The 54,694-nt window shown below is 39.4% G+C and overlaps 1 protein-coding gene across 1 annotated transcript; it reads right to left on the bottom strand.

Moving 5' to 3' along the window:
* Window positions 1-6,950: 6,950 nt before the first annotated feature.
* LOC116311818 (voltage-dependent calcium channel gamma-7 subunit-like) lies at window positions 6,951-50,103 on the bottom strand. The gene is made up of 6 exons (XM_031729031.2): window positions 50,033-50,103; window positions 31,297-31,492; window positions 28,975-29,061; window positions 25,229-25,369; window positions 15,695-15,840; window positions 6,951-11,701 (listed from the first exon to the last, which is right to left on the bottom strand). Exons 2-6 carry the CDS (start codon window positions 31,490-31,492, stop codon window positions 11,180-11,182), a joined length of 1,092 nt encoding a protein of 363 aa, XP_031584891.1. The 5' UTR covers window positions 50,033-50,103; the 3' UTR covers window positions 6,951-11,179.
* Window positions 50,104-54,694: the final 4,591 nt, after the last annotated feature.

Here is a 54,694-nt window from a genome sequence, read left to right as displayed (position 1 = left end):
CACAGAGGGAGCTAAACTAAGATGGATAGTCAATATGGATCAGAAGATCGCTGGGGGGGAGAGGATAGTTGAGTGTGTGTGTGTGTGTGTGTGTGTGTGTGTGTGTGTGTGTGTGTGTGTGTGTGTGTGTGTGTGGAAGTATTCACAGGAGGGGATCCAAAGTAATAAAGACAGACAGAGAGGAAATCAATGTTCAGGCCAGAGAGACAAACATTTAGAAATGAACTGCAGTCCCCCTCTGTAGTGACAGTAAAAGCCAGTCAGCCCAAACTTCCACTAGCATTCACAGTTCAGTCACACAGCGGGCAGCAGGAGATTACACAAAAAAGAAGAGACTCATAACATTGTCAAGATCTGTGAAAAAGCCCTGACTCAGGTACGTGAGTTTTTGCAGTAAAGTGATGTTTTGTTTTAGTTATTTGTATTTCAGGTATTGTTAGATTACTGTTTGTTTACAAACTATGAATGCTGTTGCAGTGTGTTGGTCAGTCAGTGCACCAGTTTAGGACAGTCTGAGCTATATTCCAACTATTGGATACTTTTCCATGACATTTAGTTATGACATTCATGTTTCCCAGAGGCTCAAGCCAGCATTAGTCAGACACTTTGAGTGAAGACTCTCGTCAACTATTGGATGTGTTCCCATATTTCATAGCTCAGCATCTAGGCCACAACAAATTCAGTGAAGGAAACAGCATGTAACAGTGAACCACAATACTGGAATTTGGGAAAATAAGTAAAAATATCTTGTGCATTAAAAAAGAGAGCATTAAAGAGCGGCAACAGCCAAGCTTGTGGTCACTTTGATCTTCTTTGATCAAATCAACCTGATGGCTACAGCCATGGTCTGAGTCCCTTAAAGGACATGTAGAAAAACACAGTAACTACTCCACACATCACCAGTAAGGTACTGTAGGTGATGTTAAACATGACAACTTCCTACATACATTCATGTTCCATAATGTATTCCATTTAATGTAGTTTCTTAAACATACATCTAGTGCTATTATCAGATCAAAAAATGTTTTGTTTCATTTCAGTAAAGAAGCATTATGCGCTGAATCAAAACACTTGAAGGTCACTGTTTAGATCAGGGATGCCAACATAAGGCCCAGGGACCAGAATCGGCACAACAAAACCTCCAGCCCAGCCCACTGGACCATACTGGCTTTGGAAAACATATTTGAGGAACTAAATTTTGGACATCTAACTATCATAAGTTTCACAGCTTTTTTGACTGTTCAAGACCTCCAGTGGGGCATTCATACCACTCCACAGTAATTAAGTAAGAGATAAACAAATGATGGAAATGTTTCTGTCTTTCACCAGCTTCTATAGAAAAAGTAGATGGGGCACAAATGAATAAATAATGCATTTCTTCACAGAGGATCCAAAGTTACAAAAATAGCACATTTTCTGCACATTTTCATATATTAAGATATCTGAGGGATTAATTGTGTAGTTAAACTTTACACCCATAGGAAACGGAGTATCACAGGCCCAGCCCACTTAATATCAAAGTGGGCTGTCTCTGGCTCATTATGTAAAATGAGTTTGACATCCCTGGTTTAGAGCATTTTCCTTGTTCTAATATAAACTGCTGAGGCAGACAGGATCATTAACATTGTTTAAGGCATGCAAAAACATAGTACTAAAGATGATGCTTATAAATGTGACCATTTTAGTCAGTTAGTCCTCTTTTTCTCTGCAGAAAACAGTTTGGAAAATATTTATTTAGTGAATTCAACAATAGATTTTGATAGATGTCACCCAGTTATTTTTTTTTCAAGTTGAAATGTTCCTGAGACAAAGGTAATTAGCCTCAAGAACAAAGGAGGTCTATGTGAGAGCCCCATGGATATTTAAAAGGCATAAAAGTATAAAAATACATTGCTGAAATTCCAGCCCAATTATGGCTCAATTTGACTTTGGACAACGTTCTTGTGCCTTTGGGATTTCTGATAACTGGGCAGACACTAATTAGAAAGTTTGCAAGTTCCTTTCAAACTTGTCGTTGCTTGGAAGTGAGAATGATGTAATGGTGTCTGCATCACTGAGCTCACAGCTGCACTTTTCATTAGAGCAGCAGGAACACACTCTTCTGATCAGAGGGAGGAAGTTTCAGGCATTTTATGGGCAGCTGGTCTGACACAATTCAGACAAGTCATTTAATATAGCTTGATTAATGTGTTTAATAACATGTTGTTAACAAGGGGGCTCGTTTGACCACAGTGAGAAAGATGATGAGGTTTAGAAGATTGAGGTATGTTGCAATAGGAAGACAACTGCAGCACCTTTTTGTATAGTACCCAAAAGAATGGACCAAATGAACACAATTCACATTATATGCTAGGTTAGCATGTTAGGTAGCGATTCATACTGTGGGTGTGAATGTGAAAATCAGTGGCTGTTTGTCTGTGTATCTCTGTGTTAGCCTCATGATGTGCTGGAAACCTGTCCACAGCGTACCTTATCTCTTGTCTCATGACAGCAGAAACAGGATCCTGCCTTCCCGCGACCCTGAATTGGATAAGCGGTTTAAGGAAATTGATGGATGTGTCAGGAATGACTGTGGAGGTGTTCAGGAGGACCCACAATAAATAACACAAGGTAGATGAAATAAACTCTAACCCAACTGTCAGAAATTGAAATGAAAACAAAGCAAAGTGGGCTCTGAAGTAAAACTCAAAACAGACAAATTCGTAGTTTATATGATTTATTGGAATACAGTGAGCATGCACAGGTGGAGATGCCAGCGAGGAAGACTTTCAGGAGACTGAACAGGTAACTGGGAGATGCTGAGGTTGGTAATCCCAGCTGAGTCCACAAATAGGGGTTCCACAGAAACATCCCAAAGAATAATTTGTGAGGTGAGGAAATTGGCTTTCTTGGTTAATCTAGGGAGGTACTAAAAGGAGTTGTAGAAGTGTGGCAAGTGTGTTGATACAGAGAGGTTTCACTGAAAAGCGAGCTGTTCTTCAGCCACACGGGGAGCACTGGGAAGTAGTTACGCAAAGACATTAGACTTAAGAGTTTGCAAGAATGCAGGACAGACATGAAGAAGCCTGATTACCACTCTAAAGAGGCAGTAATGGCTATAGGTGGCTGTTGTACAGCCAGTGAACAGTTCAAAGAGTGGGAAACAAATGGACCTTCACCTGGCCAACCCAAGCTAGGGCATTTTCACACCTATTGTTTGTGTACTCTAGTCCAAATCAATTGATGAGTTTGTAAACCTGTAGTATTTTCCCGTGGTTTAAGTTCTTTCCAAACAGAAAAGCATCCAAGTGAACTCCAAGCATCCCAAAGTGCATCATTACAAACTACGTGAGAATGTTTAGTCCGCTTACTGCCCAGTTGTGTCGGAGACAGGAGCAACAAAGGTAAATACAGGAAGGTACTGTGTTCTTGACTACTGAGAACGTAGAGAACTTACATTTACTTAGATTTGTTTTATTGCTAGTTTATAGTCTGTAGTGTCTATGGCACCCTGCCCCATGCCAGAATGCAAAGCACACATGGCTACAGGAAGGTGTTTGGCTCAAATTTGGAACAAACACTTGGTGCATGTGTCGGCTCAAAGTCGGATCACCTTCATACCAAACTGTATTTTTGTTTGGAGAGCACTTCCTCCAAAGGGTCTTGGTGTTGTTGCTTTGGTCTACACCAAGTGTGTTTACTGTCTTCACATTTGCACAAACAAAGTTCACCAAAGGGGAAAACAAATCAATGTTCAATTTAAAGAGAATAAAACTGTAGGTGTAAGAACACCCTTGACTTGGGGGAGTTAGAAGACCAAATCAAATAACAGACCAATGTATGACTACTGTGAAAATCTTTATTAAGCTAATAAATGAGTCCAAAAACGAAATCAAAAAGAAAGCACACAGAAATGCAAAAATGAGAATGAGAAGCCAGGCAAGGCAAGAGGTCAAAGAGAGCAAAAATAGGCCACTATAAAAGGGGAGCGACAACAGATGGTTCGACAAAGGGAAGGCAGGAATATAAAAATACACTGAGGAATAATTGGCGAATAACAAAAAGGAGAGAAATATAACACAGGTCAAAATAACTGTAGGCGAAGACAATCAGGGCAGGGGCAAGCAATCACAAAGGAGGAATTGAGGTTAAACCAAGGGATGAAAGGAAAAAGGAAAACATGAAATAAGAAAAGAAAACTAAGACTAGAGACAGAAATCAGAGTAAATATGAAAACAGAGAAGTTACATCACCACAGACGGAGAAACACTAAGTGAACCAAAAATACAAGGAGAAAAAATAGAAAATGATAATAAAAACCAAGATTTCAATACTGAAACACTAGAATAATAAATGCACCAAAACACCAGAAAAACTAAACAGAACATGAGCTCAAATATCCCTACAAAAGTTCAATATTATTAGACTGTTAAAAGGATCCAAGCAGCAATGCAACTCAAACACAGTGAGCAACTCCCCAGTATCAAGACTGGATGATACTCCACTGCATTAACTTAAAAATTATTTTTCACAATATTAGTGAGCTTCTGTTTAAATATTTTTGTTAGTACACATTAGTAATGGGAAATGATAAGAATTTAGTGATTCCAGTTATCATATCTCTTATAACTCAATTCCTTATCAGTTCTCTTATCCATTCTCATTGGGTTCTAACTGGGTCCACTTTGAGAGTCACCACCATTTCTAAGCTGCATATCAGAAACATTACATTCATTCAAAGCATTCAACAGTAATGTAGTACATTTCTTAATTACTCCTAAGATAAAGTAATTTGTTACACTACTTGTTACATTACTTCCATCTTCCTCCCTAAAGTGGCTTGAAACACATTGTCTTATATTTACTATTTGACAGTAAAAACCCATATAGGGTGCTGTTCATCACACCAGTTGAAGTTCAGGGTCTGGCTGCTGGGTTGGGGTTTAAAAACACTCAGCTCTATCATCACTCTCGGTTCTTTGCTAGTTTAGCATTAGCATGCTGCCTGTGCAGATGTTAGCAAAGAGCCTAAGTTGTGTTAGCAGCATAATGCAGCTGCTTCTGTCCTGGATGCAGTTTGCACTTTCCTTTCACACTCTCATCCTTTTGTGCAATAATAATCAAAGTAATCTCCATATCCAGGCTGTAGACTAATTTTCCCCTCCAGCACACTGACTGACATCAGCAAGTACACGTAGAACCAAAGGGAGGCAGACTAGCAATTCCAAGGAATTGAACTGGCAACTGGGAATGAGTTTCTCAATTCCCATTCCTAGTACACATGTAATACACTACATACTTACTTGTATATCATGTGAATCATGGTATACTTGGAAATAAAATTTTAAATGTTTTACTGTGATTGTGATGCTACTGCATTTTGTGAACATTTGCAACTTGCCATGCCACACATGATGCTAAATGCTTCTGGAGCAAAGATGACAGTTAAGTTCTAAAACACAACACTAAACAACAGGAATAGTTTTACCTGCAACGCCCCCAAAAAGTTAACTAGGTAGCGCTGAAGCCTTCTGGTTCCAAACTGTTTGCGCTGATGTTTCTGCAGTCAGTAAGTAAGGAACACCAAAGTTATGTAATTTATCTATGGTCTGCTCTTATGCAGAAATGATACTGTTACGGTGTATTCTGGAATAAATATAAAATAATCATTTAATATAATTTAATATTCCACAAAACTATAACATCAAAATGATTTAGTAAGCAAATGTGTTATGCAAGAGGTGAGTCATACTTTAATAAGGGGCCATAATGCATTTCATTTTCAGGCTTGCCATTATTACATAAGTGCTGATATCAAGACATGCAAATATGTTTCTGAACTAATCAATTTATGACTCACTGTGCAACCTGATCTGGATTTTTTCTCCTGTGACATTTGAAGCTGATCCTTTGCCCTCAGTAGCCCAGGATGTGTGGTGAAAGGTGAAAAAATGGTGAAAATTTTAAAAATAATCCCAATTGGATTGCTAAGGAGGAGATCAGTTATTACTGAGACAACTGACTATTTCAGCAGTGATATCCATCATGACGCATGATGTTAAAACCATCGTATTTTGTCCTTTTAAACATGGACCTTTTGTACTTCTGTATTTTCATTCATTGACTCCAGACCACTTTGGTATGATTCATAGTTCACAATAATCTGTATTTGTCTTATTCTGGACTGTGGTTCAGTCCCTCTGTCTAAAAGAAACTCTTTCAGCTCCTCATTTAAGCCAGTTTTTATGATTGGCTGCGCCTGTTGCTCGAAAAAAGAAAACGTAGGCAGGAGGTGGGTGCAGGTGGAGCTTCTGGTCTCATACACAGAGCCGTGTGCTTGAGATAACCATATTGTAGATATCCTCTCTCCTATGACATCAGACAGAGCCAGAAATATATGAAATGCCCGCCCCGATTTACACTATAAGCAGTATAAAAGATGCCAATGCAGAAGTGCCTTGAACCTGTTTTATTTTTTTTTTAAATGGCCACTGTGAGGCGATACCTGTGATTGCAAAAATACCTCAGAGAAAATGGCCATTTGCCCTTTGTGACCACTTTGCTGTTGGAATTATGGGCTCAGTGTTTCACTCAGTATGATGTGAAACGAGTGACTAAGTCTGTTTTTGAAACTTTGGTCATTCTAGGTTTCAGAAAAGAGGATCCATCATAAAAAAGTAAAATCATAATTCGTCCCCTTTAATAAATTTTGTCTTTATATAAAATATCAACTGACAAAACTATAACAGTTTTAAACACAAGTGACACATAAGATTTTATTTACCCATTTTTTCCATTTATTTAACGATCTTTCGATCAATTTTAATTAACAAACAAACTGTCTCCAAACTACTGTTCAAATTCCCACAAGAGTTTTTAAATGAGTGCATATTATGAACAAGTAAACACAAAGGAGGCTGGAACCAGGCAAGCTTTATTGGTTTTAAACTTTTAAACAAAACACTGCTGGCAGATTAAAATCCTGCAAATAGTACATTTTCAGGAATATTGAAAACAAAAGTCTATTGGAACCAACATGTTTTAGTAATAACATGGCCAATTTTTGTCTGATCATGAATCATTAATGTAAACTTTTCCCCTATCATTGATAATGTAAACATATCCAGGGTAACTGGCATAAAGAATATACAGTGAGAAGATATATACACCCAAATCACAGTCTGAGGAAACGTCTGCGCTGAATAAAGGAAGTAAACTTTTCAAAAGTGGTTCACGGAATCAGAGCTCTACATCTCTAATGTGATGTCCTCAAAAACACTGTTCTGATTTATTTGTATCAAGAAAAAAACCCTCAGAGGTCAGCTACATAAATATATCTCTGTGTGTGTCTGTTTGTGTTACTGTGTGTGTGTGTGTGTGCTCGCTACACAGCAAGGATGCTCAGCTTTGGCATTTAAAATAAATATCTCAAAACATAAAGCAGAAGCTCTCATAATCAGCTGCTAAAGAATTTTCTATTTCATTTTCACATAGCAAATATTCATAAAATATGCTATTAACACTGCAATTAATTTGCTACAATGTTTTTTGTTAACAGTATCACAGGCTGTAAGCGTAACATTTCTCCCCAGTAGGTCTAAAAATGGCTACAAACAATGCCCTATGCTAGGCATGATTGTTATTATGCTACAAAAACAAGCAATCTTTCTGGTCACTGTGCAACAGCAGAACCTGGATAGGAGGCAAACTGGAAAATGTGTTTCATAGTAACATATTTATAGGTACTCACTTTATTCAGTTAGTTTTTTTCAGTATACCTCGAAATAACCCCAAACAATCCCAAATAATTCCAAATAATCCCAAACCTGCTCTCTGTAATATTGGAAGGACTAACATTTTCCTGCTATGCAACAAACTGTAAACATAGGTGACCTTAAATTTTCTATCTTGCTGTTTAAAAAAGATTCATATTATGAGGATTTAAAATGTGCAGATTAAAAGTTTTTTTAAACTTTAAAGTGCTAAGCTAAATACATATTAAAGCATGAAAACCTGGAATGATACCCATTTTTAGTTTGCTCTCCATCCAAGTTTATGTTCATCAAAGCCTCGACCTCCATCTGTTCTTTATATAAACACACAACTTCATTATAAAAACCAGGAAGATTGAGATTCCATTATAAACCTGTCAGTTCAGGTAAGAACACCATCACCAGAGTGCACCAAAGTTAAACACTGTTAGATCATTTCATTGTCAAATCTCACATAGGTCACACAATTTAAGCTATCAGGATTCAAAACGTTTTCGCAGTCCACCTAAACCCAGCCTCCTCCTTTTCATGCAGTATCTGACTAAAGCCCCAATCACACAGGCCTAAAGACTGACCATCTAGTAACCACTGCTTACAAGGGAAATATGTGCATTCTCTTACCAGAAAAATTTATATTCTGCAATCAGTTATGAGTGGTTGCTGGAGATTAAGCAAATATGTCACACAGTGTTACAGTGTTGCATTGAAAACCTCCTTGTGGTTGCTAGCAGGAAGCTGCAGTCATCTGTAGTTTGCATGAAATATGTGCCAACTACATGGTGGTGGTACTACTAAGTGGTAGTAAAACTGTGAAGAGTGCAACATAAACCAGAAACAAGAGACCAACGGCCTTCAAAATCAAAGTGTTAGTTGCAGCGGTAAGGTACAACTTTTACCTGAAGGCAGACATGTTCCATTTCTGGTTTGTATTGCCTTTCAAATTCCATGTATTCCACTACAGCTCAGAGAGCAGTTGGCAAGTGTTTGCAGACAAGTTAGTATCTGCCATGCAAACTACAGGCAACTGTGGCAATCTGCAAGCGACCAAAGCAATCACAACGAGGTTGTTGGTGGAGCACCTCCTTTGCAATCAATTTCACCTAGTGACAACCAGATACATTCAGCACTTACCAACTTTTTTAGGGAATTTAAATATTTTCCGTAGTAACCAGAGGTTGCCAGGGCGTCACTGGCCTGTGTGACTGAGGCCTTAATGACACATCTGTTGTCACTGATGGAAGCTCTGAGAGTTTGCTGCTGCTGTTGCTACGTCAGGCAGAGCAGAAACAAAGCGCCAAATATAAATCACTACAAATGGAAAGAGACATCTTCCTTGGACATTTACTTTAGAAAACTGGTAGATAATCACTTATTAATAACTCCATATAAACCAACCAAGTAAAAAAGGCAAGGTAAGTTCAGTCCTATTGGAGTTCTTTTTGTGAATTGAATAGATTCAAATGAAGTTCAATCTCCACCTGGTTTTACATTTTCTCATATCTGCATGTAGTATTAAGTATACATCTAAGACATTAAATTCTAAGTTCATGGCGTCAACGTTAAAACTCCAAGGCATCCAGTTTGATTGTACCATGGGTGATCACCGCTGAAAGAGACAGTCCCCATTCGCTCAGGTCATGGAAACCTTCAACCTGTGAAGCTCCCGCAGACGCTCTTTGACTGTGCTCAGTTAAAAAGTCTCAGTTACATCTTCAGCTTCATTCCTCAAAATGTTAAACATTCATTCTCAAAGCTTCCAACTTCTAATACAAACAACTTAGAAAATTTGATAGCTAAAACATCTTAAACGTTATAGGAGAACATTTATTTCAGCAAGATCGCAGAAGAGGGAGAAGAAGATCTGTACATTAGAAGTATAAATCTCTATTAATACACAGTTTACCTCTGGTTGTATCTGTAGGTCATGGTACAAGGGCAAAAGTGATAAGTGATACTGATTATTAATACACTGGGCACTCTGTATCATAAAGATGGAGTTTCATGAACAGGGTTGGGAAGAACTGAAGGATGTGGTGGTGTTAAATTTAAATACACCTGGATGCTCCATGTGAAAACAGACGAAACATTAAATAATGTTTTTTTCAATAAACACTAATAAATTTTTTTTTAATATGTGAAAGTAGCTAGGCCTTATTACAGCTTGTCTGCTGGCCTTTTTACAGCACACTTCTGTCAAACATTTTATTTATTTCTTTACATCTGCACTGTAAAATGATGGTAATGCAGGGATGTCTTTTCGTTTTGTTTTATAGCGCAAACTGGAGGTTAGAAATTTCACCAGGGACTTTTCCACTGGCCTTTTGGATTAATATGGGAATCTGTGGGAAATGAAAGTACTTTTATTTACTTTCTTTTTGTCTAAACTTTTCTTCCATCAAGATAAATGTTTTCTGAAATTTAATTAAAACTCATTTAGGCTTTTTTGTTGTAAAATGAAATAAATTACTAAATAAAATCAAGATAATTTTGTTTTAAGTCAGATTAAATAGCCTTAAAAATGGTTCATCCTAGTCGTGAACCAGATTTTAAAGATACAAAATAAACATAGTTTACACAATGTGAAAATGTGCAAACAAACATTCAATGGTCAAAGTCCCCCTTTAACTGAGATGACCGGAGTCAAATTTAGATTTATTCTCTGAAAACTGTGAGCTGTGTTAGATGTAACACCCTCAAATGACTACTGCACGTAGCTTCCCTTATGGACAAATACCAAAATGTAAAAAATAATTATAATAATATACAGATTTTTTAATAATCATTACTAAGGGGTTACTTCCATAAAACCAAGATTTATTTCTAAAGTAATCGAGATACTGCATCGACCTTCCCAACCACATTCACAAAAATATGAAAACATTCATTACAAGAAACTTAGGCAATGTTTTCATATGATTCATAATTCAACATTTATGTTGTTTTTGTGAATGGACAGCATTTTGGAAATGATTCAGCTTCCTGTTTCCTGTGCTGTTTGACACTGTTGCCTGTGTATCATGGCCGTGATGATGAAAGTACCCGTCAGAAACCCCACAAACGTCTTGTTGCTACTAATCATCGTATCTCTCACTCCCTCCCTCCCATGTTCCCTCCCAGCGTGTTAAAAGTTTTGTTGAGTGTCTGTCTTCATCTCGGGCTCAGCATCAGCAGTGAGTCATCCCTCCGCCCACCTGCTTCTCTTCCCCTCCTCCCCTCTTTTCTCTCCTCTTTCTTGATCTCCTTAAACCTCCCTTCTTCTACTTCTTTGCTACAACTCTTCCTCCCACACACTTGGCGGGTATGGGATCTGTGTTCATGTGTGTTTTTGTCGTGTGGTGTATAAGCGCTGTAACAGAACTAATCTAACCCCCCACCCTCGTCCCCAATCCCAGATGTGTTTTTCCCTCCTGCACCCTCCATATGTAAGCCTAGCATGGCGAGGCGCTCATTCGCATGTGTGCGTGGTACCGTGGAGGAGGCACGGCAGAGGGTGGCGCCGCCATAGGCAGGGACTGGGGTGCAGGCCCACTCGGATGAGGGTGTGGCTGAGGGTGGGAGTGGATATGTGAACCCCTGGAAAGGGTGGAGGTGGCACCTGGGTGAAGAGGATGTGGATATGAGGAGGAGGTGGAGGAGGAAGAAGCTGGTTGGAGCTGGTAGCTGGCAGCTGATGACGGTCCAGAGGAAGAGGGTGTTGCCTGGGAGCTGCTGCCCCCCTTGGGAAGTGGCTGCTGGGGTGGAGTTTGGTTGAGCTGGATGGAGATGTCAGAGGAGACATCGGAGGCACTGCGGCCCCGCTGTGGTGGAGCCCAGGAGTCCGGGTGGAGGTACTGGCCGCTGTAGTCGCTGCAGTCGGACATGCGGGGGCGGTACAGTGCAGGGTGGGGCCGGTAAAGCTCCTCCTCAGCGTAACGCTTCATGAAGAGGTAGACAGACATCACTCCTGCACCCTGGAGACACAAACAAAATACTGCAACATTACAGGATGTCCTGTTTGTCTTTTTGTAGATTCAACCAGTGAAAATATTATTTGGTCTGATTAGTTTTTCTTTCTTTTTTTTAGGTTTGTTGTTAAGCATGATGTATCTCACTCTATTAATCTGGCTTTTTAAACACAGTCCTCTGCAGTGATACAGCATGTCTGTCATGCTTTTCCAAACAAAAGCAATGTAATTCTCTCCACAGTCCATCATTGTGGCAATACACTATACATTTTGACCACTTGCATTTGTGCATCTTTGAGTGTGATCCTGGGTGAATCAGGGGGACAACGTCAACTCCATGAATGTCGAGAAAAGCAACACCATTGTGCTGGTCACAGTGCTGACCTGATGTTTCTTTTTGGAGATAAAGTATCTGAATTTCAGGAGCCGAACCATGCTTCCAAACACGCTCCTTCCCGTTCTCATCTATATATGTTCCCCCTCTTCGTTCTCGTTTACGTGCCCCACCCTCCGTCCCGTTTTCAATTCTTTAACTTCTTCGCTTCTCATCAGTACATGGGGATCTGCCAGGCCCAGGAGCCGCCGCCAGTCCCCTTCGAGGCCTTCCCCGAACTGCAGCTCAATTCATGTCCAAGCCATTTACCTTTATCTACTAAAACGCTGTCAAACCTCAAATGAGGACGTGAACCCAGCGAGTGAATTGTGGCTTAGACACAATGGACTCTTGCACTGAAAACTGCTATTTGACCTCTTGGTTGAGTCCCATCTCTCCACCAGCGATGAAAGAATTTGATATTTGTTTGTGAAACAAGTTGAAGTCCATGGGAACAACGACCTTAAAGGAGAAGACCAATTTAGTAGCTTTTGCTTATGGCTAATATTTGTAATCACAGCTCAGGTTTAGTTGCAGGTAGACTGCTTCCCTATCATCGATAGTAAGATATAGAAGCTATGCTTTGGGACTATAAACCTTCATTCAAAAGGAGGAAACTGTAATCATTATGCAGAGGGTGTGAACTGTCAACTAATAAAATAACCATGTAGGCACCCACCTCCATTGTGATGTCGGGTATGAGCATGTTAACGTACATACTGACGTACAACATGTAAGTGTAGCAATATGACATTACTGAGTAGCATGGGCTTCTTCATAGAATCACCAGCAGTGAAAGCGGTTGGGAACAACAGCAACTTAAACATGAAGTGGTTCCCAACTTTGTGGGAACAGTATGGGGATGACTCCTTCCAGTCACGACATGCATCAGTGCTGCCACTGTGCACCAGTGCACAGAGGAAGGACCTTACAGACATGGATGATTGAGTTTGGTGTGGAAGAACTTGATTGGCTTACACGGTCTATCTGATATCATTGTGTTGATGTTTTTCTAGGATCAACATTGCATCTGACAAATCACACAATTATGATGTCATAGCTTTGCAGCTTAGACAATAACTTGCCGATGTCCTTTCAGAAAAACCTTTAAAAAACAGAGCGATCAACGTTTTGTAGATCCAGGAACAACACCAACATGATGAGTATCTCACACTGAGGGGCTTGCACAGAGTCCTGACCTCAACCCAACAGAACACCTTTGGGATGAATTAGAGCAGAGACCAAGCCAGACCTTTATCTCCAACATCAGTGTCTGAGCTCACAAAGGCACTTCTGAAAGAACTGTCTAAAATCCCCAAAGGATTTGAAGGTGTTATAGCTGCAAAGGGTGTGTCGACATCACACCCTTTGCAGCTATAGAATCTATAGATTAAGAATGGGATGTCACTCAAGTTCACATGCAGGTGAAGGCAGACGAGCAAATACTTTTGGAAATATTGCATATATATTATTGCTATCTTTCTTATAGTGGAAGTAGTTTTCCTCTAAAAATATGTAAAATGATTGAAATCACACGTATAATCCAGAACATACCTACTGGCTATAGAATTTCAGATCTAACTGGCCATATTCAAAACAGCTCTAGCAATATAGTTTAGGATAGACAGCAATGCAAGTGACACTGATGCATTGACAATGTCTGCCAAAAAAACCCAAATTAGATGAAGCAGGAACCCCTCTCTCTCGCCATCCATGACACGACAACATCTGCATTGCCTAAGGGAGCCAAAGTGAACAATGCAGAGTTCCCAGAAAATTCCCACACGCATAAAGATTAACTAAACACAAGAATCAGCATCATCCTCCCTAAAGTGCAACACACCATAAGGAGGAGGGTGGGGGGATGAAATAAATCCGTACTAATTTTGCAGAGAGTTGACAAAAAGGCTCGGTGCTCCTCAGCGGAATGAGCCATTATCAAAAATGTATTCATGTTTTCACCCGGGCATCCGCTGAGCATTCACAGCTCATTCACTATTCATCCACAACATCATCGCTACAACAACCCTGAAACCTGAATGCTGATGAACGTGTGTGTGTGTGTGTGTGTGTGTGTGTGTGTGTGTGTGTGTGTGTGTGTGTGTGTGTGTGTGTGTGTGTGTGTGTGTGTCAGAAAAACTGTGTACTTAAATGTTCTTTGCTATTCCAGCGCAGATTAGAAGAAGAGTGGGGAAGAAAAAAGAAGATAAGGTATGGAAAGAGGGCAGAGTTGAAGAAAATAAATAAAAGGAGAGGAAGTAAGATGAAGGAATGAAGTGATAAAACATGTAAAAAAAAAGGGCAAGCGAGTGAACGGATGATTAGAAAAGCAAAAAAAAAAAGCAAAAAAAAAAGAAGAGGATGCCTGAGTGACGCATGCATGAATAAAGATGCTAAGACGGATAAACCCATGTCAAAGGAATGGAAAGACGACAGGTAAATGAGCGAAAAGAGGTTTAAATAGGAAAAGAGGGGCAAGACTAATAGAAGATTAGGAGGAGCATGTGATTACGGCAGGTGAAGACGCGATAAAGACAGATGACAGCCACTTTATGGGCACGAAAGATGGGAAACAAGATGGGAGGATAGAAGAAAGGATAAAAATTGGAATAAATAAGAAAAAATTTAGAGGAAATTGAGGACAAAAATAAAGATGGGATGTGAATTAAAAAAATTAACAGGAGAATCAAAGCAAAAGCTAAGCGAGAAAACACGAGACAAAGATTTAAGCGAGGACTGGAGGAGGAGATTGGAAGAAGAAAACAGGATTATAGACTGAAAGATAACTGAAGAGGGAGGACTAAGATCAAAGAAACGATGGTGAAAAGAAGAAGTGGGAAGGGCAGAAATGGTACAATATGAAGTAAGAGAGAAGAGAGCAGAAGATGAAGTTAAGGCACACCATGCAAGAGGACAGCAGAGGAGATAAGAAGAAGAAGGAGGAGGGGACAACAGAGGATTAAAGAACTGAAGATAAAAGGAGAGAGAAAGAGACAAGATAAAAGTAGAGGACATATAGAGAGAAAAGACTTGAGTGAAGCAGAGAAGAAGAGGCAGCAGGAAAAGGGAAAGGAGAAAGACAAAAGGGACAGAGATGAAATGGAAGGAATGAAGGATGAAGGATGAAGGAGGAGTGGAGCACCCTCTTTCTCCCAGTGAGGAATATTTGGATGCATATGAAGCTGTGCTGCGACAGAGCTGCTGCCCTCAAGTATTCAAGCTATTAACATTTATGAATATTGATGCGGGCAGGATGACGGGCTCCTACGCAGGCACTTTTTAAATGTGTGTGTGTTTAGCTGAATAATTCTGCATTTTCAGCAAGCGTGCATGCGTGTGTGTGTGTGCGACTGTGTGTGCACATGTTTAGACAGCATGGTCGACATCCAAGCAAGATTCCAAACAATCTCTGCGTGAACATTAAGGCTTTATAAATGTTGAGCAGCAGCACATTTTTGTGTCACTGGGAACTTCTCACTGTGCCCAAGCACATCTGCAGTGTGTGAGTTTTCCATTCAGCATGCGATCACACACGTGTTTGTCTGTGTGCAGCAGCCGTGCGTGTTCGTGCTTGATTAACTCTTTGTGAATGCGTGTGGGGGTGCGTATTAGCGTGCTTCAATCACCTCTTTGAGGAGGAAGGAGGAGGCGGCGAAGGCAAAGGACCAGCCGTAGTGATAGTGGAAGAACTGCTCGGGCTCTCGAGGTCGGTTCATCACCTCATCGTTAATACTGGAGATGTACAAAACCAGACCCACCACCAGACTAAGACCTGCAAGACCACAAATACACACATATGGTAATCACACAGTGATAAAGATAGATGGTCTCGCTGTAGGATAATATAGCGTATCCCCGTCTCCTTGCATAAGTAAAATGTAACATCAGAAGATGAGTCAAGTATTGGATGTTATTCTGAGCCATCTGCTTTCCCCAGAGCAGGCACAGGAACTCCCTCAGGAACAGGGTATTCCTGCAGGCTGGTAACCTCTATAAACACATATCTGCACATCAATATGCAGAAGTCGTATAAAAGGGACACGATTTAAGTTACAAAAAGCTTTCTGGTTTTTGTTTGCAGTCTGCTTGTCATCACATTTGAGTAGGCTGCAGTTAGATGCTGGTACTGTGCAGACCCTTTAGTAAACAGAGAAGGTGTTTTATTTTTCTAAACGTAATCTCAAAAACACTGATTATTATTTGACAGTGTTAAGGTTTTATTTGCTTTTCTAATATATAGCTTATATCTGCTTTCATAAACAAACAGCAGAGTACGGACCAGGAAGACTTGACCCGGACACCTTTAAGATAACACGGGAACACCTAGTTTGTAGATAGTTGTAGATAAGCAGGACTCGAAACTCAAAGGGATTAAGTAAGAGAGGCAGATTTATTCCACTGTAGAAAAACTAAAAAAAATACAAAATAACAAAACGTAATCTACACTGGAACCAAAGGACGGGGAAGTTAGGGAACAATAAACAGACAAACTAGAAGCTAACTATGAACACCAGGGAGCCCAAAGACCACAAGAAGGACACACAGCAATGTGGGACAACACGACAACTGGCAGAGGAAGACAGAAGACTAAATACACAGAGGATAATGAGGGGATGTGAAACAGGAGGGAAACACAGCTGGAAGTAATCAGACAAAATCAGACCGGGTGGAAGCAAAACTGAATACAGTTGTGAAACACAGGATGTGAAACTGAAAAAAAAAAAAACAGGAAAGAAGACATGACAGACTACACATGAAACGTGGACACGGGGAGGCAAGGAAACAGAACCATGAAGCATACGACATCAGAGAATTATAACTGAAACCAGAATTTACAGACCCAGTGCCATGACACTATCTACTGTTAGTCTTTAAAGTTTAGGTAGCCTCTGTTTGAGACACGGGGTGTGATATACTCAACATGTGTAGATGCTATAGGATTGTTTATACATTTTAAGTTACTCTTTGCAGCTAAATATGGGGTTCAATGTATTTGCAAATCATTGCATTCTAGTATTAGTTTATTTTACACACAGTATTTGAAGCAGTGATGGTCCTACAGTGGATTCATTAGCTCATCTCCACTGTGGAGAATAGTTAGGAATTAAAAGTATAAATGGATTAAATAACATATCTGAAACACATACTTCTGTTTTTTTGTAATAAAAAGTGACCACAATGACTCAAAAATATAACAGATCCTCTGTGAGAGAAGAAGGAACACGATCGTTTTTACTGTCACCTTTTAGGGCTTCTGGAAATTAGTGTAGCCAAGAGGTTAAGATGAGTTCATTCTGACAATTAAAATAATGGACTGTCACTGTAAACACACTAAGACAAACATCTGTACATACCAATGTTTTGGACAGGGCGTAATATACTATAAGACACCACTATATACTCATCTAAATGCGCAAAGTGTATCATTTTTGAAAGAGTCAAAACAGTTTCATGTTAAATACAAGAGCAAAAAGAAAAAAACAAGCAGATTATGACATTTAGTTCTCTATCCCTCATAAATGTTTAACAAACCTCCAAACTACAAATAACCAGTAAACAGGAGGGGCGAGGCTAATGCTGCATTCCCCGGTTACCCTGAAATACTAATCCCATCTGAATGGGCCTTTCTTCTTGTTTGTGCGCGTGTGTATTTGTGTGCATGTGTGCACTTTGTAGCTGGAATAGCTAATGATAATGTGTCCTGCTTGTACTGTAAATAGGCTGAGAAACAAGCTGTGCCGTGGCAAAAAGAGATAAACAAGAACACAATCCCACAAACACACTTCGTATGGAAGAAGCGAAGCCTCATTAGGAGTGCGTCAGTTCCTCCCCTGTCGACAGACTAACCACAGCAACTGACCTGCAAAATCCTTCAACAGTGAAACCCTCTCATTCCAAACACAGCAAATGATGCAGATGCTTCCACTTAAAATCACCTTACAGCTCATTTTCTCTTAAAAGTGTCACTGGTGGATTCATCTCGCAGACTGTGCTACATAACACTGAAATAAATAAATATATATATAAACACTAGCCTACATGGAGCTTCCAAAAATGTGTGAAGCCATATTTAGGCTGCTACACTGACATGTCACAGAGACTCTGTAGCTCAGCAGATCTGCTGTGCTCCTCCTTAAAAATGTAAATGTATGTTGGACACAGCTGCACAACATGTCATGAATTATCCTATCATTGTTGTCCCCTATGTTCATGATTGAGACAGCTTACAGTTAAGACAACATTATTTAGGGACATTGTAGTGATTAACCCAACAGACTGCATCAATTTGAGGAGTGTTTATTGCAAATGGCACAAAAATGCTTTGTTGACTGGTTCAGCACCCACTTTAACTTTCCAGGTCTCCGCCTTCACTATATATAAAGGGAGAAGCCTCGTTAGTGAAATCCCCGACACCTGTCCCTCCAGCCTCCTTGGCACTGCCTCGCTCCTCCCCTGCAGCTGAGCCGGTGACCACACCTCCACCACAGATATATTTATCAATCAATAGATGCAACCAGCATCTATTGATTGATAAATATACCACCGTGCCAGTGCTAGTTAGCACTGTTGCTGCACAGCAAGAAGGTCCTGAGTTCAATTCCACCATCAGGCCAGGGTCTTTCTGTGTGGAGTTCTCCCCGTGTTTGCGTGGGTTCCCTCCGGGTACTCCGGCTTCCTCCCACCGTCCAAAGACATGCAGCTTATGGGGATAGGTTAATTGGATAATCCAAATTGTCACTAGGTGTGAATGTGAGAGCGAATGGTTGTCTGTCCCTGTGTGTTAGCCCTGCGACAGACTGGCGACCTGTCCAGGGTGTACCCCGCCTCTCGCCCTATGACAGCTGGGATAGGCTCCAGCGCCCCCCGCGGCCCTGAAAAGGATAAACAGAAGCGAATGGATGGATAGATGCAACCAGTGCTGGTCAAGCACGACTCCTGACTAAAAATATGTGTTCACTAGATACTTTTTGTTGTGTAACAGACTAATATCTAGGATAAAAAGTAGTAATTGACCTTTCAATTTCATAGCCCCCAAGAAAAGATAAAAGTTGATAACAAAAATCCAACAAAAGACAACAGGGTATATGATTCAGGTGACTGAACAACAAATGACTAACTGGATGTCGAAAGCATCCCACCTACAGAAAAGTCAACACATATCAAAAAGAAAATTGTTATCATATGCTGTATTTACAGGCAACAAGACTTTGGTGATAAGTACTCATCTATATTGTGATATTTTTTACTTTAACGTCAATCCTCATTTCATGTCAAACCGCTCTATTAGTGGAAAAAGAAGGGGATTAGTCTGAACACTGTATTTCCTTCATTTGGCCATCAGATGGCAGTGTTGTGAACTGAATGCACATCTCAGTAAAGGCCTCCCAGACATGTGGTGCTAGGACCCATGAACACGCATGAATGAGCACACACACATTCATTGGAGAGGAGGTGGAGAAACAGCAGAGAGGGGAGAAAATTACTGGAGGAAGGACAGACAGGAGAAAACAGAGGAAACAGCTGGTACACAGTCACCATGTTATAACCTCAGGCTGCTTTGTGACTGATGGCAAGTTTTCACAAGAAAAATACACACATGCTGATTTTCTGCAACCGCGCGATGTCATTCTCACTGATATGTGGAGCATGCTCTTTTATGGCAAACGAAAAGAGAATAGCGCACAACAGAAGTGAGCTTAAGTGTCGTCAATTTGCTGTTCAGAAGTGAAACTGGCAATCATCAGCCATCGATTTCTCACCTCACGCTTTCAGCCGTGAACAACAGGACAGAAATCTCAGACTACTTCTCAAAAGAAGCCCAACAATTGTTGTTGATTTTTCTTTTTTTAAGCGACAGAACTTCAGCAAAGGTGAAAAGAGGCTGTCAGGGTTTATTCTGAGAGTCTGTTTCCAAACAAACAAACATAAAACTAAAAAAAAGAATAAAAAATATAAAAAACTGATCCTCTTTCAGATGCTCTTAATAAACCTTTTGTTTTCTTTTTTGCTTTTTTCATTAGTAGACTTCAAATTCCCATTTAAAGACCACATAATTATAGTTTCAGTCTTAATGAAATGTGGCATCGACGAGATGGTCATGAGAGCAGTTATGGCTTGGAAATGTGCAGCTGAGGAAAAGATAGGACGCAGAACTAGAGGCAGCTATAGATCCTGAGACTTGTGTTGGGAGTGACAAGCACAGACAGGATTAAGACAACTCCGGTTGGACTCATCAGCTGCAAGAGAGGTTTGTTTAATTAGCTTGGACACATGGAGAGGACAGATACTGGGTATACTGGGAGAAGGATGTGGAAAAGCGAGTTAGAATAGAAGAAGACAGAAGAGGTGGTTACGAGATGTGGTGACAGACGACATGCGTGCAGGTGTAGTTTATATAAAATATAGGTGTCACAACACCCATTATTTTATGAAGCCTTATTTTTTGAGGATTTAATTTATTTTCACTTTTTGAAACAAGATGCGATCAGCGACAAACATGAAAAGGGCTGAGAATCCAAAGATATACAAGCTCATGTGGCCATCACTCGTCGATCACAAGGCGGGCCTACCCTAAAGCATGCCCTCCTTTATTGACCTAAATAAAGGTCAAGGTCACGGGAACTGGAACTCATCAAATGTTTTTAGTATATGCACCTATGATGTGAATTTGAAAATCCTATGTCACCAAGTTATCACATTTACAGACTTGGCTGTCCACTGTGCCCACCCACGGACACACTGGGTGAGAACACATGATACATATTTATAAAATGGAAAATAATGGAAATATATATATAAAAAAAACAGAAAAAATATTAACATGTATTAAAGCAAATTCTAACATGTATATATGTGTGTATATACACACACATTATATATATATATATATATCCATATACACACATATATATATATATATATATATATATATATATATATATATATATATATATATATATATATATATATATATATATATATATATATATATATATATATATATATATATATATATATATATATATATATATATATTTATATACATACATACATACATATATATATATATATATATATATATATATATATATATATGTGTGTGTATATATATATATATATGTATAAGTGTACGTACACATGTTTGGTGTTTGGTATTATGTGTTTCATGCACAGATTTGTGTGTGTTTGACTCGTGTCGATGCATAAATGTGTTTCTCCTTCTTGGCTTGGCGACATTACTATGACATCATGCGTCCAGTCAGCACTCCACCATGCTAAGCTGGCATCTGCGAGGTAAAGCTCCCTCATGCACGAAATACAAAAAAAAAAAAAGTAAAGAGAAACAGGAAGGTGATGTCATCTTGTCGGCTCATAGTAAGAGAGAGAGTGACTTCCAAAAAAACTAAATCTCAGCAACTAATGGACCATCCGAGGAAGCTGAGCAAAAACGTCACCCGGCCTTCCTGCAGCGACACGAGGAGGTGATGTCACCTTGTTGGCTGCACTGACCCTCAAAGCACAACTGAGACACTGAGCTCATTAAAACATTTCACTGTTGTGGTGTTAAAGAGAGAAGACTGGTTTTTAACTGTGATTAGAAAAAGAAACAGGAAGACGTATACAAGGCATAGCAAAGCAAAGAGTCTTCTTATTCATTTAAATACAATTTCAAAGCTGATGTGTCCACTGTTTCCTGATTGTTTCCATAATGTATAAACATAAAACATAAAAACATTGAAAAAACATCTATATTTCAACAATTACTGCGGCTTGTTGGCAACATCACATGATTTATTACATGCTGATTTAAAGTTCTTTCACAGAACCTTGGAAACTTGAAGTCATGTCAGTTACTACGGTGACAAGTATAAGGACTTGTCCAAAAACCTCCCAAAGCACTGCAGCAGCAAATTTCATTGTCATGTACTAAACTGTAGAAGACAGAAACAATGTCAGGCTCTCACCGTCGGGGAAAGCTGAGCTCTTTACATGGACTGCTGGCTGTGAAGTATTTATTTTTCCATACTATAAAAAATCCTGCTGGACCCTCGGACAAAGCGGCTCTGTTTTTGATACTGTCGATCCACATTTGTTTTTACGAGGTTACATTTACATGTTTTCTCAGTGCTTTTTTTTTAACACATTATGAACACTGACCACTGATCAGTGTAAATCATTTACAGATATTCATAATGGTACTTGCATGTGCATATTTAGAGCTTAAAGTGAGATTTCAGTGTAACAAAGGTGGTTTTATTTTTACTGTCATTACTCTTTAGGTCTCGATACAAGCAATTAACCTGGTCTGCAGTATTTTATGACTTTACAGCAAATTTAAAATCAGTGTCACATTCTCACACAGTCTTTTACAAGATGCTCTAAGTGAGATATAGATTAACTGGTAAAGGAAAACTAACATCACAAAGTGAAATGTGTCAGTCGCAGTCGCAGGAATTTACAAGTCTGCTGGAACAAACACTAACGTGCTTTCCAAATCTCCCTTATCAGGCTGCGGGACAGCATCTGAACTGAATGCACAGATGTTTAATGTACCAATTTTACATTTTCAGAGCTCTAATGTGCAGCTGCCACATTAGACATAAACAGCAGCACTGAGAGTGCACCGAGTGCCAAAAAAGCACTACATATGCTCCTTTTATTTCACAATTTTCTGACGGATGCTCTCTTGGCTCTTTTACAGTATCAATCTTGACTTTTGCCTGCTATCGCCTGTCCTCTGATAACGTCTGACTGAAGCAGGCAGTCGCTCCTTTTGGTTTTTTTGATGAAGAGTGAAACAACACATTTACTGTGTGTTTCTGTGCACAGAGACTGAAGCAACAAACCTGAGTCAACAAAGAGGGATTATTACCTATTATGGGTTTTTAGGTGTTGTTGAGCCAGTAAACTGAAAAAAAAAAGCCAGACTATGTCAAACTTTGGTGTACACCCCTCAGGTAGATATCAAGAAGTATTCAAAACTTAAAAAAACAAAAACTTTGCTGTCAAGAGACAAGATAATCTAGCAGCTTGAAAGTGCTACACAATAAGCATAAATACTAGGAAATGAAACTGACTGGAAACAGGTCGTTCAGAAAACTGATGTAAAAAGAACAAACCATTAAAGACTAACAAGGGTGCATGAGAAAATGTATCAAACATTTAAAAGGAAGTGCTGGGACAGAAACTAATGACAAAAAATCCAAGCCATACAAAAAATGCTTTTTATATTATTTGCTTATAAAATAAATTGATCCATAGCACTAACGTGGTCAAAGAGTCCAAAGACTTCCTGAAAAAGTCTCTTTCATAACACAATTTCATTGATCTGCTGTAGCACAATACAGTCTCTGGGTAAAAAGTATGTTTCCACCTGAGAAAGGTATGTGGACAACTAACATTGAATCCATTTTCATTGTTGAGCATGTCTCTCCAAAACTGTGGACATTAAGTTGTCACTATAAGAGATCCTCTTTGGTTGGCTGCAAGGATTTGCTCCAGTTTAGTTGAAAGAGGCATTAGTGAGCTCCAGTACTGATAAGAGGTAAAGGGACCTGGCTCGCAGTTAACATTTAAGTTCATCCCAAAGGAAGATGAGCTTTAAGTCGGCTCTTTGTGCAGGTTGCTCTGCACAAAAATAGGGAAAACCTCTTCTTTGGAGGCATGATAAAAGGCACTGTCATGTTGAAATACATTCAAAAAATGTTGGAGACACACTGCTGTTTAAAACTCTGTTTTGCTGGAGATGAGCCCATGATAAATACCTCCGGGCCAAATATATCTCGTCGGGGTTGTGTGCACACTTTAAGCCGCATAATATAATTTGGGTGAGTGTTACAGATAAAGTAAATCTCGTTTTTTAAAAGCACCATAAGGGTCACCAAGTGTGATCAACCACACAAAACAGTTACACCCAGTAACTTTCCACTGGGATAGAACTCGACTGCACTGGAAGTTGATGTCCAGTCCACTTACTGCAGTGAAATAATGGGAGAGTTTTGGCTCAGACCCCAAATGTGTCATCCCGAATAAAAATAACCTCCTCATTACTGAATTTCTGATTGAAACGTCAAAATGTACTAAAGCTACTTTCCAGATGCTTTGACTTATGTTGAAAGTTTTTACCAAAAGCCCACAGCAAGACCTCAAATCACTGCTGCCCTGTAGCTCCTCCAGCGGAGAGCAATTATTTGGAATTAAGCCCCATTCACTGTTCAGCCAGCAGCAAGAACAAGGTACGGCCTGACATGCTGTCAGCTGGGAAACACTTAGAAGAGCTGCAGAGTGAATCTTCCATCCACTGAGCCGTCTCTTTTATTAACCTTTAGGAATGTTGACTTTTAACAAGTGCACCTCTCGTCTGCTGCCTGGTTGCTATTTAACATCTTATCTAAGCAGACGGGTGAAGGAGGAGTTTGACACCTTCAAGGCTTAGGTGTTCACAACTGTTATGCTACAGCACAACAAGAAAGAGAAGAGCTTTCTAACTAAAATCAAACTAACTCTAAGGACAACAAGTTAAAAATGCTATTATAGAACCTATAACCTCAACCACTATAATCCCTAATAGACTACGACGCTTTTGCTAAAGCCTTTTTATCTGTAGCACTGCGATGAGCTTTAAATCTTCCACCATCACGGACGGTAAAGCCTGCAATTTAAAGCGAGGCAAGGAGAGACTGACCTGCAAGCAGTTGATGAGAGTTCACAGTTGGATTTAATCACCTGATCATAAACCCCTGAGAGTGCCTGGCAGCTGAAATGTCCTCAGGATGTGCATATGTTCCATTAATTTGATGGAGCTCACTTTTATTTTTTGGCATCAATACAATGAGAACATTTGATTTTGTGTTTCTTGTATAACCAGAGAATGTGTTTTCTCTCTGCAGACCCTCCGTCCACAGATTTTATGACTGCTGTGTGCTTATGTTTGTCTCCGAGGCGGCTCTGCAATGACTGAAAAAACCAGCAGAATAATTGGAAAATCAGGAAACAAACTGTGACAAGAAAAGCGTAGTTGTGTGCGGTTGTTCCAGGAGTTCTGTGAGGTTTTGATTGTTTCCATGAGTAACATGTCGCCTCATGAACAACAGTTAGTGTGCACAGGCTGAGGATATTTTATTTATCCCACTCACACTTTCGTTTGAGATTAACTTTACCTGACAGAATGAAGAATATACCAGAAACGAAGGCGAGGATGGTGCGCTGCGGCCGAATGTGCCCGATGTTGCTGATTACAAAGGCGGTGAAGACAAAGAGCAGGGAGACCATGGGGAAGGGAGTGGCGGTCCGGACCATTTCTGAAGAAAAGAAAAGGAAGGAGGATTAGTAGAAGAAGGAGTGTGTGATACGAATAAAAATGAGGAACTTCAAACTCATAAAAGTTTAAGACTTCAGAAATGGTCACATTAATCAAGAATAATTTGAAATGTTACCAAATTATTTCCTGAATTAAAAATAAAGCTTCAGGCAAATTAACTACGACACATGAAGTCGATAAAGTGGATTTTTTCATACTGAGCAGAATATTTCTCTAAAGCCCCAAAATGTCTAATGCCATGTTGCTGCACATAATAACAACGTTGTGACTTTATGTTTGGGTTGTTTTGTGTATTTTAAATCATTTAAGGTGTATCATGTTGTTACATCTATTTTTACAAATTCTGTTTTCTTTGGTCGTGGGAAAATTGGAAAATCTGCCCCAATGATCACTGTAACCTCACAGGTGTAGCATAGTGTAGCACACCATTTACCATAAAACTATCAAACCATTAAGAGTCAGATAACTGCATTTAACATCATACTGGTTGCTGCATGTAGTAATTATTTCCAATCGCCTTTTATTTTATATAGCCTCAGCTTTATTGTGGTTGGTCTGTGTAAGTTCTTAGTCATCTACTTCATGGTACTCTTAAGCACTTGAGTTAGAGGCAAATGGACCTCCTTTTATGGTCATGAAGATGTGTCACCTCTCATCTGAAAAGCTTCGCCACTTCTAAAAACTGATGGCGAGTTCCAGGTATTAAACTCATCGTGGGGTTGTCACCTTGGAGGCTGTCCTGAGAGATCACCATGTGAGTCACTAAGGGTCACATGAATGAAGGTGTGAATTAAAGACGTGCAAAGAATTTTTCTCATGCACAACATCCCGGCTGAGCAGAGCCAGGTCAAAACTAGTTACTCTCAAGGACAAAACAACTAAACACAAGCTGAACAACATTATGTATGCTATGCAATGCAGTGAGGGGTATTAAGACTGATACTGGAGACACAACCAACACATGGGAGAGCCAGTTCATTAGGACGAGACTGTGTATCCCCTTTTATTTACAAGAACAAGAATTACTTCTACTGTACTGAACAGTTGTGATAACACGTTGTCTTTTTGTGTTGTCAGAAATCTTCAAGTAACCACAGGAATTTTCACTGAACATATGTATAACCAGAATACTGCTGGAGCTGTCTCAGTGTTACGTTGAGTAAGGTCTATGATTTATTCAGTAACCTCTCCGACTGAGCCGCTGCAGTGTTATGACTTGTGCATGTACCTGAGGACATTTATCTAGCATTAAGCGGAGCACACGTCTTCCCCCTGGTGTCTTTAACAACACTGAGTGTGTGCTTTACTTCAAAGAGCAAACTGCAGAGGGCCAGTTCATAGTGTCAACATCTTGAATCATTAAAACAGCTCAAAGACAAAAGGAAAAAAAAAACAAATGGTGAACTCTGAAATAGTTTTTTTTTTTTTTCAAATAAAAATGTTGCTTTATAGGTTATTTGGTTAGCAACATTTGATAAAAAAAAAAATCTGGCATAATTGACTTAATTTACAAATTCCTACAAAAAGTTTAAGTTAACAAAAATCATGTTAGCAAACATGCAGACATGCCTGGAGCATTTTTTGGCACATGAGGAAATGGTTTGGCACTTGCTCATCAGTGGCATCTGAATCAGTGCAGTTTGTCCACAAGCCTAAAGCTCAGCTGTGCCACCAAACATAAAACTAAAGAGTGCATCAATCTTCTTTCTGCTGAAATGGACTAGATTATTTTCATTAGGTCTTGCACCAGATGCTTCCCATTTCTTAGACATCAGTAACCTACATGGAACAGATATTTGAAGGAAGGGAAAACTTAAAAACCAAACCTGAAAAATGTGCATCTTATCTCTAAAAGCAGTAGAAAAATCACGAGTGAAATGTGAATTTTCAGTATTTGGGTGATCTTAGATACAGAGCTAACACAGGTTACACCTATACACCGGTAATGTAGTACAGCCATGGTTCCTCCAACTACGAAATCATGTAAAATGTATTCATTTTTAATAATCTCATTACTTTTGGACTATTGTAACACTCTGTACTCAAGCCTGAGTTAAAAGACCATCTCCTGCCTCCAGCTTGTTGAAAATTCAGCTGCCAGACTTTTAACAAATTCAAAGAGACAGCAAAACATTGCATCCCACATCCCATTTTTACAAGGCCACACTAGCTAAACACATTTGAGATCAAACTGATATTAGTTGCATTTACATGGCGTCACTCCTGCATCGATTACAGATTTACTCAGGCCTCACGACTTGAGCCACTGCCTGTGTTTCTCGGGTCAGACTGGTCTAACCGTTCCATCAGCTCATCTCATTAAAGAAGGCACTTTCTGTTTGAAACCATCAAGTTTTGAAGTCTTTACACAGACAGGGAGTGTGCTAACCTCACGTCCTCTCCAAAACAGTCCCACCGTTCTGTGTATAGTCCTGCGTAATGACTGAAACCCAAAGTCGAAGTGACCTGGCAGAGAAGCTAATCTTCTAGCGTCATTGCCGTGGTTCTGTTTTTTTGTTTTTTTTTTAATCTTTATTTAACCACGAAAAAAATATATCCATATTATATCCATTAGAAAATCTCTTTTACTATAAATAATTTATATTAAATAATTTATTAATTTATTTATTGGTGTATTATTCAGTGTTTAACTTTTCCATTTTAACATTTGTATTTGTTGTTGTTGCTTTAACTCTGCTTATTAAACCTATCGTGGGGTTGTCACCCTGAGTGTCGTTTGTGTTTTGTAAAGCACTTTGTAACCAATGTTTGTAATGTGACATGAATAAAATGTAATATTATTGTTATATAAATCTGTTGAAGTGAAAGGTGTAGTGGTGGAGACATGCAATGATCTAATGTAGCAAAACCAAACACAAAACAATAAAATGTATTAAACTTCATGTGTACCCTGAACTGTAAGCAACATGTAAGCCTTTAGAAACAACTTCTGATCTTATGATCTGTATATCGCATGTAGAAACATTTTCTTCCAGACATGTATACTCCATATGTTGCACAAATAGGTGCTCTGTCTTTAGGAGAACTGGTGTTTTAAGTTTAATGGTAATTCCCATTCTGTTTAATCAAACAGAAGATGCTTCAGTTTTCCCATTTTCATACTTGCCCCACATAATATCTTCCAGTAACAAGTGTTTTTTTTATTATTTCTACCTGAACCACCAGAGAGCACCTGTCAGATCAGTCGTCAGAGCCATGCAGCGCTCTCCTCTTTCCTTTGAAACTTGTTTTTATTCCTTTGTTCTTATATTACAGACCCACACGAGGCATCACAAAAACCATATGTAAGGAATATTTAAGTCAACAAAAGATATGTATGCATGTATTTTGTGTGTCTTTTGTTGAGTGACTCATAGAGTCACAGCTCTATTTAGCACTGAGAAGACAAATTAGAAAACAAGTGTAATAATAGACTGATGTGAAACAGATCTAAAGACAGAAATGTTGGTGAGTCTGGTCTGTCTTCCTACGAGAGACTTTCTCTAGATGCAGATTAAAAAGAAGGTGAAAGCTTTGAAATTTCAAATAAATATAAGAGTCTGTGTGTGTATGAAAGTGACTTACTGAGTATGTTGGCTGTGTTTTCTGTCGTGATCTCTATCTCTGGCTCTGTGAAATATTCCGATGCCACACATCTGCCCTTCTCGGGCCCTGGGGGAGAAAGAAAAAAAGTGAAAAAGAAAGAAAGATGAGAAAAAGGAAAGCCACGAGCGGGTAGCACGGTTGGACTTGTTTGGGTGGCAAACAATCGTGGAATTATGCGCATGCAGAAATAAAACCAGTATAAACAAAGTAAAAACAGAGGTTATAAAACCCAGAGAAAGGGCAGGCAGCCAGACTGAGACAGAGCGACAGTGGAGACAAAGAGATTTAGAAAGGACAAATAAAATGAGAGGTGAAAGAGAAGCGGGGCATCTCAAAAGAGATGAGTTTAAAAAAAACAGAAACAGGGAGGCAGAGAATGGAAGGGAGAGAAAAAGTGAATTAGAGGCAGAGACAGATGGAGGTCAGGAGGTTCGGGAGAAAACAAGGTCTGAGCAGAGAGGGAGAGGAGCTGAATGCAGACACAACGATTAACCTCAAACTGTAGCCACAGACACACACATGCAACACACAACACACAAACCTGACATCTGTATGTATACAAAAATATGCCAGAAAATGATGCACAAATCTGCAGACAAATGTGATAGCTCTCCTCCCTCTCTCACCCACACACTCTCTTCCAAATGCCACTGGCGTTTTCCCTCCTCTGACCTTTTGTACCAGGCGTCAGACAACAGGGAAACACAAACATGGCCACCTCCCCAGAGCAACACCATCATGACCCGAAAGACAGAGACAGCTACTGCAATAAGGACAGCTATTTGTGTCTCGGCGTCCTGCCTGCTGGTGTTTGTTTGCATGTATGAGTGAAAATACCTTTTTTATCATTCGGTTCAAAAACAATTATCTAACAAAGCCAAATTCTGCCACAGGTGACTTCTTCTTCCACTCCTAATAATTATTGTATATATTTTAAGAAGTTAGATTTGAGCATAGTCTTTAGCTACGCATCATCCAACAGCTGACGTCATGGTTGGATCTTATTTACGAGTTTAATGCCCATAATATGCCCAAGTTAGATATCTGTGATGTTTCGTACAGCAGAGGGTTGAACTATCAGAACACTCAAAATGTCTCTAATGCTTCTGTTCCACCAGGATGCTGGTGACTGAGTATTATACAGCTTATCTGGGGGTAATTTTTGTAATGGAAAAATCTGTGGGCTGCAGCACCTCACAGTGGAGCCCCGCCAATAGCCACTGATGTCATTGGCTCCAACTTGGAAACCACTGACTTTGTGGTGGGTCTCAGTATCTACCAGAGAAATTCCTGCATCATGGTGAATTTTTTAATGAACATTTTTGCATCAGTTTATGGTAAAGATATCTGGAAAATGTGTCACGGCTCTCTGGCATGAAATAACGATTCTCAGCTTTTATCCCTGCTGAGTCAACACACATATACGTGTATTTATTCTCCTGCCCTCTTTTTCTGATACTCCAGATTGGGTACCAGCATTTGTCTGGGGAAAAAGGGATAAAGGTAGTCTAACTCAGTTTCTGATCTTCTGCAGGTCAGGACACGGGTCCTTGTTGCACATGAAGCTTACCATGTGCACATAGTCTGCTGTTTTCATTAGCAGCTGTCATGCATTGTTTAAGCCTTGAACACAACAAACGTGACAGAGCAAAATTTATTTGAACCAATGTGCCAAGAAAAAAGTTAATTCATTGTAAACATTGTGCAACATGAAATCAATATATTTTAACTGTTTCACTTCGATTCATAATCATCTTTGGAAGCGGTGTGAAACAGACGCAGTGCTCAGCGTTTATATAAAGACTAATTTTTTTCCAAAACCTCAGAGTGGATTAAGAGAGCAAATTCAATAATGTTAGTCCCTCAGATGAGCTGAACTTTAACTGTACCAGCTGCGAGCCTTAGACTGAATGGCAAAGATAAGGCTCTCCCTTTGGGTTGCTTGTTTTATGAATTGCTGCCATATTTTTTTTTCACTGTTGTGTATCCAGACATTAGCATTTTGTTGTTGAAACGTCGATCAAAAGCCACACTTTGACAAAAAGGTTTGTGACTGTGGCTCATACTATAAAATAAATATGAAAGAGGGCGATTTTTAATAAATAAGTATAATCATGGCAAAAAAAGTAACTTTGGCTGTGGGATATCGGACTAAATGTATAAATCAATGGCATCAAATTATCTTTACCCTGAAAAAAATTTATGTCACACGGAAAAGCATGATTACTAACTGACTTAAAACATAACTAAACTGAGCTTATGTAAATATAATTAATTTTATACTGTGGAACTGTTACCAACCGGCCACAAAGCAGACCCTCCAGAGGCCAGAGTGCAGCGCCATCTTGACCTCAGTGGTCTGGTTCTGCTGCAGGACGATTCCCTCCTCCATCAGCAGCCAGTAGTCTGTCGACACAGCGACGCCCACCAACAGGAGACCGCAGGCCCCAAAAACCGATGAGAGAAGCGTCAGCGCCCTCGTACTGAATGAACTCATCTGAGGAGAAAGGAGATAAAATCACGGTGATCAGTGTTGCTTGTGATAAATACAGCAGGGATCAGCATGCAGTAAGATAAGGAGGAGAAAACAGTGAATTAATTTGCTGGATTAAATGAATTAATCAAAGAGGGAAAGAAACGAGCTATAGCACAGATCAGGAGTGGGGGGCACTACAAATAGTGGGGCGGCACAAAAAAACAGAATTAATGTTTCAACTCATTGTAGGGTGTTTTCCTCTCTCTTGTGCTCACGTTTATTAAAAGTATTAACAACTTAGAACAGTCTTGGTGGTGGTGGTGGTGGTGGTGGGGGGGGGGGGGGATCTGGGGGTGTGGCCACAGCCCCCCTGGCCCCCCTTGGTGGTGCCCCTGACACAGGTCAGCATTATCTAATGATTTCTGTGGTGTCAGTTAAAGAAAATGTGGAAAATAAGAGATGACGAGGACACACAAATTGATTGTTGATTGATTTTTACACACTGAAATGTGCACATGCAGCGCACGAGTTCAGGGACATGCATACAAGAGTGGACGATGATTTTAATCTGTCTTGAGTTTCATTGATCTCAGCTATGAAATATGACAACTTCAGAATGAACCACTTTCTTGTTGAATAGCAGTAAAACTTTCAGTTTAATTGCTTACATCAAGCAACAATTCACAAATATTTTTCATTTTATGAAGCTGGATCCTTAAATACACAAATGCAACACTTTCTCTCTAAATATGTGATAAAATCCATCATTTTCAAGACTAGACCTTGAAATTTTGCACCTATCTTTATCCAGTGTTTAACATTCTTTGTTAAATTCATATTAAAGTCAAATATTTTAAGAGCTTTAAAAATGTCTTTTTGTATCTCTCCATAAATCAGAAATTGCTGTCTTATTATAAATGTTCAACACTTATATGCACATTTTGGATATTTTCTGTTCGTCCCTGTGAAAAAAGACATATTGTTGAAGTAAAATAGCAATGTTTATACCAAACCTGAATTTTTAAGATATTTAAGATGATTTTGCAAACAAAATATATGGAGGTAGCACACTTTAAAGACTGTAAAATTTGCAAAGATTGAAAAGTGGGCCTGTAAATTAAAAAAAGAAAGAAAGAAAGTTAAGAAAAGACAACGATGCGACAAATTACACTCGGAAATATTTTGATATCAGCAAAAAATGACAGAAAGCAAATGAAGAAAAGTTTCTTGAGGAGTTAACAAGTCATCTCCTGCAAAGGAGAAACAAAACATATCATTTGACGAGTGAGAGGGAGAACAGCGATAACTTTGATCCTACAGTAACTCAGGTCCTGTTCGTTTGAGAATGAAAGGCTGTGTCTAAAATATGTTCTCTTCAAAGTTAATTCATTCAATAATCAGAATATCTCACAGTTAATTCACTGCATATATACACAGTTAAATCAGTGTGGAATTGAAGAGTGGAAAAAATCTTTGACAAATAAAAGAAAAATATGGAAGCTGCAAAGGTTTGGTAAATAATAAATTATTTTCACTAATAGTTAAAACTATAAGTGAACTGTGGTCTGGTCACAGTTTTGTTTTGTTTTTAAATCTTTTGGATGCTGCTGAGGATCAGTAAGTAGCCTAAATAATTTTGGCAAAGCTCACACTGTGACTGGCTGATCAGCTTCTTCTCGTATCCACTGTGTCAGGCTCACACGAAGCATGCATTGCAGGTTGGCGCTCACTAGGTGGCAGAAACGCTGCCTCTGCCATGTAACACATCAACTGTTGACAAGCTGAGAAACATCCTGGTCTCATGTACACACAAACACGCACAGCGCTTCATACATCCAGTCAAAATGGAGGTCACATTCAACATGCTGAGGACTGAGGCAGCGGACATGCTCGAAAACCAGCTTTCAATTTTCAGCTGTGAGCTACTTTTACACGGACATAAATTAGAGAAATAACCCAACTGTCTCTGCTACGAGCATGCATAAAATTATACTAATTGGCAGGCCACCTGCAGTCCAATTCACCTTCAGCACTGTACAGTGGGAACCATTAATTAAAGCTGAGGCTGAATCATGTTAATGCAGTTCAATAATTGCCATGGGCTTTACTCATGACAAACAAAATGGCATGCAGCTCAGCTCTGATACAGGATACACATGTATGCACAGTTTGAGCGCCTGATCCTCAGTTACAACACATGTATCAAGCACCGATTTATGATAAGATCAATTTTAGAATCAGAATCGTACACCTGTTTTTTTCCTTCTTGTCTTTGTGTTTTGGAAATCTTGTAAAACCAGTTTTTTCCTCATGTAGAGAAAATGAGATGCAGTCATCCAGGAGATGAAATAATCTCTCAGGAGACATTTATTATGGAAATACGTGATATGAAGGAGAAGAGAGACGAGCACACCTGTTAGAGCAGGTATGATCAGCCACTTCTGATGTTTATCTTTCCACAGAACATTTTCAGTATTCTCCCTTCTATGTCTACAAACCCCTGCACACAGTGAACAAGGGAACACAGTGAGGTTCTGCACTTCCTCAAACTAACAATGACGTTATACCTTACACAAATAGCATCATGTATATCAGACAGGTCAAACATTAAAAGCTTCACAAGGCAAAGTGAGAGATTTATGTGCAGGATTTACTTTGAATAGGTCCCTGTAATATGGTGGGGGAGTAGAACAAAGGTAAGGTCTCTGTATTTTGTGGAGGCCTAAAAGGGTCAGGCTCAGTGGAACTTCTGTTTTCCTTTGTTGAGGGTTCAAGTCAAGACAACTGCTAGTTTGAGGCAGAGCAAAACCTCCCTTGTTCACTGTGTGAAGAGGTCGGTGGACATAGAAGGTAGACATATTATATACACATTATACATATAGCATCATGTACATATATAAGGGAAGTCTAACAGGATATCTAAAGACACATTTTGCAGCTGGTCTTTATAATGCTGTTTAGAAATAACATAAGACAAATTTAGAAGTGTTTCTTGTCTCCACATATCATGTAACTTCAGTCACATATTATTTTGTACCTTTCTTTATACATGTTCACAAGTTTCAAACAATGTCGTTTACTTTTCAAAATCAGGCCATTTTATTCAAATTGCATTAAGTGCATTTATATTTTAAGCAACTAAACCCAGGCATTTAAAATTACCCGTCTAAAACTTGACTTAAAGTAAGGGCTTTAAATTAATGGCTTTATTGCTCTGAAGCAACACATAATAGTGTAACACAGAAATTAAGCCTTTTACTTTGCAAAGTATCTGCATTATTTTTGGACCAATCTTTTAAAAGTGTAATGGGGCTTTTAAAAAAAAGATAACAATGACGAAGTTATGCAATTAATTTTAGATTTTACCATCAAACAGAGAACACAAGTCAACCTGCTGAACTCCGTGAACTTAGTGAGAGGAGTCTGCAGAAACTGCAGCAGCTTCACTGCTGTAGGTCTTACAACAAAAGTCGTCTCCATTTTCAAAAACATTTTAATTTCATATAAAAAGCAGACATTGCTGTTTTGAAGAGGATATTTATGGTTACGTTGAACGGTTTTCATGCATTACTATTAATAAATAACAGTGAAAACAGGGCGTTAAAGGAGGTACACTGACTTTTATGATGCTGTTTATGAGGTGAGGCTGAAAAGAGAGAAGCCGATAAGAGACCAGCCAAGAACAAAATTAAGTCAGGAGACAAGATCAGAATTGAAGCGATAGGAAGCAAGAGGAAGAGTGAGGCGTGACATCATCGCTCAAGTAAGACGGTGCAGAGCACATTCAGCAGTGTCAGAGAAGAGTCGCTCACCCAAGCATGACTCACTCATTACAAATATTTGATATGGTAAAACATCCATCAACAGAAACCTCCTGCGAAGATGATGGCACTAAGTATATGATGGTGTACGTGCGAGTGCACACGTGTAGGAGCTTGCAAACAAACAGGAGACACGAGGAGGATGTGCACAGAAGCAGAATTTCTGGGGAGTATCAATACCTGACTTTAATAAAAACTAGTTTAGCTTCAGCTTTAAGAACTCGGACAAGGACCAAACAAAGGTCTCAAATAGCTAAGCTTGTGAAAATGTTATGTATTTTTAAAATTTGAACAAACTGTAGAGAGTATAACCTACATTATTTTTTCAGGCAACACATGCACATCAGTATAAATACATGACTCCAAAATATACAAAATCTGCAGTCACACACACAGTCAGAGTTATATCTTGACTTGTTATAAAAAGGAAAAACAAAGCGAGTACAGTGACTTTTTCTTTTCTGCACAGTCGAGTAAGACGTCACGGACACTTTCAGAGACGTCACTGCCTCCCAAAGTCACATCCTCTGAAAAAGACAAAGGTGATTGGTGCTCAAGTAAATAAGCATCAGTCTTAGTGCTGCAAATGTCAGGCTCAACACGAGAGGCAATCAGGTGCTCAGTGCTGCTGACTCAAAACACAAAAATCCATCCACCACTTAGACCAGAAGAGACACAGTCGAGTACCTGCGGGACTCAGATAACTGTCTCACTCTGTGGGCTTTTAGATTACTTCATTCAGGCCTTTTCACACTCTGTTGATGAAAACACACGTAATGTAATGACTTTCAGACTGGTGGCGATGCACTACAGAGTAGATAGTTGTCCTAACTAACCTACGTGTCTGAAATGTTTGTACTGAAAGGCAAAAAACATGAAAAAGTTGTCATGTTTTTATTTTTTTATTTTATTTTATTTATTTATTTGCCTTCTGTGGGTATTTAATTGTTTCACTCTAAACTGTGTTTCTTCATTTGGAGGAATTAGTTTGTTAGTACTGACTTATGTTAGAAGTTTGTGGTAAATTTTCAAAGACTGTAAATCAGTGATGAAAGCAGTCACATGACCCACAGGTTTGTGGTTCTGAAACCTCATCTTTAGTTCTCTGATTTAGACATCATCATATTTGGTTTAGGAAATGGAATGCTAAGTTATCAGCTAATGCTAATGAGATTGGTTAGACTATATGGGTGCGCCACGTAGAGACAGACGCCTGTTAATTACCACTGATTAACTAAAAAATGCTAAATTTGATTTCACTACAGAACTAAACCACAAACTTCTCAGATCAGCTGTTAGTAAGCTACAATTAACTGTGTAGTGAGTCAGGTTATTTTGTATTTGTTAAGTACTACAATCACTACTGAGAAGAACAGTTCAGTAACTTGATATAGCAGAGGTGAAGCCTAGACAGGTACTGGTAGCAACTTACAGACTCTATCTAAAATATGGACATATCCACATTGACACTTTTGGACATTTCCACCTTGCTCTTCTGAAACCAGATTTGGCAGTGTGACAAGCAGGATTAGGGGCTCAATGCAGATGACAGGACTCAAAGTCAAAAACACAACCTTTTTGTTGGTAGTCCAAAAGCAAACAAAAACTGAAACATTTGCTGAGCAGGAACCTGATTCAAAGTAAAAACAGTGGGGATGCAGACCAAAGAAAGACACTACCATCTGGACATGACAAACAGACACAAACAGAGGGAAACACAGACGATAAATACACGTGAGATAATTAAAGGTGAAAGGAAACAGGTGGGACGCATGGTTGGAAACTATAGACATAACAAGGAAAGGGAAGTAAACACAACACAAGCCAAGGAAAATAACAGTTACCACAAAAAAAACAGGAAGACAGACCTGAATGGGGAACAAGGGTTAATTTGACATTTGACATTAATTTGACATAGTGGAGAACACAAGGACTAGACAGGGGAACGTGGAAAAACAAAGAGCAAATGCTGATGAAACTGGGACACCGGGGAACCAACCTTTAAGTCAAATATAACAAAACAACAAGAAAAGAAACTCAGAAAATACTAAATCCATAAAGAGTCACAAAACAGAAAGTAAACAAAAGTCCAACATAGGTCATCCACACAATGCATCAGAAATGTTAACTTCCTAAAACCCAAAGTGAAGTTATAAAACTCAGATTCCTGCGTCACGACCGAGGGACCTGACAGCAGACGTAGTGAGCAGTGAGTAGATCTCACTGAGATACAGAGAGACACTGCGAGCTAATACAACGGCTAATACAACAGCAACTCGTCAATCACAAAGTGGTCTGAAGAAAGCTGTGCTTTATTGTCCTTTTTGAGTCTTAAAAAATGTTATTTTAAAAAAGAATTGAATCTCACGATTGAGACCATAACGTGTGTACTGAGGTGCTAAAGTGAGACAACTTTTCTTTGTCCTTAGTTTTACATCAGAGTCCGACTTATTGCATTTATAGAAGTTGTTCCATGATGGTGATTAAAAATAATAATAAAACAAATCTGGTTGAAGACATTTCCTCAATGCCTTCACTTTTAAAGCTTGAATGTGCATCCATCCTTTATGTAAAGTATGTGTGGCAGCTTCCTGTGTCAGCATCCACTGTGCAGTTAAAGCGGTCGCATCCATACTAATGTAAAATTTAAACCCTAATAAAAATGTAAACAGATGAACTTTAAATAAGGTTTATTACTGGTACAGCTGTTGTAAATGAAAGGCAGTACCAGAGTATAACATTTAAACAGGGTACTGACTTCTTTTACAGTCAGCCTCTAGTGGCCAATTACGGAATTGCGGTTTTTGGGACATTTTTTCAGTCTCTGAGACTACCATTTCTAAACTTGATTTTAAAAAAAATCTAATTTTCTACAAAAGTATTTTAAACCACTGTTTGAACTTCATATGGAATTCATATTTTAGTATATTGCTCCTTGGACTGAGTTGACATTTTTCTTCATCTTCATATATTCTGTTGTTCATATTTGTAATGGAATTGAGCATCTTTAGAAAGCATTTCCTTGTGGGATTAATAAAATGGTTTAATTCTCATTCTGGTCATGGTCATGAGGTAGCTTTAAAACACTAGAGAGGCAGAAGCTTGAAGAAATGTGGGTTTGGAGGACAAGATCTGCTGGGTCAATGCAAAAATGTTTCTGAGAGTTTTACTCTCTCACTCTCTCTCTCTGTCAAACACACACACACACACACACACACACACACACACACACACACACACACACACACACACACACACACACACACACACACACACACACACACACACACACTACTACCAGGCCTGTGTTTGCTGAGATAGCAGACAACAAATGGGCTGGGATGAGGTTCTCTTTGTAGTTTAAGCCTTGAGAATACAACCACAATTCCCAGGTTGCACCATGCTGCTAACTATGTGTGTGCAGGGACAATCCAGGAGCAGAGGCGATGTAATGAATTACAGATGAATAGAGAAGAGGTGCTAAGAAACAAACAGCCTGAAGTAATGATGTGGGAAGGAAGGACTGAAGGGAAAGTGGGAAGTGGAAAGTGGGTGGAAAAAAGGGGAAATGATTATAAGGGAACATAATAAGGGTTGGAGAGGGTGGAGGATAAAAGGTGAAGGGGAAGAAAGGACAGATGGGACATAGATGGTTAAGAAGGGAATGAGAAGAAAATAGGAGGTGAGGTAAAGAAAGGCAGCAATTAAAAGGAGTGTAATGGGAAGCAACCTTCTAAAGAGGTGGAAAGTTATAAAGGAAGGAAGGAGAGACAGAAAGAAGAGGAAAAGTTTAATCAAGAGGAAAAATGTTTAATGGGAGAAAAGAAGGAGAATAAAGGTAAGGTGGATTAATGAAGTGGTTAGAAAAGGACTGAACACAGATGTAAAAGAAATGTTAAAAAACAAAGTGGAAAAATGTTTTTAACAGGACTTATTTCAAAACATTTTTGGTTTGTATTTCTCAAATGTAAATGATGATAATGTATTTAAAAAGAAACAAAAAGTTATGTTATGCCTGTCAGTCATTTAACCTACATCTGAGGCTCTTTGAGGCATAAATAATGCAATATAATCTAATTTTAATACCAAAACTAGTCCTGAGTTCACTTATTTTCTAATTGGAATGCAGAGAATCAAATAAGGACACTTTAATGATCATTTTTGAACCATAATTAATAATTTGGGGGTATTGTTTTTGCTCTTTCAATGATTTCCTGCTGTAGAATCGTGAATGAACATTTAATAGAACATTTTCTGGAGATTCCAGCAGTGCAGCATTTTGAGGAGCTGTCCACTGCTGCGGTGCTGAAAATCTTTCATTACACTCTACGTCCCTGATTTTCCACTCCTTTGACAAATTACACTTTCTCAACTTTTTGTTTATGTTGCTTAGGTGTGTTTTGACAAAAGCACTATCATATGTACTGAACTGAAATGTTTACGCTCGTCTTCTCTTAAATGCTGACTCAGTAGTTGTTTGTTCAAACACTACCTTGACCTGACAAGAACTGCAATACTGACCCAACACTGACTTACCCAGAAGAAATGAAGAGGGTATCATGGTGTTCTTAAACCATTTGTTTTCTGCTAAAGTCAATATTTTTTCCCCATAAATTATAAAATAGTACTAACAAAGACCCGTCTTCACCATAGTTTCCAGTCCAATCAATTAAATAACCATTTTCTGTAAATCTTTATCCCCAGAAGCCAAAATTCTGTTGAGATTGAGCTCTAGAGTCTATAACTTAGGTACAGTGAATTATCACAGTCATGCACCTGAAACACTGTTAGCCCATCACCTATGGTCCTTCAGTACAAAATGTTAAAGATGCACATCCCAAAATGTGAAATCTTCTTCGTTACCAAGCAAATGGCTCCAATATTCCTTATGACAATTAATATTTTAATTTGAACTTATTGCTAATTCCAATTTTATTGGAAGCTCAGAAGTATCCTCAATGAAGTCCATCTTAATGAATTAGTGTCCCTTACTAATTAAGGCATTAAAACAGGGTTGTCAGTGTATGAGTGATAATAAGTTCCTCTTAATCAGGAGCTTTGAATATTTGAATTAATTTCTGGAAATAGGCCATTTACTTAATAAGAAGGCCATTGTGCAGTACAGTCAAGAGATGGTTTTTATCTACTATAAAACCTCTTTAAAGGTGATTATGATGTTGCATTTGTGTTGGTAATTGTACTTATTACTAAATGAACAAAGTTATGATTGTAGTCCTGTGTGACACACAATGACAAGCTGGACTGAGCTGAATTTGATAAAAACATTTAATTTTGAAGATAATTAGGGATTAATCTCAGCTGTAAAGACACTGGGTTTCACTGAGAAAGGAATTCTTTACAATTTGAAAGCAAATGTTCAGAGGGTTTATTTAACTTTCATTTTCATAGCAGCTTATGCTAAAATGATTTTCGTGGTCAAATCAGGAGAACGGCATTGCAGCTGTTAATTAAAAAAGGCAAATAAGTTTAAATGGATTTGAATTTACCAAGATGTAACATATCAGTGAGAAGATCCGGATGTAGGACGACAGGCTCATAGGTCATAATTTATTCCAGCTTTGGCAAACAGCACAATCAAGTGGCGGAACAAAGGGTAAAGGAAAAAGAACAGAAAACGCTACTTGCTAAACAGTCCGCAACATAATTGAAATACTCCATTTTATAGTGAACTTTAATGCTATCAGTGTTATAATGCTACAGTTTTTGGCTAAGCCACTTTCATGTAGTTTAAACTGTGTCAAAATAATTTAGTTTAATTTACAGCAATACAGCATTAAAACTGCCATTTAAATGTTTCACCTTTTAGTGACAAAACTCTCGCTGCACATGTAGTCGTGCTATGTGTCGGGATGCCGCAGTTTTCCTGTTTTTCCTGTTGATAGCACCTCATATCTTGTTGCCACTGTCACCGTTTGTTCTCATGAAATGCTCACTGTTTCAGTTCACAAGTTTATAAATGCTTCATTCTGGGTTTTTTTTACTCTGTTGGAAGTTTGTCACACTGCAAACTGTTTCCCTCCTGGTGTTGGGCAGACCTAAATACCCAAATCTCAATTCAGTGTTAACAAAAAATCATGTAGGGGACAAAAGGAAAAAAGTGGATAAACGATAGAAGATTCATGAGCTGACTGAGCTCTGGTGCCTGAATACTGATGGAAAACCAAATACAGCAGAAATTACTAAAGTGTAAAACAGGGTAGGATTACAAAATAAAATCATAAATGCTGGAAGCAGAAATTTAAACTAGACTTAAAAACTGCATGGAGCAAAGAAAGCTTTAAAACAATCAAGTAGATCATCACATCCTCAGATAAAAGTTATACTGTAATACTATATAAGTAATTAAACAAGTTAATTAAATTAGTGTTTTGTTTGATAATTATCTTTTGGTGACTCACTGTTATGTAGTACTGAATTTGGGCATCACGACTGCATTTTTTCACCCACATCAAATTTAATGTAGCCGTCATTCGTTATGACTTCCAGGAAACTTCTAGTTCAGAAAACCCTGAGAGGACTGAAATATCAGGAACTGGCAAATAATTAAAACAAGAAACAGATAAAAGACTCTGCAGCAGCGATAGGTCAGTATGGAGCAAGGCAAAGCAACTGCTGAGCACCACGAAACGTCCACGTGTCCCATGGTGCCGGGCTCCGCAGATGGCGTTCCCAGGTTAGTTAGCTAATGCTGGGGGTGGGGTGGAGGGTTGTTTTCTGTTGAGAAGGCAATATGTCCCTCTGTCAGCACTGAGAGCCTCATGCCAACTGACAGGGAAAGAGAGATATTTAAAGATAGAAAGAATGAAAGACCACATAAAGAAGAAGAGAGGGAAAAGAGGGAAGAAGAGGAAGAAGAAAACATAAGGGCTAGAAGGTCAGATGCATCTACTGCATGAAAGAACTCCAGATTTAGTTATAAATGGAATAAAGAAGCAAAGGAAGGGGTTGGACTGTGTGCTATTACACACAAGAACTGGTCAAAAGGATTATGGAGAAGAAGATCAGGGTGAAAAGGAGGAAATTAATTCTGAAAGCAGTTACATCAGGAAGGAAAAAGAAAAGGAGAAAAAAGGAGAGAGAATGTGGAAGGAGAGAAGGGTGAAGGAGGAAAACAACGTAAAAATAGCATCACAATTCTTTAAGACTTTTCATGGAATTTAGCTGAGGGAGCCACAAGAAAGCAGTACTTTGGGAAACAAACGTCATCCCACAGGTTGTAGAATGACTGCTGGACTGACAAATATAATTAGCTTATGCAGCAGGTAAACACACACGCACAGTAGAAGGAGCCTATGAGAGACTGCCTACTACTGTGCTAAAGACAGGTAGGGACAAGCAGACATGCAGTGAAAGAATAAAAGAGGAAGAAGAAGAAAAATGAATGAGAGCTTAGATTTGATTTTAAAAACACATTTATTCACTCAATAGTGAGCCATACAAACAGTCAGCTCAAACCAACACATTGCTAAACACAAGTTCAGAGTCATTTAAAGAAAACAGACTGCCTTTATAATCCCAAAGATTTCGAAAAGCATCCACTCCATCCATATTGAAATAATATTTATACTCCAACATCACTCTGGCTCTTGACAAACCTTTGAAGAGCTCAACACAGTCAGTACTTCGTCCCTTATCAATCTTATACTTTCTACTCAAATAAATTGCCATCTTCGCTTGGCCCAAGAAAAAATTCAGCAATCGCCCCTTTTTCTTCTTCCCTTTATCATATGAAAACCCAAAAATAAAACACTGTTGTGTAAAACATTCTCCAAAGGATTCCCAAATACCAGTAAGAACCGAAAATAAATCAATCAATCGGAAACATTGTACAAAACAATGAAAAACAGTTTCTCTCATCGAACAAAAAGGACATGCATCTGAAGACCCAGGCTTAATGATGGACACAAAAGCATTTACCGCAATGATACCATGTAAAATCCGCCACTGTAAATCACCAGCATTCTTGGTCAATGGTGGCTTGTACAGAGACCCCCATGCAGGGCTCACATCAAAACCAACCTTAAAATGTTCCCTCCAAGGCGTATCAGTTTTACCATTCAACTTTGCTTTATTTATTGCCTTAACACAGCTTTTATACAACATCTTCCCAGTCACCGAATCCAGTGGTGTCCAGCGGTACTTCTCCTTCTCCAAAAAAGGACCAGGGCTGTCAAAGTCCGTGAGCTGTGGTCTAAAGCACAGGCTAAAGAAGCTGTCCGTTTTATCAGGAATCAATAGTCCATTAGACCAGCCATTTAATAGTCTCTTATCATCGTCTGAGAGAGCCAGCTTGAATCTTGTCAACATCAAGCTCACAATTCGGAGAGAGCGAACCTCAAGTTTTCTTGCCAAGGACACAGCATCCTCCATTTTGGCTCCAGCAAGTTCAAGCAAAAGCCGTACCGTTGTAACTCCCCCTCTCTTCAGTAGCTCCGACATCATTGCCGCATCATCCCAGGCTGAACCCAAACGAGACCCTTTGAGAATAGGTTCCATTAAAAGCCAATGCAAAGATGTAGACTTCCCACGTCGTTCTGTTTCCATCAGCCCCCAAGCCTTTAGCACACTAACATAAAAGGTGACAAATACTTTACCCCATACCTTGAATGATCAAAATAAACAAGGTCTTACCAAACCCCAAATTACCAACTTTAGAAAATAAGTATTCTGTGACCTGCCTCCACAAAACATTTTGATCCCCATACAAAAAACTCTGTACAAACTGTAACCTAAAAGCTGCTTTCCGACTTTCGAGATGAATCAAACCCTGCCCTCCCTCCTCCTTTGGCAGAAACAAAACGCTTTGAGGTATCCAATGAAGCCTGTCCCAAAAAAAGTTCAAAATAATAGTTTGTAATTTGGCCAACAAATTAGGTGGAGGTTCCAAAACTGATAAACGGTGCCACAACGATGATGCAATTAGCTTATGCAGCAGGTAAACACACACGCACAGTAGAAGGAGCCTATGAGAGACTGCCTACTACTGTGCTAAAGACAGGTAGGGACAAGCAGACATGCAGTGAAAGAATAAAAGAGGAAGAAGAAGAAAAATGAATGAGAGCTTAGAGGGAAAGACCTTGGCCCAAAAACTGAGTCCACAGACACACACACACACACGCACGCACGCACGCACGCACGCACGCACGCACGCACGCACACACACATACGCACGCACACGGACGCATACACAAATACTAAGTCACACACATGCATGCACCAGGGCTGGCAGGCAGGCAGCGTTAACTGTGACACATCCTGCAGTGCATATCTGTGCAGAGCAGCATTCACAAAACCCTGAAAAGAATCTCTCCATGTCCAGTCAGACACAGTTTCATTCACCTTCAGTGTGAATTTCGAATAATTTGGGTTTGAGGTCACACTGAGCTGTGACTGGCCTGAAGACGAACTGACCTTGCATAATTCAAACACTGAAAATGCAACACTGCTGATGGGTGCAAAGCTAGCAATTTATAGCTAGCCTTGGTTTAGTCAGATTTCAAACACTGGAAAGCCCTTCATCTCATGCATTTATAATTATAGAATTATAGGAGATTGGGACTGCTATTGACAACCCCATAAGCTCACCCACTCAGAATGCTTGGCTTTAAGTAAAATAAGATATGGAGGGTGTGACCTTTTCTACCAAGTGTTCTTGTGTACTTCTTGTTTCCTACAATATTATGTATTAATAATATTATGGAAGTGATCCCTTATGCACATTTGCAGGATTACCAGAGAATAGAGGACAAGATCCTGAAGCAGTTAGAGAGAAATCAAAAATACACCCTGGAGGAGGCTACTGTGCCTGAGAATTATATAGGTCCATATTACTTTCCCTGAGCCTTTATTTTGCTAGTGGCCTTTTTGATGGGATGGGGCTTTTATTTTGGCTTGCTTCCCTCAGATTAGAGATGCCACATCGAATCATTATATAAGTAAATCTTGTATCACAGTACAATACTGTGCTGCAACTTAAGGGCCTGGTGGTTTAATATTTAAGTGCTCAGCTGGAACAGGAACACGGCACTGTGTGAGTTGATATTCGTCATCTACACGTGCACTGAAACTGGGTTAGTTTGAAAGAAATGTCCATATTTGTCACTGATGGTAGTGCTAATGTTAGCAGCACAGCTATCACAAGCACAACTGCGTTAATGTGTATAATGTCATGGTAATACTAGCCTTCTTGCTTTTATATATACACATGCTAAACAAAGGGTTTGGAAACACTTTTGTTTTTTGTCCCTTCCTCTGGTATATCTTTAACCTAATTTCAGCCACTCCTTCAAACTAACAGCAAAATGGGCGATCTACTTTTGATGCATGTTTCTGTTTTGTTATCACATGTTGAACCTGGAAATGTTTTTCAAAGTCTTTACAAACTGACATGCTGACTCTTGTCTAAGTTTAAATTTGTAGTTAAGAAAAAACAGACAAATGATTGAAAATGGTAAAAGGTAGGATCTCCAATGTCTGACACCAAACCAACCACCCCACACCACCTTCCTAAAACGTAGCATCATTTCTTCTTCATTCATTAGTAACTATCAGCACAGCCTAGTTGCAAAAAGACAAAGACATTTTCTTAAATTTGCAGACAGAGCAGTGCCTTCAAGGATCAACTCAGTTTCAGATCAGTTTGCTGTTACTGTACGATTCCAAGAGTTCAATGACTCACTCTGAGCGCTGGATACTGCAAAATATCCCCTCAGAAAATTATCAATTATGAGGCAGCTTTCCATCTATCCTGTTTTAGTTGTTATAGCTCTTCTATAGTCGTCTTAAAGAATTCAGAAGTATATTCTCATGTCATATGATGTTGGTCTTACTGTGTAGCTTTCAATCCTATTTGAAGCCCTGGGTTATAATATTTTTGAACCAAGTTTTGTTATTGTCGGTCTTGAAAGAACATTTAACAATGTCATATTAATAAGATAAAAGTGTTATGTCATTATTAACATTATAACCGGTTAATACCGAACTACAGTCACTGTCTACTCCTTAAATTAGAATGGACTTTTCATTTAAGTAACAACAGTAACCACACTGGTTTGCAGTTACATCATTTTAATTTAATTTTACTAACGTTGCAGGTGCAATTTAAACTTCATCTTGTAGTTTAAGTTGTGGGCTTTTCAACGACAGCAGTGCTGTCTGAAGCACTTTACAGTACCTTGAGTAACCCCAGTGGGAGATGAAGCACTGACCCTGCCATTGTCAGTGACTCATACCATCAATCAGCTGTTTAAACAACTGAAGTTAGACTATGATTCATTTCGCCTCACCTCAGAGAACAGCACGCCTACTGAAGATAATGATACCTCATGTCTCATACAACCACAGGTCTATAAACATGTGCAGAGAAGTTAACAGTTGTCTGCTATACCTGACCACCTTGTCTGCTGTACAGGACCACGTTTGGTTTGCATCGGGAGAACTGGTCTCTGCTTCTCCTTGTTAGCTTGCTCGGTGGTTTGTTACAGTAATCTAGGAACCATTTGATATTTGATTCTTGGGGAATGACACCAACTAGTTTTAGATGATCTGAACATTTTAAACATATTTTATGGCCTTTGATCTCCAATTATGTTATCAACTTAATTGTTGTTTAAAGTGTGTTTTCCAGATACCACCTGCTACCTGAAGGTAGTGAACAGAACAAAATAATGCTAACCACTAAGGCTAACCTTGTTTTGTGTTTACTTTATAACAATGTGACAGTGAGGCGCACACAGAAAGCATAATTATTATGCAGCATTGTTTTTGTGTTGTGCATCTGTTAGTTTCAGGTTTTTGAATGCATACTTTAAAAAAATAAACTTTTTTTTTTTACCCCTTAAAATTTTTAGATAAACTTTTCCCTCACATGGGGCAACATCTTTTTAATTGTTTCTTTCTATAGTGATATTCCCAGTTCTTTAAAAGGCTTTGTATATGAGAATGTGTTCTTCTGCAAGGTTAAAAATTGCTGTGTTCAGACTGAAGTGGGAAGTTTCACCTAAAGTCGAACTTCTCACTTGGAAAATCAGCAAAGCCCCAGCAATCCCAACTTTGTCATCCAAAGTTGGGATCAGTGGACATAAATGGTAGTAAAACTGTAACACTTGTGATCTGTACTACTGTGTTTGTGTGCTTGTGATTCACTGCACACAGACCACTGACCATGCTCTATCTGTGAATGTGCATCAGTGGTGTTTTTAACTGTGGAAAAAATAACAAAAAGACAGGTATTGTGTTGTATTGTTAGTGCTGTGTGAATGGTTCTATCTGCTAGGGAGCACAACAACTCATGTTTTTTCCTTGCTTTTCTGGCTACTACTGCTGCAGCACAGTGAACATGGGAATGACGTCATTCCCAGTTCTGACTTCTGAAGTAAAAGACACACACAGCATAAAGATTACATTTATCCACTGCACCATCTTCTTGTACAAAATAGTACAGGATGAAAGTACAGCCTGGCCTGTGTTTAAGTTCAGATGATATTTCTTGAACACAGTATAAATGTTTTGGATGTACATGTAAAGTCATAGCAGCTGCTTCATCGCATTCTGGTAGGTTTAATTCATTTTGGAAAGTTTTACAATAAACGTTTTTTAAGCACAGAAATTTACAATAAGTGTCTTTCTTCAGATAAGGAAAACATTCTTCTAGGCTATAAGTCAGAAGGGAATTTCATTACATCCAAGTAATAAAGTCTTTCTTCATACTACAAGTGTTCCTGGAACTTCAATCTCTTATATGGAGTAGGACATTTACTTTGGAAGTTGTGCCAGAAATTTCCTTCGTCCACTTCATCCAAAGCATACGTGAGCTACAGAAGGGTGGGGGTGGTTGTGACCATATTCCATAATTGGTCAGATACTGAACTGGTGAAACAAATTTGTGATTGCCTCCTAAACTAGTACCATGTTGCTAAGTCAGAAACTGTTTTATTTCTCTCTGTGACACCTGCAGGAACATGCTAACTAAAGGAGGACTGGTATTTATGGGAGGCAGCTTTAGAGCGAATTTTGTTATCTTTCTATCTAAAAGTGTGTTTATTTATTTTCAGATATTTTATTCTTAAGTACACTGTATTTTATTCTCAGTGTTGCACTTGAGTCCTACATAGATCCATTTTTAATATTATACAACAACTGAATTCATAATTTATCCATGGAACTTGAAGTTTGTCATTTAGTTTTTTATTAGCTTTTGTTTTTTGAAAAGGACTTTCTATCACTGTTGTGATAAGTCTTACACAGATTTTTTTTTCATTATACTAACATGAAGTGAGTTCTTGGTGCTGGGTGGACATACTGAGACAAACTTGCTTCCATTAGAGCCTCCTGTTAGAAATTAAAGCCTTTCTGATTTGTGCCTTCTAAGGGAGAAACCACAAATTCTGGCTGCTCTTTCTCTCAGCCTGCGGAGAAAATATGGCTCTCACACGGAAATATTAATTTTCTGGAATTCTGAGTGATGCAGATTTCAGGTTGTAGAGTTCACGTTGTCATCTCAGTTTTAATTAAAATCGACCACTTCTCTTACAGCTTATCAACCAAAATTACACCCAATTTAATGCCAATTTGAGTTTCCATTCGAACCACCCACATTGCTAACTCTGTCTATCACCGGGACCTAATGAGTAACTGGAAACACAAAAAAATCACCATCCTGCATGTTTCGTGCCTTGAGCGCTTGCAAATTGTAGCCATGGAATTTTCCATCGCTACTTTGCATCCTACACACCGCAAGAGCTAATACAAACTCTTTACCAAACCATCAAGAAGATGAATAATTCATGTTGTAGAGATTAGCATGAACTTATTTCTACAAATTTGCCTTTTTATGTCTGTAAAACTATTCTGATATCGTGTCAAATTAAAACTCATCATTAAAAAGGACACATTTGCGAAGAAGCTTAACCGTAAAAACCAAAATGCAGATGACAAATAACATTTTCTCTACATTTTTACCTTTTTCCTTCACAACGGCACACGTACGTTATCCATAGGTAAGTAAGGAGAGAGAGCGAGACCCAATAAGAAGTGCTGCAGTCTGCTGGAACAGTATCACAGGATGGGTTCCCCAAGAAGCAGCCAAGAGTTCTTTAGAGCACATACACATAAACACACAAATGTGTGCACACATCCCCTCCCTCTCTGACACACGCACGCATACAGTCACACGATCGCATCTACCTCACACACTTTGCCTCCCCGCCTCCCTTTTTTCTCCCCTCCACGCGCCGAAGCCAAGCGGCTTTACTGTGCTGTTCACCAGACTGTATTCAGACTGTACAATTTTACAGCGCGCTCCTTCCAAAGGCACCACGCTAATCACGGCACAGTAACATTCCTCCACTAACAGGCGAGGAATCAGCCGTGCAAACACGCTCATCAGCAGCTGTCAACAGAACACATCTTCCCTCCTCAACCTGAGGTGAGCACAAAGATTACTCTCTTATACAACAACCATGTCTTTTTTAGCGAATAAAAAATGTTTCACCAGGACAGTCATGGGCATGAGCATGATCTGTCGTCCATGTAACCGAAACTAAAGTCCTGACGAGCGCATCCAAAGACACGGAGGTCGCTGAGGCGAGCCCAAAAAAGTGTGAGCGGCTTTAAAACAGATGCGAAAAGGAGGTGGTTTGAGTGGCGTGAAAGAAATGAGAGATACATGAATAAAATGAAGGTGCGGTTTGAAAAGACAGCAGAAGCTGAAGCTACTCACCCTGCAGAGATGAGAGCTGGTCGGACGGTGCAGCCGAGATCTGTGCGCACTGGGAAGCCTGGGTACCAAACTGGCAGTTTCCCCCTTATCTCTGTCTCTCTCTTCACTGCTCTCGGTACGCACACGCTCTCCCTCTCTATCTCGTGTTTCCCCGAATCTCCCCTCTTCTCCTCTCTGTGCTGCCCCCTCTCTCACTCCTCCCCCTTCTTCTCCGTCTTTACTTCACTCTGCTCTTCAGCACTGCGGAGAATCGCTTGAATTGGCTTCACTGTAGTTTGGGTATAGGGAGGTGGGACTGGTGTGTGTGTGTGTGTGTGTGAAGGGTGTTGGTGTTGGTGGGGTTACAGTGATGTAGGCTGGAGGGAGGATGAGGCTCACGCGAACACGCACAAAAGGCAGCATGGCCCAAGAGCGCGCTGGCTGGGATTGAGGACACATTATGTACACTGACAACATATATGATTCAAACATACACCAACAATTAGTGGTCATTAATGAACAAAACAGCCAAACATACTGTGGGCGTGCATTAATCTTGTCTGCATAATAACAAATGAAAATGAGTGATTAATGGCACATAGAACGTACATGATTCTCTTCAGGAACAGTTTTAGTTCCTTAAAAGTCGGAAAAATCAAAAAGGTCATTATCTTGGAAAACATCAAGTTAGCTGAACCATCAAAATAGGAACACTTACATTGAAGTAAATGCCTGAATATTGGGGCCAGTATTCCCCAATGCCTGCAGGCTGCTATTACAAGATAGTTTTATAGAAAAAAACAAATAAACAAAAACAATCAGCATCAGATCATCTTTTGGCAGCACACTTGTATCATGACTCATTTAACAGTGCAGCCAGTTTTGCATTGTGCAATTAATAAAGCACCAAAACATCTCAAAATGCCCATGTAGCTTCATTGTCATTAGACTACGCTGACATTAGATTTAACACAGACTTGAATTAATTTATGAATGAGGGAGATAATATGGGGTCTCGTGAGGGGTTTTACTGCTTGTGATGATGACTTGGGTATAGCTGCCATTTCAAAGCCTCAAAGTTGAAGTTTATGGCTGCCTTAGGGTTTTGGCCCCTTAATTGGCCATATTTGAGAGGGTAAAGCACTATGTTGCCAGCTAGTCCGTTTAGTTAGCAAAATCCATCTAACATGTGCAGGTACATGCTATTAGTCCTAAGCAATATGCAAATAAAATAATTTGCCTCAAAAACTGCACAGTGTCATCGGCATAGTAGTGAAAGGCAATAACAGATTTAATAGATGGTCTGTAAATGCAATTAATCTCACAGTAAGGCAACATTAGTTGTCAGATAACGACATTTAAAAATGCAATTAAATGTCAAGATTTCCAGTTCAGTCACTTGAACACTTGAACTAAAGGGAGGAAGTGACTACATTTGATTGTTTCACCACCCAGCTGACAATGAAAATGTTTAAACTCCAATATAATCTCATTCTATTAAATGAGAAATTTAAAGAAATTTCACAGCATACAAACGTCAGAAAGGAGGAAAAACGCTAAAGAGACCAAAACAGTTTTTCAAACCCGACTTGAAGCTGCCCCATGTTTATTTCTGCCTGAAGTTTGGGATTTTAACATGCACGTCGATGGGCACTGACTCGCTTTTGTTGTCACCCTCAAATGGCCATTCAAGGAAATGCAATTTTTGACACTTCTGCTTTGGGTTCATTTTTCAGCCCCAAAGGTTGTTGCTTGGTTACATTAGAGAATTTCATTAATGCCATAAAATAATTGCAGTATAATCAATAATGACTGCATCATCAAATATTTAAAGGAATTAAAATTCTCTTAGATTTCACACTTCCAAAAAGGTATTTTTCAAACAACCATCAAAATAACTGCTGCTCTGCCTGCTGTGCTCTAAAGGAAGAGAAAATGACTGATGAGGATAAAAGGGAGGGAGAGCGTGGTAATAAAGCTGGGTTAATTACAAGTGCACTAATTGCAAAATCGTCTGGTATTACTTTGAGCAATGTTAAAGCCTAAACAGAATATTAAGAAGACCTTTGATTTAAAGGCTCAACAGTATCCATTTTCATTATTTCCTTTTAAAATTTCCATTAAAATGATTTCATCAAACTGCAAAAGACAAAAAAGACGGATTCCTGACAGCGCATGTCTGGCTAAGGCTTAGAGACCAGTCAGTGACGTCCCTGCAACCAGTCAAGGGAAAAATGTGTATTTCCAATCAGTCTGGGAAATCGCTGACTGTCACTGGGTGAGATATGCCACAAAGAGGGTGATTATTTTGGTTGTGACAACCTGGCAACCACAGGTTGCTAGGGAAAAATAAGTATTCCCTCACCGGTTGTGAGTGGTTGCTGTAGATTGGTTGCTGTTGCTACATGAAATTAGTCACGAGGATGTTGCAATGAGAACCTCCTTTTGAATGCTTTGCTTGCTAGCAGATTGCCACAGTCACCTGCAGTTTGCATGGAAGACTTGTCTGCAAACACTCGATAACAAAACAGAGCAGCTGTGACACTGTGAGAAGTGCAGCACAAACTTTTTCAAAGGTATTAGTTTCAACTGTGAAAAAGTACTTATGAACAAACTTTTCCTGTCCTGTGCTTCATTTTCATTACCACTTAGCGAGTAGTTGGCAAGTGTTTGCAGATGAGGTATCATCCATACAAACTACATGCCACTGCAACAATGTGCTAGCAACCAAAGCAAAAAGAGGGTCAAATTGCAACACTGTGTATATCTCTGTGACTAATTTCACATAACAGCAGCAACCAACCTACAGCAACCACTCACAACTGGTCTTGTGACATGGCCTATGTAATCAGGGCCTAAATGAGTAGTTGAGATTGCACAGCTGGGCATCCGAAAAGAAGTATATACTACTAATATTTTATAGCAGATGTTGTTTTGTATTAAACAGGGGTTGGTTTTGGATCAAAGGATATACAAAGCACAGGATTACAGGATGAGAATGTAGGTCTAACATTCTCTGTGTTGATAGATTTAAACTGCTAACAATCATGGTTACCAAATGTTGTCAGATTGGTTATTAAGTGTGCTTTCAGTGTCATGTTTAGAGAGACAAAGAGAAAGAAACTGTCACAAAACTAATAGTGTGCATGTGTCTACCTGTGAACTTACATGTGATATTGTAGGTTGGTGTATGTGCACGTTATGCCTCCATAGCCTGTTTCATGGATGAGTGATCCTGTCAGCCTCTGGCGATCCACAGACTGATACAGTAGACTGTGCTGATCTATGACTCATCCTGTGTGTGTGTGTAAGTCTGTGCGTCTGCATGTGTGTAAGTACATGAATACATGTGTAGGAATTCATCCCACCTGCAAACACGAACCACTCGCACAGAGGTGGTCACCCTTTGTACCCCCAGATATGTATGCATATTCTGTAATCAACTGAGCATAACAACGAAGCTTTCACCTACTGTAACAGTAATCAAAGTAATCTAAACTAATGATGCTCAGTAAGATTTGATGTTTTTCTCAGGGTAAACAGCAGCTCACTGTGCAGCTGGATACTGGACTTCCTGAGCAACAGACCCCAGAACGTAAGAATGGGAGAGCACACCTCCTCCACCCTCACTCTGAATGTGGGTGTCCCACAGGGGTGTGTCCTCAGTCCCCTCTTATACTCACTTTTCACCCATGACTGTTCACCAATCCACACCAGTAACACCATTATAAAATTTGCTGATGACACCACTGTCATAGGACTGATCGACAACAACGATGATTCAGCCTACAGAGAGGAGGTTCAGCATCTGAAGCAATGGTGTGACAACAACAACCTGCATCTGAACACAGCCAAGACCAAGGAGATGGTAATCGACTTCAGAAGAACAAAGCGATCTGAGCACTCTACCCTCTACATCGATGGGGAGGAGGTAGAAAGGGTAGAAAGCTTTAAGTTCCTCGGAGTCCACATCTCGGCCGACCTTACCTGGTCCACAAACATCTCCCACCAGGTAGGGAAAGCACAACAAAGGCTGTACTTCCTCAGGAAACTACGTCAGGCCCAATTACCCCAAAGACTGCTAGTAAACTTCTACCGCTCCACCATTGAGAGCCTTCTGACTTACTGCTGCACACTCTGGTTCAACTGCTGCACTGCGGAGGACAAGAGGAAACTGCAGCGGGTGGTGAGGGCAGCAGAGCGGGCAATCGGCACTTCACTAACTCCCCTCAGAGACATCTATACTGGCAGACTTCAGCAGAAAGCCAGCATCATCATTAAAGACCCCTCGCACCCTGGACACTCACTTTTTTCCCCCCTTCCCTCTGGTAAACGCTACAGGTCCATCAGGTCGAAGACAAACAGACTCAACAGAAGTTTTTATCCACAGGCTGTCAAACATGCCCTACCTCCACCCTGATTGGAGGATAACTGCACTGCCAACACTCATGGACATTACACCTTATTTATAAATCGTATTTCTGTTTATACTTCAATGCAAACAACACCCTTACCTCTTTAAACTGTATTTATTATAACATTATTTAGTATAGTTCCAACAGCACCCCCCCCCCCCAACTCAATGTGCAATATCATCCCCCCGCCACACACTCAATGTGCAATATCATCCCCCCACACACACACTCAATGTGCAATATCACTGATCACACTGCACCTCTCAAT

Source organism: Oreochromis aureus, linkage group 22 (assembly GCF_013358895.1).
Source record: "Oreochromis aureus strain Israel breed Guangdong linkage group 22, ZZ_aureus, whole genome shotgun sequence".
In the NCBI taxonomy this organism is placed as follows: Eukaryota; Metazoa; Chordata; class Actinopteri; order Cichliformes; family Cichlidae; genus Oreochromis; species Oreochromis aureus.
The sequence above is the reverse complement of the archived record's forward strand: the minus strand, read 5'-3'. Positions and strand labels throughout refer to the sequence as shown.

Bases quoted from the DNA above. Each gene is read 5' to 3' on its own strand.
- LOC116311818 (XM_031729031.2), bottom strand. From the start codon at position 31,492: ATGAGTTCATTCAGTACGAGGGCGCTGACGCTTCTCTCATCGGTTTTT. The intron at 29,062-31,296 runs GTTGGTAACAGT...TTTCTCCCCCAG, and splicing joins GAGGGTCTGCTTTGTGGCCG to GGCCCGAGAAGGGCAGATGT. The intron at 25,370-28,974 runs GTAAGTCACTTT...TCTTTTCTTCAG, and splicing joins AAACACAGCCAACATACTCA to AAATGGTCCGGACCGCCACT.